General features: G+C 37.4%; 1 protein-coding gene across 2 annotated transcripts; it reads right to left on the bottom strand.

The window, feature by feature from the left end:
* Positions 1-27529: 27529 nt before the first annotated feature.
* On the bottom strand, positions 27530-70429 carry HACE1 (HECT domain and ankyrin repeat containing E3 ubiquitin protein ligase 1). 2 transcript variants are annotated; one of them, XM_026726673.2, is made up of 24 exons: positions 70071-70429; positions 67570-67624; positions 63975-64064; positions 62354-62458; positions 59818-59893; positions 58673-58804; positions 57628-57710; positions 57014-57110; positions 55988-56089; positions 53635-53741; positions 52591-52741; positions 51232-51560; positions 50361-50429; positions 49453-49540; positions 47639-47750; positions 47446-47543; positions 46476-46563; positions 44889-45038; positions 44010-44206; positions 36477-36608; positions 36022-36120; positions 34310-34380; positions 29070-29183; positions 27530-28555 (listed from the first exon to the last, which is right to left on the bottom strand). In XM_026726673.2, the coding sequence occupies exons 1-24, from the start codon at positions 70144-70146 to the stop codon at positions 28453-28455; spliced, it is 2724 nt and encodes a 907-aa protein (XP_026582458.1). In that variant the 5' UTR covers positions 70147-70429; the 3' UTR covers positions 27530-28452. The 2 variants fall into 2 exon arrangements, 1 of the variants encoding a protein (XP_026582458.1); XR_015739665.1 differs by lacking the exons at positions 27530-28555; positions 29070-29183 and having other exon boundaries at positions 36022-36104; positions 70071-70332.
* Positions 70430-72089: the final 1660 nt, after the last annotated feature.

Genomic DNA, 72089 nt, shown 5'->3' with positions numbered 1-72089 from the left:
AAAAAGTTTGCAATGAGTCCCCATCGGGCAGTGGTGGGATTCAATTTTTTTTACTAATGGTTCTGTGGGATGGCTTGGTGGGCATGGCATGGCTTGGTGGGCATGGCTTGGTGGGTGTGGCAGGGGAAGGATACTGCAAAATCTCCATTCCTACCTCACTCCTGGGGGAAGGTTATTGCAAAATCCCATTCTCTCCCCACCCCAATAACCTGCTTTTCAGCCCCATTCTCCTATGCAGGGCAACAAAACAAGACCCAGCTGATCAGCTGGGACTTGAGAGGCAGAGAATAGATGGTGGCAGAGCCAGTCAGAGGTGGTATTTGCCGGTTCTCTGAACTACTCAAAATTTCCGCTACCGGTTCTCCAGAACTAGTCAGAACCTGCTGAATACCACCTCTGCCATCGGGGTACATCTGGAATTTTGAGAGCATATTATTAGATGCCAAGGTAGACCCAGCCAATTACCAAACACCCATTTATCAAAGGCAAGCTGATGATATTGTTCCTATTACTCCTTCTAGCCTACCAGGGTGTTCTCCATCATCTTCCTCTTGTTTCTGGGCAAAATGTCTTACTTCCAACAAAGTAGTGGACTATAGCCAATCACCATTTTCTTTTTAAAGAATGATATTGAGACTTATGTGGGGCTAAGAAGAAATATAGCCAAGGCTTGGAACTAATGATGTGATCAAGGGAAGAGTTTACAGATACATATTAGAAGCTAGATCGCTTACAAGGAAGTTTACAATCCTTTTTTCTTCTACAGTAAATTAATTGCAATTACTAGAAAGTGCCTGGATCTCTCTAATACATCTTCAGGACTGGGATAATTCAAGCATAACAAATGTTTAGTTAGATATCATCTTCTCTCATGAGAGAAAGACCTGGAAGCTCTCTAAGCCTATTGAATTACTTCTATGTATTACCCATAAGTTGAACCCTGCCTATAAAAAAAAGAGTTAAAACTCTGTACATTTTGGATCCAAGCTGCTAACCTTTGTCAAAAAGATGAAAACATGTTACCACCAGCCTTGTTGTAAAGCTATACAATAGATGCACCATAATCCTGTGCTGTGACATAGCATAAATTTTGAAAATGTATTCCCTCTCCATAAGGGTAGAGGTGTCACTGGAAGTTAATTACTTCTGCTTTGTGAAAACTGACAAGTAGATTTCATAGCCAGGAGCAGATACGAATACTCTTCTGACATTTAATCACCAGGCTAATAGAGATAAGTGGGAATATGCATCATCAAGACAACTAAATTACAAACAATTATGATTACCAAAGTTAGCATTAATGCTTGCTTCCCTGGGAGGTTAGACAGTAGGTTTCCCCTCACCCGCTTCATTTATATCGGGTAGCTGTATGTACCTCACATGACAGTTGTGCTTCACCACATTACTGAATCAATCCTTATTTTCAAGCCTGAGTAAGGCAAACAGAAGCCTGCACTCAATATATGCAGCCGCTGCAGAGGCCCAGAAGACTGGGCCAACTAAAAAGGTGCTTCCCAACTCCTCACACGTCCCTCCTGCACACTGCCTCCACAGTGGTCCCCTCCTGTTGCCACTGCCAATCCCTTGTGAAAGGGAAATGAAGGACAGGAGAAAGAGCCACTAGTCACAAAGCTAACTTGACAAGCCCCTCCCTAATTCACATGAAAATAAAGTGAAGGAGTAGGAAGCACACTTAGCCTTGGTAACATTCTGCTACCTTTTTCCAGATTTATTACCATGTTAGCATCGGTGGCACAGTGGTTAGAATGCAGTACTGCAAACTACTACTACTGCAATTTGGCAGATCGAATCCCATCAGGCTCAAGGTTGACTCAGCCTTCCAGCCTTCCAAGGTGGGTAAAATGAGGACCCAGATTGCTGGGGGCAATATGCTGATTCTGTAAACTGCTTTGAAGTAGTATATAACTCTAAGTGCTGTTGCTATCTCTCTTAGCATTCTCATTTTTTGGAATCCATTCTGCAAATTCTAAAGTAAGCATTGATGCACAAATTAACAGCAATAGAGGGAGAGAGATGGATTCATTCAGATTCCTTAGGTACTCCAATATGGAGACGTTTTGTTTAACATCCTATTTTGCAAGAATCTCACCACTGTTTAGTTAGGCTTTGCGGGTATTGGGGAGGCACCAATACCAGTGCTCCATTGAGACATCCCATGTGTCCAACCCCACCCCCCCCCCATTTTTAAAATTAACTTTATTTTCTACTCTCCAGTAATAGTAATGCAATTTGCCACTGCATTTCAGCGCCTAGAGAGGAGCCAATCTTCGGTGCTTAGGATTAGGTAAGAGAAAGCAAATAAAACAAATGGAAAATATCTAGAAGACTATGACTTTCAGTTTATGGGTGAACTTTATATCAAATTACATTCTAGGAATTTCCTAGAATTGATCTGCTTACCTTCAAACTTACATTCTTTTTTAATGTTTCCAAATGTTAGTCTAAATGACAATGGCAGACAGACAGACAGACAGACAGACAGACAGATGATAGAAGATGTGAGAGAGAGGAGTGGGGAGGGAGAGAGAGAGAGAGAGAGAGAGAGAGAGAGAGAGAGAGAGAGAGAGAATCTATTCTTAGGCACAATTATTTTCCCCTGTAATAACAAAACTAGACATTTATGGTTATAGTTATCCATTGCTAAACAGATGTTTCCATTAATTTGTTTTCCATTTAAATTCATCCCGAACATCACAATCAGGGACCTCATAATATATCCATAATGTTAACTTTTCCTTTGGACTTTCTTATTAATACCCACCACAATTTTGCAGAGTGGTCTTCCCCTTTGAATAGTCCCAGATTGTTGGTCTCAATGAACTCAAGGAAATGGAAAGTGATACTTTGCCCAGAACTTATTTCTCTGTCTCTGGAAAAAAAAAACTGTATCCAGTATAATAATGCCTGAATATCTCTCTTAGACCAGAGGTGGTATTCAGCAGGTTCTGACCAGTTCTGGAGAACCGGTAGCAGAAATTTTGTGTAGTTCGGAGAACCGGCAAATACCACCTCTGACTGGAGGTTTTACAGTATCCTTCCCCTGCCACGCCCACCAAGCCATGCCCACAGAACCAGTAGTAAATTTTTTTTAATCCCACCACTGTCTTAGACCAGATATCTGTTATGCTCAGTGTAGAGTTGTGGTTAAGATGTTGGACTAGAAGTGGAGAAGCGGAAGATGTTAGCTCACTTTCAGCAACAGAAGCTGGTGGATGACTTGGGCCAGCCACTCTCTCTTTATAGACAACCTCAAAGGATTGTAGTTGTGGTGGGAAAAGTGCAGACATTATGTATATCTTGAACCTGAATGAAAGCCAAAATAGTAATAAAATAAATATCTATAAATAAATAAATAGAATCTATATTCTCTTCAGTCATTCAGCACTATTAGAGAGTCAAATGCTCATATACAATACCTCTCAAAATGTGTGTGGCATACATACATTCTTCAAAGCTTACCACAAAATATGACTTTATATCTCTGACCTTTAAAGACCTTGGTCTTTAAACTCCTATGTCTTTCTTGATTATTTCCCACTGCATAATTAGAACTTCATGGTAGCTTACCAGAGATTTCAGAGCCGATGCTTATAACCACAAATATTTCAGAGAAATTCTGCAAACCCAGAGCTTATGTTGATTTTTTTCCTCCAATATCCTGATCCTACACAACTTTGGTGTCATAATGAAAGTCAGTAGACAATATGAATTCTGTTGTCTAAACTTTAAAAAATAAGCCCAGAATGGAAAAGGAATGCAAAAATATCAGAATTTATATTTCTTGAATCACAGATTTTTCAAAACCATCTTATTTATAACCAAGGTGGGGTATGATGCTAGTTCACCTCCTCATGGTACACCCTGAATAGGACGGAAGTGTGAACCAAATGACTAACAACAATTGGCAGCCAGACTACATTGAAGAATTGGCAGTTAATGACAGTTGGCAGCCAGACAGCTTTGTAGAACTCCTGGCTTTCTAAATACATGGCAACCCGTCTGCCTCCCAATCTTGAGCCACATTGCATCACCAGCTCTATGAGGGCAGGAGGCCTTGGTGAAAAAGTACAATAGAATTGTGAGGGGCCCACTTCTTCCTGTGCATGCTGATCTTCCTCATCTATTGGTTGGCAGGCTTGGATCCAGGTGGCCCTTTCTTGCACTCGCTTGGCAGCTGTCTGGCAGCTTTGACATTGGCACCCAGATACAAGCAGTTGCATGGATGACCCTGTCCAGGAGGTGCCGGGTTTGACCTTCCTTGCCAGCATTGGTCGGCTCTGAGTGGGATCCATGCCCTGCATGGTGTCTGCCAGGACTTGTTGTTTGAGTGAGGTCTTGTCTCTACCCCTCAGTGTGACTGTGGTGCTCCTTGGCAGAATATCCATCACGTTGTGTCCAGGTGTCCATCAGGAACTTGCACCGGCCCAGTATCTGATTTTTTCAGTGTGGACTGCCCTGTCCTTGAATGGCTGGGTGGACTGGATATTGACATTAGAGCTATTATAAATCCATGTATTTGCCATGTACTAAATAAATAAATAGTAACCAAGGCCTCACATTCAGCTACTGAAAGAACATCAAACTAGGCAGATGTGGTCAATAATGCTCTCACATTAAACTTTTAAGAATTAGAATTCTTTTATTGACCAAGTATGATTGGACACACAAGGAATTTGTCTTAGTGCAAATACTTTCTGTATACATCCAAAAAAAAGATACATTCATCAAGAGTGAAGAATCATAAGGTATAACACTTAATAATAGTCATAGAATATAATAAGCAATCAAATCATACCAGGAAACAGTCAATATAAATTATAAGGATACAAGCAACAAAGTTACAGTCACACAATCACAAGTGGGAGGGGATGGGTGATAAGGAGTGATGAGAGATTAATAGTAGTTAGTAGTGTAGACTTTGTAAATAGTTGGACAGTGTTGGGGAATTATTTGTTTAGCAGAGTGATGGCATTCGGGGAAAAACTGTTCTTGTGTCTAGTTGTTCTGGTGTGCAATGCTCTATAGTGTTGTTTTGAGGGAAGGAGTTGAAACAGTTTATGTCCGGGATGTGAGGGGTTTGTAAATATTTTCACAGCCCTCTTTTTGACTTGTGCAGCATACAGGTCCTCGACTAAAGGCAGGTTGATAGTAATTGTTCTTTCTGCAGTCCTAATTATCCTCTGAAGTCTGTGTCTGTCCTGTTGGGTTACAAACCAAAACAGACAGTTATAGAGGTGCAGATGATAGGCTCAATAATTCCTTTGTAGAACTGTATCAGCAGCTCCTGGGCAGTTGGAGCTTTCTGAGTTGGCACAGAAAGAGAAAAAAAAGGAAAATTGAAAGTTTGTTTGGAAGGAGCCACATGTTGTTAGCCATTGTAGTTAGAACAAGTCAAGGTAATGATATAAATGGTTTGTCAGTTGGCTTAATTTAGGTGTTGCAGTGGATGGGAGACTGAAAGGGAGAAAATGAATAAGCAGCAGGCAAGACAAGCTCAAAGGATACTTCTTGCATTTCTCTTCTATAATTAGGGTCTATTTTAAATAAACATCAGTAAATCACTGGACCTGTCAGTACATTCAAATGCACAAGAAAGAAACCTGTCACCACTAGCTGGCAAAATGAAACTTTCTGTTATATTCTTGGAATTTAACATTATAAGTATAGGAATGTCTATTCTTATATTTTAAAAGGTCAGAAATCATCCAAATCTATTTCAACATGACTGCTTTAGTGTACGTTCCAGAAGAGTATTATTAAATTAAATAGTTTTCCACACAGACTTGATCCCAAGTAGCTACAGCCAAGAGTTGGTCAACAACCTCTGATCATTAAGGCTTATTGTAATAAAGCTTTTTCAATAATAATAGTAATAATAATAACAGTCAACACACCTAATATAACAGTTTTCAAAAAAAGAAAGACTGGTTCATTGATATTACTGCACTAACTGATGTTAGGATTCAGAAAAAGCAATTGAAAATAATTATAAAGAACCTGAACTTACTGATCAGGGTTGGATCATGATTGGAGCCCTTAGAACAATGGCTAAAGTTCTCTCTCAATATTTGGATATTTTGAACTTATTGGACCAAAACAGTTTAATTTTACAAAAAAAAATTCTTTGTTTGGAACTGCCTATATCCTTAGATGCAACTTAATAATTTTAGCTCCTTTAGATTTGGTATTTTGGTTCATCTTTTCAAGTACCTGAAATAGGCCAGTGTTATTCTTTAATAATCTTAAAGGTATCATCCCAGAATGTCAACTGTTCCAAGTAAATATACTTTTGCAATTGACTGATGATTTATCAGTGTGGAGGTGTCCAAGAAGTGTTGCAGATCTGTCCAAGATGATGGAGGGTTGGACAGCGATGTAGCAGCAGAGGCTAGGGCAGGACAGCAGCCCTCCACAATCCCATTTTCTTACGTGGCCCTTGGGAAAATTAATTGTTTATTCCTAATGCCTATTAGACCATTTAAATGATTTATTGACAAAAAAAATTGAAAAGGTTTCACAGAGTAAGTGTGACCTTCATGCCAGCCATTTGGGACTGCTGGCAATGGGACTGCTGACGATAAGGATGCCTGATGAGAAGATGTAAGGCTGATGATGACGATGCCCATCTCTGCCCAGTCACAGCACTTCGTTGATGCTAAGGGAATCAGACATCCAGCCCTTGCTTATCAATGGAGACCGAGTGGAGCAAGTGGCCAGTTTTAAGTTTCTGGGTGTAACCCTAAAAGAGGACCTGACCTGGGGTGCCCACATTGCAGCCCTGGTCAAAAAGGCCCAGCAGAGATTATACTACCTGAGGCTTCTCAGAAAACAACAACTGAATAAGAAACTGCTGGTGATCTTCTACCGCTGCACCATAGAGAGCATTTTAACATACTGCACCTCTGTATGGTTTGCCAATTGCACAGTGGCAGATACAAAAGCACTCCAGAGGGTTAATGTTGTTGAGGTAATTCACTGTTAGGAGAATGAGTGCACACAGGGAGACATAGTGATAGTGGTGAAGAATAATACAGAAACAGCACACAGATACACTGTATAGTAAAATGTAGGTTTTTACTTCCAGTAAATGGTTAAGCAAAGTTCAAACAAGCAGTCCAAGTCATTCACAGTTAAAGCAGTCAGTTTTTAGTCCAGGGATAATCCAATAACGAAGTCCAGTATCAAAAACAGTTCAGTAACAGACTTACATCAAATCCAAGAATAACAGTCAATAGGAATGGCAACACTCTCCAGAAAAGAACAACAGAACAGGAACTAAACAACCCAGGTTTCTGGCTCCATCTTATGGCCATTTGAGGAACCACACCCAAATACAATTTTAGCATTCCCTTAAAGAGACAGTATTAAAATGTCTATCCTAGTTTATATATTTTCCAACCCAACTATTAGGTGACTTATATTCCTAACAAATGTCATTGCCCAGAAGATCATTGGTTGCCCTCTCCCCTCTTTGGAAGAGCTTTATAGTTCCCGCTGCCTTAAGAAAGTTCAAAACGTTCTCAAAGATCCATCTCATCCTGGGAACCCTTTTATTGAATTATTACCATCTGGCAGATGGTACAGAATAATAAAACAAGAACAAATAGGCTGAAAAACAGCTTCTGTCCCAGGGCAGTAGCTCTTTTGAATTCTGCTGTATAGTGCAGTATTGGTGTGGTGTCGGGGTTTTCCAGTTCAATGTGTGAAGGGTGAAGGATGTGTGTTTGTGTTTATTTTCATGGTCATGATGTGAACTGAAGATGGTGTTTGATTTCATTGTATGAGGTGCAATGACAATAAAGTAAACTAAAAGAAGGTTGGCTCAGAAGGTGCAACTCATGCAAAATGACCTGATTCTGCACAGTATAAATATAACCTTTAAATGCAGTGACACTATTTCTCCTGGGTCAGGAGCAGAGTTCTGTGGCTCCCTGTTGCATGGATTAACTTCAGATGTCTCCAGTATGTGGGGGGGAGGGATTGGAGAGGGGAGGAAAGGCATGAAAGAGAGTAGTGATCTCATCTGAACTTCTCATCTGAACTCATTCATGGTTCTTTGAGCTTTCCAGGTGTGTCCAGACACTCTTGGATTAATGTATTCATATTTGGAATGTTTCAAAAGATACAGCCAGGGATGGGATTCAAAATTTTCAACAACCGGTTCTGTGGGCATGGCTTAGGTGGTGGGTTGATGATCGTGTGACTGGGTGGACATGGCTTGATGGTCATGTTATTGGCTGGGCGTGGCCAACTCAATATCATTCACATTGAGGCACACATCTCCTCGCCTGGCCTCTTATGACTGTGGGGATGCTGCAACAGTCATAAGTGTGAAAATTGATCATAAGTCACTTTTTTCAGTGCCATTGTAACTTTAAATGGTCACTCCACACAAGCAAAGTACCAGCAAAGGAGAGGAAAAAAAACTCCAGAGAAGTTCCTGAGACAGGAAGTCTAGTCCTGCCAAGAATGTAATAACGATTAACAGAGAGGCAGTTTTTGTAAGCAACACCAGAATGTTTCCTTCCTGCCTTCCTTACAGGATTAGGCCAGTAATTTCTTCTAACAACCAGTTCTCCGAACTACTTAGAATGTTAACAACCGGTTCTAGCGAATAGGTGCGAACTGGTAGAATCCCACCCCTGGATACGGCCTCTCTTCACTGACCAATCAAGTTTTTTTTTCCCCATTCCAGCCCACATCTCGTTCTAGCAGCTGAAACTTTGCATCATTTTCTCACACTGAAGTTCACACTAACCGCATTTTTAAGGTTGGTGCTCAGGTGTGGTTTGTAGTGGTTTCCAGCCTCCTCTGTTAAAAATCCTGCCATGGTTCAGGCTAATCTCAAAGAGATATTCAGAGGAAAGCAGTAAGCTTGCTTGTATTTCTAACATACTTCTCTGGCAAGGAAGCAGGTGTTTAGTGGTAAACTGCTGGGCCTCCTGGGAGGTTGCTGAAAAAAGGACAATCTGCCGGATTAGTTCTGCCCCACTTGCTGAGTTGATTCATATTCTGGAATAGCTGGTTTATCTGGGTGACCACCTGGAGTTTCATGAAGATAATATAGATGCATTCTAAAATTCATGAAGAATGGATTCTTTAAACATTTCTGATTTATACATTGTACTGTAGGAAGTTAGCACCCAACCCCCTCCTAGAAAATCGAAATATCCTAGGAAATATTAAAAAGGCAGAATATTTCCCCTAAAAAGAGTAGAAACTCAAGAGCACTTGGAACTGAACCTAGAAGGATAATTCTTCAACAGTACAATGACACATTTTCTATGTTTACTGTAATTTTCTCCATTTTGAATCATATAGTCTAATTATTTTTCCTATAGTCCATATTTTCTGGGGAGTATAGGAATATAATACTAGAACAGCGGTTGCAAACCGGTGGGGTGTGAGAAAATTTTGGTGGGCCACAGAGAAATATCATCCCCAGAGCACCCTCCCAAGGCAATTAATCCAGGCTGCACAGAAACACAAGGCTGCTCAGCCCACATGGCCCACCCACTCACTCCTTACCGGGCAAACTTGCCTGCTAAAATTGCTATTTTTCCTTTTTCCGACCATCATCTGTTCTGTTGTGCCAGGAGATTTAGATTAGCTAGGAAGCAGGAAATGGTTGGATTTCTTGCTTTCTAGCTAGTCTTTAGATCTTCAGCCCTGCGTCCCTTAGGACTGAAGGTTTGCTTGCAAGCAAAGTCAGTGCAGACTCACAGCAAGCAAATTTGAGAGACTGAGCTAGCTGATGGCAGATAGATAGATCACTGAATGATTCTGTGAGCAACTCAATCTGCCTGCTTTGTCTGATTTTGGGTAAAAATTGCTTTTTTATAAAAAAAAAATTCAATATTTACATGCATGGCGTGTTGTGAGTTGATTTTGTGAGTTAGCTTGCTAGCAAATTTTATGTGACAGATTGAGCTAGCCAATGGTAGATAGATAGATTTCTGAATGAATCTGTGATTCTGTGAGCAACTCAATCTGCCTGCCTGCTTTGCATGATTTTGGGTGAAAGTTGTTCTTTTTTATAAAAAATTCAATATTTATATAAATATTTATAATATTTACAAGAAGCCATGCCCAGCCCAAGCCACACCCACAAATTAGGCCATGCCCACAGAACCGGTTTGTGGTCCCTGGAATCTAAAATTAGGAGTTAGGTGGTCCCTGAGGTCCAAAAGGTTGGCGACCCCTGTACTAGACCAAGGCATAGACTGTGGAATTCAATAGGCATTGTTCTGACCAGCATGTGGACATATCTTGCTCTCTCTTTCTGTAGTGGTTGGGGTAAATTGCTGGCAATCACCTATCATGCTCCCTGGTTCTAATTTAATAGAATAGAATATTTTATTGGCCAAGTGTGATTGGACACACAAGGAATTTGTCTTGGTGTAAATACTCTCAGTATACATAAAAGAAAAGATACATTTGTCAAAAGTCGAGAATCATAAGGTATGACACTTAATGATAGTCATAGGGTACAATAAGCAATCAAATCATGCTAGGAAACAGTCAATAACAAAAGCTACCCAGACACTCAGCATGACACAGAATGCTACCATGAAATTACTTTAATCAATTGATGCTCTCTGTCAATATGAAGGTGGAGTCATATCTTACAGCTTCTGTTATATGAATCCAGTGGTTCTTTTACCTGCTTTTCCTATGGCATATAGTAATATGCACTTTGCCTTGTATTTCTCACACTTAGTGCTAAGTACTACTTGACTGTTGAGATAACATTCCTGACCTGGGAAACTTTAAATTCTGATACATGGAGGTAGGTGGCAGGCAGCATGAAATAGGATACCTACCTACTCTTTTGTGGCAACAAGGTGAAAAACAAAGGAGCAATAGGTTCCCAGTGAATTCTCATTAGTTCCTCTGGTTGCAATATGTTGAGGTTTTTTTTCCCCCAGGGGAACAAGAATATTTGCAATTTCAAGTGTTGCTCTATTAGAATCAAGTGGTTCGAACCATTTCAACCGAGAACTTTTATCTGAGACTGACACCTAAAGCAAAATTTCCATTTTGTGTGTGAATATATTATGACTCCCTAATGTATTTCTATAACTGATCAATAGGATCAATTTGCCTTTTTTCTTTTTTAAAAAAAAAAATTAAAAGTTTTAAGGATATTAGATTATTTCTTTCATGTATATTTTAAAAAATATATTATTTTGTGTGTTTGTTTGTTAATTGAATTTATTTGTCACCTATTTTGCCTCAAGGTGACTCTGGGAAACTTACAACATGAAAAGCCATAAAACTACAACATTAAAAATACAAAATTATAATTAAGAAATGCAAATAATTAAAAGATGGGAGAGGAAAGAACAAGATGTACAGAGGAGGAGATGGATTCTTTTATTAGTCCATCTACCACCTCCAGTGGGGTACTCACCCCTTGGAGCCCCAGGCCAACTGGTAGAGCCAGGTCTTCAGGCTCTTATGGGAAGGACAGGAGGATGAAAGCCAATTTTACCTCAGTTAGCAAAATCTTCCCAAAGGCCATTCTCTAAAGTCAGCAACTGCTATCACACTTTTCAACAAAGTGCCAAATCTAAACACTAGGCCAAAAAATGAAGATCATACAGATTCACACTAAAATGCATGAAAAATGGATTTTTAAACTTCACTGATTTATATACTGTACAATGACATATTTTCCATATTTATAGTTTTCTCCAGTCTAATTATTTTTCCTATAATTCCATTTTTCTCCTTTCTTTGTATTAAAAGATATACCAAGATACATGCTGTCAGATATTTAAGATTAATCTTGTTATTTTTAGAAGTGTGCTGTTACTTGCAAACCCTGTTGCTTAATAAAACTTGCAAATAGCACGATCACAAGAAAAATCATGTCTAATTAATCAAAAAAATAGCAAGTTAATAATAGAGCAAGACAAAAACTTCTGGCTAGAATGCAGTACTATAGGCTCATTTACTCCTCACTCCAGGAGTTTGATTCTGACAGGCTCAAGAATGACTCAGCCTTCCATACTTCTGAGGTTAGTAAATGAGGACCCAGATTGTTTGGAGCAATATGTTGACACTGTAAAATGCTCAGAGAGTATTGTAAAGCACTATGGAACAACGCTATATAAGTCTAAGTGCTGCTGCTATTGCTATTGCCTGCTTCAAGGTTCTAGCATAGCCCACCCTGTTCAGAAATATGTTTATCATTGTCAAAGTTGCATTTATAATATGATTTCTAGTGCACTAGAAAACTTCAGATGTGAACTAATGCTTTTTATCAGTGGTGGGCTGCAAATTTTTTAACAACTCGTTGTCCGGATGGGTAGGCATGGCCGGTTGCTCATGTGACTAGATGGGTGATGTCATTCATCATACCCCGCCTTGCCTCCCAGCCACTCACCTCAAAGGCAAAGATAGGATTCAGCCGTTTGGGGCTAATCCCACCATTGGCTGGCTCCACCCCTGCCTGTTTTTCAGCCTGTTTTTTTGGCTTTTTTTCTGGCCATTTTCTGGCCATTTTTCAGACCAAAAAACATCCACAAAACATGGCATTTTTCAGACCAAATACAACCCAAAAATGCCCCAGAAAAAGGTCCAGGAAGCAGCCCCCAAAATGACCTGAAAATGGCCCCAAAAACAGGCCAAAAATGAGCAGGGACGGGGCCAGCCAGTGATGGGATTTGCCGGTTCACTGAACTGCACACAATCTTAACTACCGGTTAGCACAAACCAATGTGAACCGGCAGCAGTCCACCTCTGGGTATAACAGTTTGGACTTAGGGGGCTTCACTTGGCCTTAGAACAGCTCAATCATTGGAAACGTCCCGAAACTTCCTGAAAAATCACCAATGAGGATGGTAGTCTACGTTCAAGAGGGAGGGTGTTCCATAATAAGCTTGTAAATAAAAAAACATTGTTTCTGGACCCCTGTCTTCTTCAATTCATGGGCCTGAAAGACAATCAAAAGATACTGAGAGGATAAATATGCTAGACTGGTCAAGCAGGCTGCTTCTATGCAAAGAAAATGTATCTGGTGCCAGGTTATGTACAGCTTTATAAGTTAAGACCAGCATTTAATTGCACCCAGGAACTGATAATCAATGCAATGATAGTAGAACAGGTATGGAATATATCTAGTGATTCTGATTCACTAATAGAACAGCCTCTGCATTTTAGAGCAACCACACTTTCTGACTGGCATTCAAAGGCAACCCCTTATAAAATGCATTGCATCATTCCAAATGGGTGGTAATCATAGCTAAGGTATTCCACTCCAGGTAGACTCACAACTAATGTACCAGCCAGAAGAAGGCAAAAAGCTCTCATCACCAAAGACTTGTCCCTGACTAACTAGTGGAAGCCATGAGTTCAGGTGTGCCTCTCTCCTCCAACTGTAATTCCATCTTGCTTTGGCTCATCTACAGCCTTTCCCCTACTGTCAGCCCCATCCAGATCTCAACAGCTTCCAAACATTGAATCAAGACTTCTGCATCATCTCTAGATTATCATAGTATTATACGATGTTCTCCCCCACCTCTAATAATACTCTCCATTTGATTCAAGTTTGCATACATTTAACATGGGAGGCCAAGTGAAGAGGTAACAATTGCAAAAAAAAGAATTCATTTTTTTCAGTAAATTAAAACTAAAATGACCCAAGGATGACCTTCAAAAGTAAGACTATTCAGCCATCACCCCACTCAATTCTTCCCATTTACTCTGTTGATTGTAATGCAGATGTAAGCAAAAGGGATTTGTTCTAAGGCAATGATGTCAGAGCTCAGAACCCTTTCTGGGCTCTTCCTTTTGATTAATCTGAGTCATGTCATGAGTTGTCAGTGATGGATCTACTCTTCCTTGAAACATATTTGTTAACAAGAGAACTGAAAATTGTCTTGATCACCTATTTATTTCTTTATGTCCTCCAGTTTTTCCAGAACAGAATTACCTGATTTAATAATGTTTTTGCTTCAGAGCAAGAAATCTCTTATAAAATGATTTTGATCTTGAATGGGCCCTTGTTCAGCACTGCTCTGCTCCTCTTCATCTCAGCTCATAGCTTAAAACAGGGGTCCCCAACCACCGGGCCATGGACCGGTACTGGTCCGTGGAACATTTCCTACTGGGCCACCGGTTTGCTGGGCGCCACCATCTTGTTTGACGAGAAAGTGCTTCCGGGTGAGCTTTTATGGTTGGAAAGCGGCGTTTGGGTCCTGAAGGAATCCTCGCGCCTTAGTTTCATCGAAGGTGGGGGGGGCTTCGAACGAAACTAAGGCGCGAGGATTCTTTCAGCACCCAAGGCAAGGCGAGCCAAGCGACCGTCCCGAAGCTATCCCGAAGCGAAGCCCATCGACAAAGGTACAAAGGAGGAGTTGAAGGTGGTGGGGAGAAGTGGGGGACGGCTGGCTGGCTGGTCGCTCGGCTCGCCTTGCCTTGTCATGCGTGCTGATGCCAGTACCGGGCCGTGGATCATTTTGTGATGCCGGTACTGGGCCGTGGCACAAAAAAGGTTGGGGGCCACTGGCTTAAAAGAAATGCAGATCTTCCTTTCTTTCCAATTGTTAGAGAATCCATCTAGCACTGACTTTCTAGGACCTGAACCCTTCCTAAAAGCTAAAAAAGGAAAGGTGATTTTCCCCTCTATTCTCTTTTTTCCAATTCTCAAACATTCTAGTCATCGCTTAGTTAAACTATTCCTGTGCAAAAGGTGGTCCCCTGAATATACATGTGTGTATGCTACACCTCATAAAACTTTCTGGCCTTCTTTGGAATGGCAAGAAACCTTCAAGAATCAAGCTTTCTTAATTGCAGTATGAATTTCTAGTTTTTATTTCTGCCTTCTCTTACCTGAACCCTAGACAAAGTGAATCATTTTGTCTAGTGAACTTTCTGCTTTTCTCCCATTGAAACAAAGTTGCTGCCCCATACTTGCCTTTCTTTCATTTAACTTCACAGTGTACTTAATTCTCGTGGATTATTAATACTTTTTATATAATTGATTTGTAACCTGAAAATTTGGGGAAAATATAGCATAAATCACATTGAAAGCTAAAACTATTTGTGCTCCATTCCTCTCAAATTGTTTATTTTTTTTATTACCTTCATGTTGTTTGTCTCAAATATTTGTTAATAATTTCTTTTGCTTGATCACTGATTTTAATTTTGTTTTTATACTTCTGGAATGCATAAGCACACTTAATAACCTATAATTTAAGGATCCTAACATAAATGGCACTGCAGCAGATCCCAATTCATAATATCAGAATGGAAACGTACATCTAAGTGGCCACATTACACTGAGGGTATCTTACCCCAAACCAATGGCTGAACTCTCCCAATGGTTTTGTACAGATGTTAAACAGCAGGCTAGATGAATCAAACCCTGTGGTTTCTCTCCAAGTAAAGACATCTTTGCCAACTTCTGTTCCCTCACTGCAATTGACAGGTACCACTTATTCAGGAGGGGGCATAAGCCCAAAGCACAGCTTCTAAATACTTGTTGGGAGTCCAGAAGTATATAATAGAACAACAGAGTTGGAAGGGACCTTGGACCAGGAGACCCTATACTATTTCAGATAAATGGCTGTCCAAGCTCTTCTTAAAATATCTAGTAATGGAGCACCTACAACCTATGAAGGCAAGTCATTCCACTGATAAATTGTTCTCAATGACAGAACACTTCTCCTTAGTTCTAGGTTGCTTCTCTCCATGATTAGTTTCCATCCATTTCTTTTTGTCCTGCCTTCAGATGCTTTGGAGAATAGGTTGACTCCCTCTTCTTTGTGGCAGTCCCTTAAATAAATGCTACCATGTCACTCCTAGTCCTTCTTTTTACTAGATTAGACATATCCAAACCATTCTTCATATGTTTTAGTCCCCAGCCACCTAATCATCTTTGTTGCTCTTCTCTGCACTCTTTCCAGGATCTCAGCACCTTTTTTATGTTGTTGTGACCAAAACTGGATGCAGTATTCCAAGTATGGTCTTCTAATCTCACTTTTCTTGATATGAAATGGGACTGAAAGATCGAAATAGGCATACTTCTCATTTAGTTTCTGACAAAGATTATCAACCACAGCTACCATCATCTGAATACTTAATCTAAAGAAAAGCCCAGTGAGTTAAACTAAATCCTAGAATCTGCAATAGTTAAATATAAACAAGCAAATGGAGAAATTATAGATTTGACCTTGACTTGCACATCAGAATTCTTCAGAACAAAGAAACATTTAAAAACAAAGTTCTGGAGGCCCTTAAGAAATGTGATCAGCAATAAAATATTCATTATATCACAATATAGTGCTATTCATCACTATCACTATTAAATTGCACCATCTTGGATTATAAGAATAGAGGAGGAGGTAGTCACATATTTGATTATTTTTCCTAAAGAAGGAAAATCAATTATGTCTTCACAGTAATTCTGCCTTTATTTTGTATCACAGAGGTATATGGTTTTTTAATATGAGAATCTTTGAAAAGTTAGCTTTCAGATTATTGAAAGCTAACAAATTGTATTATATGCAAATTATTCCCACTGTCCTCCCAATATTGCTGAATTTTCTATATGAATAATAACTGATGCTTCACTCCTTAAAACTTTAAAATATTGGATTTTTTTGGTTCTCACTTTTCATCTTGACAACAGTCACTTGTTTGATTATATTATTAGCCTCCCTATCACTGTGACAAAATTATTTTATTACAGCAACAAAGCCTTCTGCATTTCTGTCACTGTTGAGACTAAGACAAAAAATATATCATATAAAAATATCCTCAGGGTTATCCCATTTATGAGCTGAAGTTAATTGTTATTTGACAGTTAAATATAAATATGATATTTATATTAAAATATTTAGCAAAGAATATCCCACTGCTATAAAAACCCTCCTCCATTTAAAATCTAAATTTATACAATTATTTGTTTAGTTATATTTTATTTGTATAATATATAGGCTGTCCATCTCCCAGCACTTCTGAGCAGTTTACAATTAAATATATTAATTTGACTAGAATAGTGATGCCGCCCTTTAAGTTTTCCAAAAATCTCAAAATATGGTGATATACTTTATGCTCATGCATATTCAATGCTATTTTTGAATAATTTTTTGAAATAAGAGTGAATTTAAACTTCAAAATTTGTTTAACAGCAGGCAGATTTCTGCTAATTTCCATTAATAAACGTTGCATCCTGCATTTAGATAAAATTTTATTTATTCTTTAGTAGCTGTCAATTATTTTTTTTATGACAGTGGTTCCCAACCTTTTGGGCTCCAGGGGTCAATTCCGTGGAGAGTTTTTCCCAAGGACCGGGGGGGCATGATTTCCTGTGTTGCCTGCACCCCTTGAATGTGGATTCACTTCTTTGCATGGCCCAGTTTCTAGCATATTGTCGACCGGTGTTGGACCATGGACTGGGGGTCGGGGATTCCTGTTTTATGACATAGTTCATAAGGCCACTTCCCTTTATTATTATTTGACAAGAAAGGTACAGAAAGGTACAGATTTTTTCCCACAAATATAGGCAATTATGGTGAAAGGTTCACTCCTTTTACTCCTTAAATTGCTCTTTATCACAAAATTCTTAAACACTCCAGATCAGTTCCTGCCAAGAATCTAAAGCAGACTTGGAAAACTCATCATTTGCCAACCTTAGCATGACTCCATCAATCAATTGTGGCCTTCCTGACACAGGTAATAACCTTCATGATTTTGCCTGTCTAGGTCATCTTAGCACTGTGCAAATCACTTAGAATTGCATTTCACAAAGTGAACAAAGCATATCTCCAAACCTTGTCCACAAAAGATCAAGGCACTGCATTCATTCAAAGCCTTAGCATGGCTATGGACAAGACTGTTAATATGGACAGTAAACCAGCATTTTCAGTGGACACAAACATATTCTTTAAAAGTGGGAAGAAGCCTTTCAGTAAGCCATGGTGGCCTCATCTTTCAAAGGTAAACATATGGACCTTCTTCAATCTATCCTAAACATACGCACACCTGTGTAAGGAAGAACAACAGTGACTGGCCCCTGTGAGCTTTATGGTTAAGTCACCTGTGAGCTTTATGGTTTAAGTTGCTAAACACTGCTGCTTAATTGGACTGTCTGGTTGGCATACGTCTGGCAGTGACAGCCAGTCACAAAATCAACTTTCAGTGCATCAGTGTTCAGCTAGATATCAAATCCAACACTTTTGAGTGGTGAAACACAGAGCTATCAAGTTTCTAGGAGTAGAAGCTCAGCAATGTCAAGAAGAGGACTCTGAGTACAATGAATTCCAGATCATTCCAATCCAAACACATCTCAATACACCTTTCTTTTTAAAATTCAGATTGAGATCATAGTCCATTGTTGGAAAGCTCAAATCTCAAAGGAGGTCAAATCAGTCGATCCTAATGGAAATCAACTCTGTTTTGGGAAGGATAGATACTGAAATACTTTGACTGTAAAATGAGAAGACAGGAATTACTGAAAAAGAACCTGGTGTTGGGAAAGATTGAAGGTAAAAGACTTAAGGTGATGGAAGATGATGAGATAGTTAGATAGTGTCATTGACACAATGGACATGAATTTGGGAAAACTCCAGGAGACAATGGAGGACAGGAGGCCTTGGTACGCTATGGTTTATGAGGTTGCAAAGAGTCAGACATGATTTAGTGACTGAACAAAAACAACTGAAAGCTCAAACTCAGGGAATAAACTCATTCATAATGTTAGAATTTTCTCATCTGTGCAAGATTCTCAGAAAAGGAAATAATCTCTATGTCTAGAGTTAGTAGCTGGCAATAATCATGCTAAAGAATCATCCAACCATATCCACTTTCTTAATTCTCAGTTGATCACTGAATCTGGAGGAATAGCATTCTCGACAATGAGCTCTCCATGGTCCTAATACTGCCTTGTTCCACTAAAGAAAGATCAAGACATTCCTCCCCTGCCCATCCTTCCAATCCAGCATCAAGTGACTCTTCCAATTTTGGTGAATATATATTCTATTGCTTTGAATTTTTAGTTACAATAGAATAAATAGGCAATTCTGAGCATTGTTATGACCAATAATTTGAAATATATCCGTTTCAAACTGATTTGGTCCTTTTAAATTAAAATACACCTCAAATTCACTGTCTACTGTATACATTCAGTTACTAAAAAATGTTTCTATTTCATAAAATAAATTTCCTTCCTAGAAGAATACAAAATCTGCAATTCACCAACCTAGAGAAATTCCCCAATTCATGTCTCACTCATGTCACTGATGTCATCCAATTGGTCCCATGTGCTAAAATGAAACTTTGGGAGGTCTTAAAAGCTCAAACAAACTTTTAATTTACAATCTTGATGAATGTTTGGTTTCCACCTCAAACAGTAACCTTCTACCAAACTCTACTAAAATCTCAAATCTATTTTCCCCACCCTCCCCACAAAAATCACCACAGCCATCAAATCTCTGAGCTAATGAAAAAGGCTCTAGGCGAACTCTGCATTTCTAAGAGTGCCATGATGAAAACCATGTCATCTGTCTGCTTTGTATGTGTATTTGGATGTCGTATGCATATACAAAAAAGTACAAAGTTAGCATCACAATGGCACAGGGCTGTTGTCATCCTGCTGACAAAAGCATTCAAATCCTCCAGATGTCTGCACCTATGGAGTCAATATGGTTTCAATAGACCTTTGACAAAGGACCACATGAAATACTTCTTGAAGGGATCTCATTAAACAAGTCTGCTCCCTCATTTTTCTAAGAGAAGCAACCATTGTGCTTTGTATCACTTATTCATAGCCTTCCCCAGACATCTCTAGCATTGCCATATCTGGAAAACATTTTGACAAAGGGCCAGAAGATGATAACAATACTCTGCAAAGTGAAACAAAGCATCTCATCATAGATTGTACACAAAGCCTCATCACTGAAGTGAATCCAAGCTGTCTCATACAAGCAGAGAGTTCAGGAAATGTTATCAGAAATAAAGATGAAACTGGAACTGCATGCTCTGCTTCATACTGAGCGTGGATTTCCTGTTATCATTCTTTCTCAAAATGCCAAGTGGGTTAAGGAACCAATATTGACCCAAAAGATATTGTTCTCAAAAGAACTGTAAAATAATAATTCAAACACTTTTTGTTTGTTTGTTTCCAATAGTAGGCATTGGTGATTATGTATTTACTCAGCACATGTAATTTTCACTGTTGTATACTGTGAATTTCAAAGAACCTTCCGCCTACCTTGCTTATGTACAGAACACATCATTCATTAATACCCATTATTCACATCTGATCTCTGTGTCAATCTTGTCATTTATGCCTATAGAGTATTGAGAAGGGCATAAGATTCTTGAGCAAGTCCTCAAGAATCCTGAATATTGTATTTTCAAGTCTATCACAAGCTTGGAGAACTAAAAAGCAAAATCAGAAAACAGTTTAAATTTAACCTAGACAGATGAGGCTTGCTATTGAGGGATTTGGCTTTGCAGTTGAGAAAGGAAGTATTTCCATGACTTCTCACCTGCAGTCTACACAACAGAAGGGCAAACAACAGGAATCACTAGACTAAAATGTTAGTGGTTGTCTATGAAACCTCCTGTTTTTCTCAGAGTGATATTGAATCCTTTCCTGCTATTACCCTATTTGCAAGAGGCGCTAATGCATACAAGCATCCTACTGCATAGAGGATTAAATGACCCACTGAGTTCCTTGTATATGGGCTGATCCACATGTATCTATGGAACAACTGCAAACCAGAGCAAAAAAACATGATCTACATGTTTGAAATGCAGAGAAGCAACTAGAATTCTAGTGAGGGTTCTATCGCTTTTCATGGAATCCGCTCTGACACCTCTGTATGTTATTAAGAAATCAGTGATGTACGATACATATTTGAGCCAAATCTGCCTCATGTTTTTCTCAGTCATTTAGCTACACAATACAGATCTGAGACCAATTGCTCACTGATTGTCTCTTGGATTTATGAAGGAGAGGGAAATGTGGTTTGAGTAAAGATACAACTCCAGAAGCATGTGGCGTAGTAGTTAAAATGCAGTACTCCAGGCTAACTCATTGCTCACTCCAGGAGTTTGATTCTGACCAGCTCAAGGTTGACTCAGCCTTCTATACTTTCGAGGTCAGTAAAAATGAAGACCCAGATAGTTGGGGGCAATATGCTGACTCTGTAAACCACTTAGAGGCAGTATGAAGTGGTATATAAGACTAAGCGCTAGCGCTATTTTTTTTGCATCTTTTCTTTGATTGACCATTAGGGGCATTGGGAGAAAATGTTCTGTCCTAGGCTTCCCCCAAAAAAGCACTAAGCCAACCCTGAGTCCCGGCAAAACCTCTTTTATTAAATGAATGTGAATTTAGGGCATTCACATTCAGCCAACGGCTTGGCAAATAGTCTTGCAAAGGTAAAATAATTACCTCAGACCTTATCTATCTTGGAAATCTGCACGGTAAATATTTCCACATGCAGTGCTGACAGGGAAGGGAGGGGTTACACAGACAAATCTTCACAAGGTTGGAACGAACAAATGAACAAGTTGTTTCCTGCAAAAGCCCCTTCTCCTTTTGCTCCTCTTTTAATCATGATGGGAGGGACCATTCATGGTCCATCTGTGGCCTTGCTTCCACATCGACTCTGAGTTCTTAATTGTTCCTTCCTTTTGGCAGTTCTGCGCATGTGCAGGCTGGGAACCAGTTTCAGAAGCTCCCCTGCCACACTGCTATCTGAGCCCGAAGACAGCCGATGACTGCCAGCCTGCCCTGGCCTCATCTCTGCCTCTGACACAGATCCCTTGTCTGAGCCTTCCTCAGCCTTCGGGACTGGCCCAGGTTCCTTCCCAACCTCCTTGCTGTCAGACTCTGCTGCCAGTTCCGTCATCCACCAGCGGACCACAACAGAAAGGATACTTCGGAAGGGATTCTGTTGTTTTCCTCTTTGTTTCTGCTTTATCTTTTCCAATTGGCAGACTTTTAGACTCTAACATTTAGTCTGTTTCTGCAGGAAGAATAAAAATCAGAAGACCTCTGTAGGTTAGACCCTAAGCAACAGAATGAAGTTTAATGGAGACAAATGGGAAGTTATTTGCTTGGAAACATAAATCTAGTGACCTGACATAGAATAGAGAATGACTTGCTTGGCAGCTAAAAAGGGGTTTGAAGTAAAATTTGATTGCAAACTAGATATGAGACAGCATATGATATGACTTTTGCAGTATGATATGACTGCAAAAAAAGATCAATTTTAGTCTGCAGCAACAATATGGTTTCCAAATCATAGGAAGTCATTATTTGACTTGATGAGGTCCCATTTCTAGGAATGTGCCATATTTTAACAAGAATCCTTTAAGAGGGATGCAGAAAAACAATAGCTTTGGAGAAAGGCAACGAGAATGATCAGGGGATCAGAAAATAAATCCTATGAAAAGGAATTGAAAAGTGATGGGTAAATTTAGCCTTGTGGGGGGGGATGCCTGAGGCACTATGATACTGGTCTTTAAATGCCTGAAAGAACATCACAAAGGAGGTCAAATCCTGCTCTGTATAACTCCAAAATGCTGGATGGAGAATAATGGGTGCAAGTACAGAAAAGCAGGTTGTTGAATATAAGGAACAACTTCCCAAGACTAAGAGCACTTCAACAGTAGAACCAATTATCCAGAAAAAAAAAAAAGATTGTGGATTCCCTTTTACTGAATCTGTTCAAAAAAGAGGTTAGATAGATGTTACAAGATGGTTTAATTTCAGTTCCTGCAATGAGCAACTGGGTTGCTGGATTCAGTGAATAGTTCCTTCCAATTCTATGATTCCAAGAGAGAGAATATTTAAGGTTTAGGGTTGAATTATGGACTTATTGGTGCTTTCTGGGGCTGGTTGTTTGGGCCTTGGTTGTTTGCTTGCAGATGTTTGCAGATCTAACATAATCAGTGATAACAGGCATGGTTTGATCTCCATTTATATTCAGTAGCTCGCCTTGCCAGTATTGTTAGCAGTGCAGATTTCCCCTTGGTAGGTTGATTAGGGTATTGTTTTCTACTTGTTTGCCTGGTGTTTATCCATGTTTATATGGGTGTTGGCTGCTGGAGGATACGTGATCTCATCTTTTTTCTTTCTTAGCTTTTTGTTATTTCTTTTGAATGATGTGTAAATATAGTTTATTTCTATGTGTCTCTTGATGGCTGATTTGTCTGAATGCCAAGCTCCCAGGAATTTCCTAGTGCTTTTTGATTTAGCTTGGTTTAAGATGCTCAGTTTCCCAGTTGAAGCTACGGTCGAGTCTGCCTGTGCGATGTGAGATGTCATCATGTCTTCCGACTGCCAAGTCTTGGTGTTCATGGATATGCTCTGCTAGTCTTCTGTCTATACTATCAACTAGCTCTTAATAGTCCTTGCAGTATCATCTACAAAGTTATCTACAGCAAGGCAACAATCCCTCTTATGTGATTACCCACTTAATGAGCACTTTGATTAGAGACAAAGTTGCAGTACCAATTTAGTCACTAAACAAAGATTACCTGTCATTGTTCCTTTTTGGTTGCACTGCAATAGGCATTTTCAGTCTTGCTCTTATTTCCTACTGTACTTGTTTCCTTCCCTAACCTTTCATGCTGCAGCAACAAATCTCAAATAAAGAAGGTATCCCAGTGAATTTCTCTGGGTAGAAACTTTTTAAACTTATGGAGTAAGAGGGAGGCTTTTCTCCTTTACTACTTACAGCTCTTCAGAACAGCCTGGTGCAGATTTTGAAGGGAAATAGAAATAGTCCTTGATTAGTGACCATTGGTGAATGGAAATACATTTGTTCAGTGAAATGGTCGTTAAGAAAAATAATGAAAGGTATCTGTAGCTTCCCTACATCAAAAAGCTTTCTACACCTCAAAGAAAATATTGCTGTATGTCACTGTTTCACAGTAGTAGAAGAATGGTAGAAATTATATATGAAAAATAAACTATTCAAGGGTAAGTAACAATTATCAAATGCATTTTAAAAAATTACAGACACCAATTATTGGGTGTTACGGTTCAAGGTTTTCTTTGCATCTCAAAATCATTTTTTAAGAATATTCTATAAACTAAACCTTTTAGGGGTCTTTTTCCTTCCCCTGAAGTGTTTAAAATTCAAGTAGACAGTAGCAATTTTCTTTTAATCTAAGCAAACTGATGTGTCAAAGGCAATCAGAATACCAAAGCTATCTCCAGAGAATCCTAATAATGTTGATGAATAGCTGTGCTCTCTGGAAAACTCATCCACTGAACTCTTGACATCGAATGTCACAAATACTTACAGTTGTGATAGGTAGAGCAGCCCAGGTCTCATACCCATAATCTGAAAGACTCACTATATATTTAAAAATAAATAGAGAGATTTGCAAGAGTTCTGCACCAATGCAACATCATCTTGTTTGGGGAATTCTTGCCATTATGTTTTGTGAAATGAAGATGCAGAAATGTTAATTTTTCCATGCCTTATTATGGGAAACATCTTTTTCTGCACTGCACAGGTAGCAGTAAAAAAAAAACAAACCCTGGGCTATGTGGAAAGAACACACATTTTAGAACAAACATCTATTATCCGGAGAGCTAAATCACAATAACCAGAGAAAGAAACCTAGTGTTATTAGGTTAATTTCATGCAGCCAAGATGTCAGGTCCTATCCTCAAAACATGCACATGGTACATCATGGTTTCTCTTGAGCCAAAAAGCTTATATGAGGAGGCCCTATTAACACATTTCTAGTGCTCAAAATTATATGTAATTTAATTCAAAGTGATTTGTACATATTCCCCAACCATGCAAATTAACTAATTACTGAAATGTATTTATAATTATGTAACATTATTTAATACATGATTTTTCTTTATGCATGTTTTACTACTGGTTCCCTAATCAGTTTAAAATTTTCTTACATTGAATTCTTATTCAGCCTTTTGCTACTTGTTTTGCATTCTTTCAGTTCTTTAAACTGTATTTTTTCTTCTATTTTGGGATGTTTTACTCACCGGGTGTTCCAAAGAGGGTTTTCCAAAAGGCAAAAAGACTTTCTTGGGGTTTTTTTTTCTTGAAAATGTTTTGCTTCTCATCCAAGAAACTTCTTCAATTCAGTTCAGAACTTTTTCAAGGAAAAAAAATCAAGAAAGTCCAGCTGGCAAAGCACCTCTGGGACAACCCTATCCTGGATGCAAACTTCTTGTTTCAAAGATTTAACTGTAAAATAATTGTAAATCCAAAGGTGATTAGAAAATGAAGTTGAATGAGCTAGTGTTCTTAAAGGCTTCCCTGTGGTCTTGGTGGCTTCCCTTATCTCCTGGTGCTCAGACCAGTGGGATGAGCCCTTTCCTGCTATTTCTCATGAAGAGCAGCCATCCAGAGCACAAGTGGGCAATATTTCATCCTCTCCTTTATCCAGAAAGGTTCCACTGGACCAAAATTGCTACCAATCCATTGCATATTGGCCCGGCAGCATCTCTGCACTTTTCAGAGACATCTGGTTCATCATTTTCCTCATACATAAATCTTCAAAATTTACAATTCTCATTATCTATGTTGAGCCAGAGGAGCAGTCAATACTTACTTCAATTACTCACCACAGTTCTAATAAGACCCTTTCAATATAGATAGCTTCTATCATTGCAGATTAGTATCATAGATTAGAGAAGGTAAAATCATTTACAATTAAGAATATAGCAAGATATCCTAGTTTAGAAGAGAGCAATTTGTGAACCCCAGGTCACATCACTTTGATTAAAGTTGGTGCAATTTACTCCAGATGTTGATAAATTATTGAGAAAAAAAGACCTATTTGATCTTTAAACCTCTTCCATTTTCCCTTGGGCCATCCACTCTTGAGGAATGTCATTAAAACAATAGGGTATGTCCTTTAGACTTCTCTTGGACCAAATCTAAGTTTCAATCTGTCTATGTGTCTGTCTGTTTGTGGGTGTGAAGGGGGGAGGGAGAGATGCCCTTGTAAAATGGTGTGTGTGTGTGTGTGTGTGTGTGTGTGTGTGTGTGTGTGTGTGTGTGTGTGTGTGTGTATAGTATTCACCTTTGTTCGGGTATTTTCCCACGTCATTATAGTTGTGCTTTTAAAGTTGTAGCAATGTTTTGGCAGAATCTCATCTTAAAAAACAAAAGGTGACTTGCCCAACTATCTAAGCAGGGTTTGGCCTTTAAATGCCAAGCATAAGAAAATATTCATTTCACAAAGGATAAAATGGTGACACTCAAGCACCTATCCCTCCCTCCAAAATGAGGAAAGATGTGTCAAAAAGTAAGCTAACTAACCTACACACCCACACACAATAGCCCAGATTCCTTTATATTATAACTGTTTACCACTACCTACCAGTACTAGTTACAATCGAACTACACTGATTTCAAAATCAAAGGGCACATCCAAAATAAATGGCTAAATTATATCCACCTCAATAATTTCACAATTTTTAATTTTCTAGGAATGCATCTGGGAACTGCACAGAGGCTCTGGATGACAGAATTTCATTTTGCAACATGCCACGATCATAATCAATCAATCTAGATATGAAAATTAAGAGGAGCAAGTGGTGTGGCAGTCATTAAATGTCAATTAACATAATGCAATTCAGGGCTTCACTGCTAAATCCCAATTATTTAGATAGATGTAAGAAGGTATTTTCAGTTGTGGCCCCAATTTTATGAAATGATCTTCTCCTGAGGGCTAAAATGGTTTCTAACCTGTAAGAATTCCAAAATACACCAGAGCAACGATGTTTCAATAGGGATCCAGGGGCGGGCTTCAAAAATTTTAGCAAAGGGTTCTCTAACCGGTTGTTGGGTGAGCATGGCCATGGTGGGCGTGGCTTAGTAGGCTTCCTGCACCATGGTGGGGGAGCGTTTTTGCCCTCCCCGGGCTCCGGAGGCCTTCCTCAAGCCTCCAGGAGGGCAAAAATGACCTTCCTAGGCTCTGGAGCCTCTCTGGAAGCCAGAAACAGGCCCATTACTGGCCTTCCCAAACTTCTGGGAGGCCTGTTTTTCACCCTCCCCGAGCACCCGTGCGCGCCCTGCACTTATCTGCATCCAAAACGGGCCTTGTGGGGACTTCTTGGAGGCAAGGGGTGGGTGGGGGCAGCCAGGAGTGGGATTTGGGTGTTCTCTGAACTGCACAGAATCTTAGCTAGGGGCTCTCCAGAACCCCAGCAAACCCCCAGAACCCCACCCTTGGATTTGCCATTATGTTATTTGAACAGGGGCTTTCATTATTTATTTATCATTATCTATTTTTATTACGCATATATGTTTTAGTGTATTTCTTTGTAGAAAGTTGTACCCACTCATTGTCCATTTAAGATGAGCTATAAATATTCTAAAATTGAATAAATAAATAAAACAGGGAAAATATTATCGAACTTGTTCTACCCTATAACCCATTCATTTCAGTCTTCTTAGTTAATGAAGTAAATGTTTATAATGTACTATTAGAACAAGCACAAAAACACTGATAAACACTCATATTTAAAAACACTACTGACGAATGGTAATTTACAAATAAAATATTTCACTTTAATGAATATTTTTCTCAATGTTCAGGCACTAGAAAATGACTCCTTCCCCAATAAAGGGAAATATTCCTTTAAAATAAATATGCATGTTTTCAAAGGTCATGAAATTGTAAATAGTTCAGTTGTGGCTTTGTTGTACCTTTGAAATGTACAATACAGATTTTTTTTTTTAATTTCCAGAAATTTATTTACTTTTTTGCCAATAAACCTTTTAAATGTTTAGATATTAAATAACTAGAAAATTTTTTTTAAAAAAGTATTTAAACTGAGCAGGAAAAATAAATCACATTTGCTATTTTGCTCTCTAATTTTGTTCAATGTCCCCTGAAGAAAAATAAATAAATAAATGTCACTTTTTTGCGTGCAAGAAAATACATGGCCCGAAGTATACAATATTTCTAACATGCTCAGTATTTATGTCATCTTACAGCAATGAACAAGCCCTTGGAAGTTGAAGACAGCAATTCTCAGATCTCACACTAATCCTGGAGCAGAATAACATCTCTCTGTCTACATATATAACATGGTCAGCTAGTGTTACAGTGCTCAACCCTTACTAATGGCAAAGGCAAATACATATCACATCTGTTACAACTAGAACAGCTTCAGGGTGTTCCAATATAAAAACACAGATTAGAGGAATGAACTGGGATATATGCCGTGCTTAATGGAGAAATACCATTTAAAAACTGAGTCTCAGAACAATGTGTAAAAATGCTTAACGGCATACAGGAAGGGGGCACCCTGTATCTTTTGCAACTTGTAAAAAACCGATGCTATCTATGGACTGCAAACCAAGACTTCTTCCTAAGTGCCACCATCTCCCTCCTGTTGACAGGTTGCTAAATTATTTTTGCCACGAGGAATTGCGCATCAGCAATCAGAGTCGTTGTCCCGCTTCATTATGCCATTGTATACCCATAGCTTCCACAATGCAAAGCCACAAGAAGTCTGTCCTTAAGGATTTCTTTCTTGGGATATTCAGGCAACTTCAGCATATTGATACTGAAACAGAAAAAGAAGAAGAATTCCCCATTAAACCATGCCATTTGAAAGTAGAAATTTGTTTTGCATGAGGTAATTAATGTGACACTACACTTTCAAATCAGCATCCAAATTCCTACTCGCCTGAAATAAAGTAAAAAAGAACGAATGCACTGCATTGCAGTCCCCTTTAGCATTCCAATGTTATCTAGCCAAACCCAAAAAAAAAAAAAATTCTTTTACGAAATGAAAAAGCAACAGAGCAATTTTAAATGAAGGATCTTTTAATGATTCTGTACTACTGCCCATTAATAATCTATTGCAAGAGGTACATTTTTTTCTCAACAAAATGGAAGATATAATTTAAATACCTCTAGTTTTTTTTAAAGAATCTATTCTACATGAAAATGACCAGAAGCAACTATTTTCTTAAGTTATGTAAGACGGTACCTAGGCAAATAAATTCTTGTCTGGGACCCCAAAGAAAACGAATTTAAGGAAAACATTCAGTCCTTAATGTATTTCAATAACCTACCATGTACTTGATGTGGGTAGCAGATTTGGTGTATATGGCACAGCAGCAATCGTGAAATTTTGCAATCCACTCCCACCCATTATATGGGCAAAGCCACCATGGGGTACTCTAGAACTGAAAAACATTGATAACAAGTTTAAGAAAAACTGCAAGCATCCTTAATACATGAACACTGCAATGACTTTTTAGACAAGATCTAGAACTGATAACAAGCTGAACTGAATTTTTTTTAAAATGCAACACTGTGCCAGTTTCCCTCAAAGCTTTCACTGGAAGACCCACAGAATAGAGTGTTAGATACTTTCATCAGCTGTTCAGAGGGAAGAAGGGGAAAATATACAAGATTATTACTTCTATTAGTATCTCTATGCTCTTTATTACTGTACATTTAGGTCAAATACACGTTTTTTTCCACTATAGCAATGACATTTTCAGTTCTAAATCATCTAAACAGTACATCAACATTTTTATGCAGCTGATATTTTCATTTTGGCAATGAAACTATTGAAGTATGTGAACGTGAAGCTAACCACTGCAAACCAACCCTAAAAATGCACTAGTATGCTGCAAGGTGAAATAGTAACTAAAAGCTATACAATATACAAATTCTTTATAAATAACAGAAATAAATTGTTAAGATTTCTATATTTCTGATATAGAGAGTAACTGCTAAAAGTTCCAACAACTTTTAAGTAATTATAGAACAAAAGTAATGGCTTTGGGATAAAAATAAAGTTGCCTTCCTTTGTGAAATAGTGTCCTTTGTAGAGCAGTATTTCAACACATGACACTCTAAATAACAATATTAGACACTGCTTTTGCTTCAGAAATGTTTTATCTTAATTGGGCCAGAAATACCACAGCAAAGAAAAATCCTTCATTAAGTATTTTATAAGCTTCTATTAAAAAGGCTTAAAAGTAACAGTCATGTTCATATTTCTTCAGAACCCAGATAAAACCCAGGTTTTAATTGTGAGCCAACCTAAATTTCTGTAGAAGTCCAGCCTTCTTCCACCAGAGGCATACCTAGATTTCAGAATCAATTTTTAGTGAAGCATGAAGAATGAGAGAAAGGAGCCGTAAAAATTGGATTTCCCATCTTGTATAGCCATTGATAGAAACAACTCAACATTCTATGCTACTTTTCCAAAAGTCAGGCAATCATTTTCCCATTTCACATCACAAGAATTACAGCATAAAAAGCTCATTGATTTTCTAAAAGCTTTTGTTATCTCATCTATTCTGCTTTTAACTTTTCAGTTTTGTCAGAAGAAAGCAACGGCTTCATTATAATTATAGTGCAAATATACTTTGTAAAGAATACCGGGGCAAAAAAATAATCCCACTCAATAGTCTCAGCCTATGGTAAGTACATTGCAAGGTAATTTTAATCTGAAGAAGAAGAGAACACTTCAATGGATTAATCCACACTGCATTAAATCTGGGCTAGCACCAGCATCCAACCTATTTTCCCTTGAAAGAAGGGAGAATTTTGCATGTCTATCATTTGTCAGAGCCCAACACAGGGCTATTTGGCTTGAGATTCGCTTCCATACTGGCTCAAACTAACCTGGCCCATTATGAGCAAACTCCACCCCCAGAAATAAGAGGTTCCTGATCACCTCTACTCAACAGGTCAGCAGAATTGCCTTCTGTATACTGAATATCCTAGTCATTTTGTAAACTCTATGTCAAGATTGAATTCGCTTATGCTTCCTGTGAATATTATCCGCTTTTCAACTTGCCAAAGAGTTGGGGGGAGGGAAGGAGAAGATGGAATGCGGAAGCTGCAGACCTCAACCATGAGAGCCCAGGTCCCACCAAGGACACTTCTGCAGTTATCAGCCAAGACGTGAACTGTTCCCAAAACAAAAGAACGATTCATCACTGGACAGTGTGACCTGTCCAGTGGGAGGAGGGCAGAACTCTATTCTTCAACTGTGCAATATTGCAAGGGAAAAGATAGAGCTGGTTTTGCTATCTTCAGTGCCGAAATGATGTAGTCAATAAAGTTTTGCTTTTGGGATTTCAAAGTTCCTGAGAGTGTCTATGTTTCTTGGGTTCATTAGTCAGACTGATGACACTCTATGGAAAACAGGCCACAACACTGGCCCAGATCTCCGATGCCAACTAAGCTCCATCAGAAGGAGAAATTCTAATGCTCAATATGGTCTCTTCAAAAAAGTTTACTGAGCACTGCTTTCAGCTGCTGCCTGCTGACAAAAATTCCTGCCTGCTGGCAAAAATAAATAAGGACATTTATTTTCTGCTGGGAGACATTCTTAAAGACTTGACGAGCCTATTATTATTTTCTTGACCCCCTTGTTAGCATGTAAAAGCAGCAATTTGGAAGAAAGTTCAGTCAGCAAGCCTCTGTCCACACTGCCTTGTTCTCATGGTTCTGTGTTTCTGGTGGGATCTGATGATCTGTACAATACAATGGTTGAAAAAAAACAACCTTGAATTATAGGATCATATGATGATTCTATAATTATGTAATCATGCTTGCAACCTTTTATATTTCCTGAGGATATTCCTATTTCAAGCATCAGTCGCTTTCTCCAAGAATTGTAAAGTGCTCTAATTCATTAAGAATATATTTATTCAAACTTTTAAAGCTGTAACATCTTCAGAAATTCCATTCAAGAGCAAAATAAAATCAAATAATACACAATTCTTTAAAGAAAGATAGCAGCAATTAAATACAACTAGTTCTTGACTACAACCATTCATTTAACAATCATTTTGAGTTACAATGGCACTGAAAAAGAGTGACTGAGGACCAGTCCCAAAGTTACAACTATCACAGCAGCCCAATAGTCACATGATCCAAATTCGGGCCCTTGGCAACTGGCATATACTTGGCCCTGGGGCTCCAATGGGGGAGTGTCATGCAGATGATAGTAGATAGATTATCAACAGATCCCACCCCACTTTCCTGTTCATCCTACTCCCCATCTTTTAGTTATAGCTGATAATATTCATTTTTTGTATAGTCTTATTCTTTTTAACCTTGTAAGCTGCTCAGAGTCAATTTGTGGTGAGACTGCTGGCAAACAAATTTAACAAATAAATAAATATATATATTTACAAGGATTGTAGCATCCTGGGGCCATATGATCAACATTTGCAACTCCCCAAGCTGGCTTTCGACAAGCAAAGTCAATGGGGGAAGTCAAATTCACTTAATGACCATATACTTCACTCAGCAACGTCATGATTCACTTAACTGTTCCAAAAAGGGTCACAAACTTGGGCAACTATCTCACTTAGCAACAGAAATTCTGTTCTTAATTGCAGTCGTAAGTCAAGGATTGCCTTTAATAAAAGCTAATAATACTTTTTTTCCCTTTAAAGTATTAACAAGTCAGATCTGTCTATATAACAACACAAAAACAGTATGTTTCACCAAGACTAAAGCTTTCTATTTTGTGCCAAGCATCTGCTACACTTTCGGTCCATCTGCTAAACAACCCAACTCAGTATTCTGTAATGGCTATGTAAATGCTAAAATATTACACGCTGGCAAAATTAAATTATCAGGTGATGTCCCTTCTGGTACATTGCTACTTAAGAGTCTTATATAACTTTTCCCTCTAGAAGTTTGTATGCTTATCCTCCCTGTATAGTGGTGGGATTCAAATTTTTTTACTACCGGTTCTGTGGGTGTGGTTTGGTGGATGTGGCAGGGGAAGGATAATGCAAAATCTCCAGTCAGAGATGGTATTTACTGGTTCGCCGAACTATTCAAAATTTCCGCTACCGGTTCTCCAGAATTGGTCAGAACCCGCTGAATACCACCTCTGATAGATACATTATCTAATGTTTCATAAATGGGCTACAGGAAGCCAATGGCATGGGAAATGAAAGCATCAATCAGTGTCTCTGCACCCATATCACATAAATCTTTCCTCAGTCAACAATAAAGATTAACATTAACATTTCTCATTAAAAGCACAACTGTGAAGTTAGCAAACAAACTGCAAAATATGGGAATGAAAAAGCCAACGGGGTTTGCAAGAGAATGAAAACGAAGATGGCTATTATGCTGCATAGCTGTTACCTATAGGGCAGCTGCTCCATTTAAATTTCATTCAGGTCTTTCAGGGGTCAGAATACCCCATCATAATTCAATCAATTAAAAAAAATCCAGTTGGCCAAAACCGGTTCCAAAAATTTGAACTATATCACATCAAAACCCTTTTTCACATCCGATAAAACAACTTTCATTTTTTAATGAAGGTATAATTAAAATATCAATTAGTAATTAATATTAGTCAAAAATGCTCCCGTTTTATAAAGCTAGATGGCATGGTGTGTGTAATTGAAAATAACAATATTGGAAGTCTACATATTTTTGCAGCCAAGTTTAACAGGGAAATCAAATGACAATAATCTTCAAAATCACAGTAATATACATAGGACTCTTTTAATTTGAAAAAAAAAATCCTTACTCAGAATAATAAAATGATAGTAATTCAAGAAAGCCTTCTTTATTTGTAGATCTAAATATAACAATATTTTATATAAGAATTAGCATGAATATATGGTTAAATAGCCATTGATTGTCTGTAGGATTATTTTCTACAAAAATGAATACAAGACATGTACTCACATAAAATAGGAAAATATATATGAAAATTATTTTTAAGCTGACATAGCTATAGGTATAGATGGGACAGATATAAATATATAAAGAAAAAACCCTACATTTTCTTTCTTTCTCTAAGATATGACTATGTTATTATGATAGGGATAATTTTCTTGGTTTTTTTAGCTTTATGATTGGGGATATACATTCACTTTAATTTCTCCATGGAATACAGTGATCAAATTTTTAAAAATCCACACAATTAAAAAGTTATTATGCGACCACTTTGACATTATAGCAGGGTGTTAGCATTCTTAATTATAGCTCTATTGGATTTTCTGAGCTAAAGATTGCCTGGAACCTCTGCAAGATGCTTTGACCATAGAATAATTTTGAGCTTTGGTATCAAGTTATTATTTCATTATAAAACAAGGAAACTGATCCAAATGAAAAAGTATTTATTTGTCATAGTATTAGATCTATCATCTTATTTAAAGAAGAAAAGAAACACAATTTGGTTAGATATCAAAAAAAAAAATCACAAACTGCTACTGATCAAAAATTCATAGGTAGTTGCAGGGTGAAAATGTTGTGTTCTTATCTGGGACGGAAAATTTTCTACAAACAAGTAAAACCAAAATATATTCACCTGCCAGTGACAAACTGCAATAGTAGCACCCTTTCTTCTTGAGTCAATTCTTCTACAATGTCCCAAAACCACTAGATAAAAAAATAAATCAATTTATTTTTGTTCAGTTTTCTTCAGCTAAAATTTAGTGACTAGATGCAATTTAAAGTTGAATGAGTTTCAAATTGTAACAAAAATCTTCAAAACAGAACTTAATATCTAGTTTGGCGATGTAACTCAATGGTGTTTATCCTATTCTTGAGGAGATGTTTTCTTACATATGACATAATTAATTCAATTACAATACAACTGTATATTACATGCTACATAATTATATAACCTTTATATAATTATATAGTGATCTTAATATAATTAAGAAAACATTCTTCAGGGGCATGAATGCAGCTTGGAGTGTTCCTAGACTTCTTCTATTATCACTGAAAGACCCAGCACTCTCAATTATTAGGAACTCTTCATTAGTTTAACTGCAATTCTTTTTGGGCAAACTGAACTGGCAACTTCTTACTATAATGCATGATAGTTTTGAACGTAGTTTGAAATTCATGTAATCATATATAGCCGTGATGGCGAACCTATGGCCCAAGTACAGGAAGTGGCATGCAGAGCCACTTCTGCCAGCACACGAGAGGTCGCCTGGCAGAGCCCCACTGCGCATGCCTGTGAACCACCTGCCAAACAATTCATTATTGGGTATCTGGCACACATGTGTAGGGGGTGGGGGGGGCGGGAGATGCACACACATGCACAGAGATGTGTGGTGCCTGGGGGGGGTCACACATGCATGTACAGGGGGTATGGGGAAGCCAGCGCACATTGCCCTCTGGGTGCTGGCACGCAAGCGTGCACGCAATTTTCAGCAAGGAGGCTGAAATAGGTTAGCCACCAGATATATAGTTTTTAAGGTACTTATTTTAGTAATCAATACAAATATGGGATACCGTATTTTTGTAAAGCAGCACAGTTCTTGAATGTAATTCAGGCCAAATTCATTGTACTACATATGACTTTTGAAATTCTGAACTACTTGAAAAATGAAGGTATGTAAATGAAAGGGCTTTCTCTACTATAATGCTAAAATATTATTGGGGGGGCATTTTATTCTTAATATTTGATTTTAATTGCCCATATTACACTAAGAAGGTAGCAATGTAGATATATGCAAACATACACAGAGACATTTTTTATTTCATTTTTTTATTTTTTCATTGTGCTAATATGGGTTTCTTTCTATGTTTTAATTTTCTAAAACAGTTTTACTTCCCTACAACAGTTTTGAAATCTATTCTGCAAATTCTCATTAATAAGCAGATACAAATGTAACTATATTATGACAACTGATTTTGGTAAACTCTAACCAGTCTCACTGTGCCTCATTTCCAAAAAACTTAAACAGCCTGGAAAGACTGGTAATATATTAAAAGCGGGAGGGGGGGGGAAGCAACTGGTTGAGATACATAGCAAATAGCACCTAGACTTGTATACCGCTTCACTGTACTTTACAACCCTCTCTGAACGGTTTACAGAGTCAACACATTCCCCCAACAATCTGGGTCCTCATTTTAACGACCTGAGAAGGCTGAAAGGCTGAGTCAACCCTGAGCCGGTTAGAATCAAACTTCTGGAATGAGCAGAGTTGGCCTGCAATACTGCAATTTAACCACTGCACCACCATAGCACTAGCAATCCAGCCCATGGATATATATATACTCTACCTGAACAACTGGGTCATCTCTTTCATAGCCACTTGTATATTCTGTATTTTTAATCCAGTCATTCACATCAATTTCTGGCATGCCTGAAAGCAACAATTCCTTTTTAAAAAAAAGGGAGAAACCAAACTTTGATTATGAATATGACAGGTAAAACTGGTCACATTTTGAATTGTAAAGAAGTTTGTTTTCCTGAAGAATATTTTGAAATACCTTCTATATAATGATACAGAATAGTAGGATTTCTAAATCAACATGGGATCATTCAACAAACCAAGAACTACAGTACCAGCGTGTGCCTGGTTCCATGGCTTTTAGATTACAACATAAAATTAAGGCAGATAAAATATTCTACCCACTTGTAGCCCAAATTATTCAGTATTCCAAAGTTGCTACATTCTGTACCACTAACTAAAGAAATCACAAGGTGCTCAATCACACAATATAATTTTACTTACCAATTCATATTCATCAAAGAGTTGAACCAAAGAAGGAGGAATGAACATATGGAAGCCTTGCAAAAAAGCATTTATCTGAGGCTGAATGGCTCTCGTCATTCGAAGCTCAGTAACAAGTTGAACATATTCAGCCTGAAAATTGTGAGAGTATTTTAAAAAATTACTATAGTTAATCTAATTAAATCAAATTTTATCTTTGTACTGGTTCCATTTACCTCCTCATTGGGTGCCCTCCTTTGGAACTGCCCTCCCTATTCATACCCTTATATTAAACAATTCTGGTAAAGGTTCAGTGTCTAAGAAAAAAAAATTAGAGAACATTCTTATTATAAATTTTGAAAGCCATTGTGTAAGGGCCTCTAATGGCCCTGAACAATGCAGGGCTATTTGCAATCCACAGTTCTATTGCAGATATGATTCCTTGATTGAAAGAAGCATTTCGTTCATTTTTAGGAATGAATATACTTAGAAAACTATTTTCTAATGTGCTTAAATCTTTAAAATATAAAAGTTATAAGGAGAGATTTTTCTTGGGCACACTTTGTTCACACATCAATTTCACTTTTCAAAGAAAAGTAAATGTCATATTCTTATTTATTTTTTGTAATATATAGCTGTAACACTTTCAACATGCATCTACACACACACATATATATATATATCTAATTCACATAAAATATTTATATAAAATCAAGTGAAATTAACACTTCTCACCAGTGTGGCTTCTTGTAGAAAAGGAAGCTTATGCGTCCATTACACAATAATGTTTTTACAATCAGAATGATCACACTATATGATGTGTTTGATGTACAGAGTAAGATGGAGAAATCACAGCTCCTCAAATTTATGCTAAGGACCCAAAAATTTGCCAGGATCTCATTGCTAAAATTTGGCAAAATGATGATTTTACACTGCACAATATCTTTATGAAAATAATCATGTAAGCTTTCAAATATGTAAGTTAAACTCACTTTAACACATATTCAGGTAAAAAGAAAACATTCTCCAAAAGAAAAGAAAACATCACATTTTAATGCTATATCACCATTGCCTGCAATATTTAGAGGCAAAGAATAGCTTTTTTTAAAAGAAAGGAAGAAGGAAGTGCCCCCCACCCAAAAAAGTAGCACAGTATTTCTTGAACAGCAGAAAGGGAAGCAATTCAACCAGACTGAACTATATTACTGTCTCAATAATTTGAAGAATCTCTCAATTGAAAATTGTAACAGTAGACACTTTCTACAATACAAACTACTAAGGAAAAGAAATCCTCAGATAAGTTTACATTAACTTACAAATATAATAAAAAATAGATTAAAAACAAAATAAATTAAATTCTCTTGTGAATCATGTTTACTTTGATGTTAAACCTTTTCTGATGCATGCCTTAAAATCTATATGGATCAAGAGAGGTGGTAAAATGCTTCTCAGGTATTTAATTTCAGGTCCTGACATCTCCAGGGATCTTTTGGGGGGAAGAGATTGTAAGAACCGTAATTCAGCACCTGTGAATGTTATAAAGTGTCTATTCTAGTATTAATTATACTCATATCTTAAACCATAGAGTTGGCTAAGCCCTTTAAGGCCCTGGAGGCTAACCTCCTGCTCAGTGCCGGAATCTAAATTAAAGCATCCCAGACAGATGGCTGTCTAGCAATAAAATAAAGCCAGAATAGCATTTGGCTTTCTTTTTTGCAGCCATATCATATTGTGGAATCATATTCAGCTTGTAATCAAATGCTATTCCAAAATCTCTTCCACAAATACCATTACCAAGCCAAATGTAACACATTAACTGCTAACTGATTTTGCGTTCTGTCAAGCTGAGGAATGGATGCAATGATCCTCTTTTCTCCTCTACTTTCCCAGGGTCTTTTAGATGTCCCATCACTTTTTTTTTTGCATTTTTTGCAATTTCATTCGTTGAGGTGAAGAAAACAAATGTAGCAAATAAAATGGCGGCTGTGCCCTTTTCTTCCTTGTCCTTTAGATATGGTCGGGGTCAAACCCAGTTTCTTTATCTGCCTAATGCCATGAGACTCAAACTGACCCTCAGATGAAAACCCCTGCAATCACATCTAGACCAAAAACAACCCCCCACAACTTCCAGTACATTTGCAAGGGCAGCTCTAAGAAGGGACCTACAACTATCCATTCTCCATGAGTTGATGACCTCAACATTCCATCACATTTAATAATGGACTTGCTCAGCTCTACTGCGCTCCTTAAACGCCTACTTTGGCTATGAATAGAAAAAACTCCAGTTACATAGACGAGGATCTACCTAGCTTCCCCAAACTGACCAGCAAATCAGATTGTTAGGATTTCCCACCTTGTAGTCCCCAATTTCTATAAAACTCTTTCCTTTCACATTGTTTTGGTCCCTTTTCTTGCAAAGCAGGCACTCAACAATCTTAGCAATAAACGTGTTTTCTGTTCCTTGGTATTGTACTCTTGTATTTATGAATTCTCCACTACAAATTGTTTTTCAACACACTTCTCTAATCTGTCACGAATATTCCGCTTTTTATTTCTGTCATCTAGGATACCTGTCATTTCGCACAATTTTGTGCTATAAGCAAGTGTGGTGAATCTTCCCCACACTTCCTCATTCAAATAATTGAATCTTGTTTAGTACAGGGTCCAGTGTGGAAACTGAGGCACTCCACTTAATTCTTCACAACAATGATAAGGAACAATTGATAAAGCATTTACAAAACATTTTCAAAACAAGTTTAATGATCATTCCATCCAGCCCATACTTCACTGGCGTGTTAGTCAGAATATTGTGAGGTATTTTTTTTTCAAATGCATTGTTGAAACAAAGATATAGATTATAGATTCAATATTTAAAGATATTGACTAAGTAGACTAGGTCATTGCAAGAGTCTCAGAAAGATTTTCTTTGACTTATTAGTAATCAAATCTTACAATCTGTATGGATCATTTCTCCACTGAGCAAAGTTACTTTTGCTGTTCTCAACATGAAGACAAACATTTAATAAATGTTAAGTATATTAAAAGCAAGAGGGAATAAATCTAGAGTGATTCTTTTTCTGTATTTATCCCTACTTTCAATATGCTCTTCTTATCGCACACTCTTCTTATAAACTGTTTATGTGAATGCAGATATATTTATCTAGACCATCTGGATGTTCCTTACTTTCTCCATAAAGGTGTCTGAGCCATAAGGCAATAAGATCATTGTGATCCAAGTCAAGCACCTAGCTTGGTAGTACAATTCACAGTTTGGAGCTGCCAATCCACCTACCTGTTTTTGAACACTGAAGAATATCAAAATGCTTGATTTTACACCATATGTGATTTGTTATTTGTTTATGTCAATCACTTAATCATTTGTTCCCAATATTTATTGGAATTGTTCAGAACAGAAAGTTGTCTTAATAAAATTTTAACAGCTGCTATCAATTCCTCCTAAGCAAAACAACTTCAACTGCCTCCACTCTTAAAAGTCTACCGTTATAATTGTGTAAACAATCAGACCCATACTTAAAGAGTTCAATTAGCTATTTAATTGTTCCAGCTATACACAGGAGTCTTCTCTGACTGACAGTTTGCATCTGGGTGAAATTAGATAAGGTTCAATCAAGGGGGGAATCAGACTTCACCCTCTGGTGCCCACATAGGGATTCTAGACTAACTCCCCATTTGACTCCTCCCTCTGGCTAAGTCAGTTTTTCTCCTATATTATTCTTCTAAATATATAAATAATTATTTTTATAACAGTTTTATCAAATAAATTCATAAATATTTCATCTTTTTTGCAGTGAAGTTTTAGGTATAAATGTCTTTTTCTCTGTTTTTAAGTTAGCATTTTTTATTGTTGTTGAACTGAAAACCTGGTGTGTGTGTGTGTGTGTGTGTGTGTGTGTGTGTGTGTGTTTGGAACAAATCCAGCCTGAGTGTATCACCATTTAAAAAACCATGTATGCTCTTTGTAAGCATTACAAGCATTGCTTATAATCTACATTCAATCAAGAAATAAGGCGTATGACTCTGGATGGATCAAATAATTTCATTCTGCATAATCAAAAGCATGAAAAGTTCTCTGACTCTCATTGTCTAATTGTTTAACCAAATTTTCTTGAAAGATTTCATAATATAGTGCAATAGGTCCGAGAACATTTTTCAGTTTCATTTTTTATTGCTTCTTTCAGTTATGTGTGGATTACGAATACGTACTTTCATTCAATCTGCAAAGCTGTTTTCTGCTGCCAGTGAAAGTTTACCAGTAGCAAGCAGGATTATGCTACATGAAAAAATTCACTATGCTTTTAAATATTCTTTTATTCATGATGAAATCACTTGTTGCATACATAAAATGGTAATACTGCTATTGCTATTGTATAATCAGAATATATGGAGGTTCATAGAATAACCTATGTTTAAAGCCAATGCCAAAAACTTATTATTCAAGTTCTAAATGAAACAGAAAGAACAGGAAGAAATAAAAGAATGCAGAAGATATTCAAAGTGGCCTTTTCAATACATTCACAATATTCAACTGTGCTGTACTAGTAAGGGAAGATAAGAGTCTCTGTTTCTGTAGTCTAAAAGTAAATCTCCATAATTAACTTCTATAATTGTAATCGATCCTTTTTTTTCTGACAGATAGGATATGTAGGCAGCAGCACAAGAATAAATTTATTGCTACAAGTCATATTTAAATTTTATCCAAGGCTAGAAAAAGAATGTGAATTCAGAATTAGGAAATACTGTTGCACCATTTGAGGGTACACATGAATAATGTGCTTTGTGCAATAGCACAATAATGTTGATTTGGGAATGAGATAAAATAAGTGTAATTATTTTTCTCTGTTATAGATATATAAAATATCCAGACCCCGTACAGGTAGTAACCCATAAGCCTGACAAATACTGGAATGGGCATCTTAGAGATGGGCATCTTAGTGATAGTGTATTTAAAATTCTAATTTTAGAAAAAGCATTATGTGCCAATATGTTTTGATTTTCTTCAGAATTAAATTATACTTCCAGGAAAAGGATTCAACATCTTTTCCGCAAAGCTCTTCCATTGAAGAGGTAATAACAGACTACTCTGCATCCATCTTGGAGAACCCTACAACTTTCTGTACTGCTCAAAAATATTCACAAAATATTGTTCCAGTTCCATTACATGGAGATGCCACAAAATGGAAGGATTTAACCTGAGCATCAAATCTAATACATTTGAGTTTCAAGATAATTTAGAAAAACTGCATGTATGGGATCATGTAATGACTTTTTACCTTTTCTTTTTCAAGATCTCATCAACTCCATCCAATAACAACTTTCACCTCCTCTTCCTCTTCGCCCATTCACTTGCGCCATCTCCTCCTTACAATCTGATTCTCATTCATTCTCTCTATATGATCAAACTTTCATCCCTTCAGGTCATTCATTTCCTTGGTATTCAGTGAAGATTCACTCAACGATTATATTTTCTTTCCCTCTCCTTGCTCAACACACACAATTTAAGGATGCAATTCAAATGGCTACTTGTGTTTTTCCTGACATTCCCAAGTTGCACTTCCAAGTGAAGCTGACCCAAGTTCCTCTATACTGTTGTTTTTTGCTTCTTTCAGCAAACATTTATCCTTTTCAAAATATCACATTATCTACTCAAAACATTCTACCAACATTAGCCAACATCTTAAAAGTTCAGTTTCCCCATTTAATAAATATTTAGTAAAACTTCATCTACTTGCTCGAGTTTTTTTTTGTTAGTATGATTTGAGATTTTTCAACCAGGGTAAAAATTGCTAGCTTCTCATGAGGCAACAGCTACAGTACTGAAGATGGAGCATCTCTATACAGATGTCCCTATTTTGCAGGAGAAACTGCATTTTATAGCTGTGTATTGCAATGAAAATGTTTGAAAATTATATCTCTCTAACCACATAAATAATTGAGTAATTTTTCTCTCGGAATAAAACTGGCACTAAAGATATTTCAAGGTTTCCTCAATAACTTAATCTAATAAAGAGAGGGAAAGTCAGGAGACATGAGATAAGGAAGAGGTTATTTTTCTTTTCAAATCTGAAATTTAATGAAAACATGCAAGAATAAAAGGCATGTCTACTCATCTTTCAATGTAGAATTCCAGTGGTTCTTTTTTTGCATATTTTACAAATAATTATTAGCATATAGAACAAATGTGAATTCTAGTTGTGGCTGCTGCTTTCTTCTATAATTTCTCACAAACCTTCACATAAACAACCAGATGCACCTTCAGGATGTGCTTATTCTCCAGTATGTCTATTCCAACACATTTCTTCAAACACCTGAATCTATACTTCTGCATCACTTGCAGAATATAGAACTAGCTCCCATAAATCACTCCCGCTAATCAAGATCAACTTACAAAATAAACAAATAATAAATGCTCGTGACATTATGAAAGTGCTAAAAGTGAGGACATAAAAATAAAGAGACACCAAGTGGTCACAAAAAAACATGGCACTTGGTTATTCTAACAAGATGCAGTATTACACAAAAGGCAAAATGGAAAAGAAATATCACTGTGAAAGATCCTTTGCAAATTGTATTTAATCTACACTACATCCAATCTAGACTGTTCAAAAACATCCTAAAATCAAAACTATACATTTTCTATACATCCTTAATAAAATAAAATGAAATGTTTGTTTTATTATATGTTTCACTTATCAAGAGTAAAGCTGGATCCAGATTAGTCATTCTTATATTAATTAGACTCCTGGAAATCTGCTGGAGTTTAAATTAGGTATTATGAACTTATTCCCTATCATTGCATGGATTTAATCTAAGCAAAACTCATTCTAATTTTAACCCACTGGACTCATATTGTATTATATGCATCTTCCTGACAGACATATGAGATTTGGCAACCTGAAATAAATGTACATATGAATTTTTAGTTTTGTATCTGATAAATGTCTATTGGAAATGGAATATGATCAAAACTTTTCAACAATGCCTTGGCCATTGAAACCAATGGAAATCAGATTGTTATGCACTCAATCCTAGGAAACATACAATGGCAAACTACTTCTGAAATCTTGGCAAGAAAACTGTAGGACATGTCCACACAGTCACCAGAAGTCAACAATGACTTGAAGACACAAATTTTAAAAAACTACACTAGTTTCTAAAAGCTTCAAAAAAGGCTAACAATATCGCATGAAAATAAAAATTGTATAAAGCAGTTCCATGTAAACAGACATCTAAGAGTGAATTGCTTCTCAAAGCATAGATAAGAAAAGGGAACGAGTATACTGTTAAAGAAGTGATAAAGAAGGCGGCTACATATGTTTTACTATTTTTATTATACCACTGCTTCTTCAGAACTGATGAAGGAATATGCCTGATGTTTCAGACAGACTCTATATGGTACCTAATAACAACTGATAGCCATGGCTGGTTTAATTTATCAATACATTAGTAAAAGCTGCCTATTAAACCCAATTTTGCAGTTAAGAGGGGGCTACCTTTCAGAATCACCCCAGACAAACATAATCCCAAATGACTCACTTTGTTCTCCTGTGTGACAATTGTGCTTGCACCACCCAGCTTCAAAGGCACTTCTTCCATTGCTCCAAATACATCCGTTTCCACAGAGAAGGTCAGTTCTAACCCCAAGTCACTGATATCATTGTCTAGAATCCACTGCAAGTTCTTTGCATATTCTGGATCAATAGATGCCACATCCTGATAGTTTACAGGAATACCTTGGAGACAATGCAAACAAAATTCAGTTCGTCTAAGACCCCGTTCTATTAAAATGGTTTCATTCGTGATCAACGTCTGCCCTCTACAGACCTTCTGAAATAACGCAGGGTGAAAGAAGAAAGGGAACTGATACGGCTGCTTAAAACACAGATTACCTTCAGGAAAGTGATTTATTACAAGCTCTTCTGTTGCCATGAAATTATTGTTAACTGGTTGACAACTAAAGCTACACTATATATGCTAGTGTTGTGGCTAAGAGCAAGAACACACAGGAAAATGCTTCTTGCAAATCCTTCCTAAAGTATTTACTAAAAATGGAGCTTTTGTAGTTAGCCTGCCACTTTCAGCTTCTAAGCCCATTTGTAATATATCTATGACATTAGCTAACAAGCCCTAACTACTGTAATATCTATATAAATGTTTTTTACAAGAAAAGCACTCATAAAAGCACTACATTAATGATAATTGGTATATCAGATGCTTAGCTACCATTATAGTTATATGGAAACTTAAAGCTTTATATACATATATTATTGCTTTTGTAGTAATGCTGCAGCTCTCATTAAGCACAGTAATAGAGCATGGAAGAAGCTTAAATAACATAATACAATTAACTTTTACAGATCCTTATTATCCACTAGACATCTCAACAAAATCATTAACATCTTAATAGAATCATACCAAGAATATGCTTGTAAAATGATCTTGTGAAGTAAATGTTGACTAGTTGTCTGTGATTAAGAGCTAAACCCAAGATTTGTCCAGCAAATCTAAAATAGTTCAAGTGATCAGGATTCACAGAAGAGTTGCTATTGGGCTGGAAAGTGGTTCCTTTAAAAAAAAAATAGATTCAATTTATGGCTTTTAAAACTTCAGTCATTTTATATTACAAACTTTTGTTTTGTTTTGTTTGAGATTCAGAATAATGTACAAAATGAATGATAAAAAATACAGTTTTCTCTAGAATGAAAAAATACAATAAAGAAAACAAATATATTTCAGATGTACAGTCCTAGTTTCAAATCAATTAATTTTCATCACGGGATTTCTAATCATCCCAGTTTAACTCTGTCGCAATAAAAACAGAGTTAAAAAGCATAGTATACAATTTTGTGGACAAGAATTCTCTCATTATACACCTAGACCAGGGGTGTCAAACTCCCAGCCCACGGGCCGGATGCATTGTGTGCTGGCCCCGCCCAGTTTAGCGATGGAGGAAAAGTCCCATTCAATAAATTTTAATAGTTAGGCAAAAGTTTAGGATAGTAGTCTGACAACTTGATTCTGAAACTAAAGGCCTGAAAGCAGCTGTACAGGTAGTCCTTGACTTACAACAGTTCATTCAACAATCATTTGAAGTTACAACGGCCCTGAAAAAAAGTGACTTAGGACTATTTTTCACACTTAGGACTATTGCAGCATCCATGTGATCGCGTGATCAAAATTCAGATGTTTGGCAACTGACTCATATTTATGAGGTTGTAGTATCCTGGAGTCATGTGATCACCTTTTATAACCTTCTGACAAGCAAAGACAATGAGGAAACGAGATTCGCTTAACTACTCTGTTACCAACTTAACCGTAGTGGTTCACTATTCATTCTATTCATGCAACAGTTAAAAATCATAGAACTGTCAGTGTATATAGTTCATGAACTGGAATAGACATGGCAACAGGTCAGCCAATGGGACTGTTTGAATAGACATAGATCAACTAATGGGGGCTGTCTGGATTAGATATGGCAAAATGTCGGCCAATGGGGACTGTCTGGATTAAACATGATAACAGGTCAGCCAATGGGGGCTGCTTAGAAAGTGAAACACAGTATTTGTTTTGTATGGGACCGTAAGAGACAGTTCAGAGTCTGGGTGTGGCTTTGACTTGCTGAACTGTATATAAGAGTTGGTTTGTCCTCTGTAAATCTAGGCCTCTGGGCCTCTGGATCTCTCTACTCTGCAATGACTTGATTCTGTGAATATTGCTTCTGTATTCCTGAATTTGTATGCTGACTTCTGCTGTGTGGCACTGGATATAAAAAAGTTTCTTATGGTACATGAATCCTGCAGAATTATTTACTTGTGGGCTAGTCGGATATGTTGCAAAAACTCTGACAAACTAGCCACTAGAATGCATTTAAAACTTTTTTTGCATCAGGATTGGATCTTGTAAAAAAGAAAATTTAGAGCAAAAATATATTTCTGGGGAGAGATTAAGTTTACTATTTTAGATGAACTATAAGTATTGCAACCTACAGAGACACCAACATACCATCAGCTGATTGAGTAAAAAGGGCATAATCTGGGTTAACAATCTCATTGGAAAGGATATCAAACCACTCACGTACCACACCTTGACCCTAGAAGCAAAAATATATATAGTATTACATATGCATAATTTGAAATGTACTAAGATGTTCATTATCAGTATAAAATGGATTGTATTTCAGGTGCTTGGTTACCAGCTCATATTTATGACCAGTCATGGACACATGGTTGCAATTTACGTTTTTTAATAATTTCCAGCAAAAAAAATTAAACTATTCAAAAGAATAGATTCACTTAACAATCACATGGATCACTTAATGAATGCAGTAACTCAATTTATGACTGTTGTAAACGTACATAAAATCAAATCCAGTCACCTAGTACCTTGACTTACAACTGCAACTGCCTATGGCCAAAATTCTGGGCTCCATTGTGGTTGTAAGTTGATCTGCAATGGGCCTTTGATAACGAGGGATAGATCTAGAGCTGCCATGGAAGTTATGAACTTCTGATCCCTCTTAAGCAGGAGTGTCAAATCCAATCGCATCGCAGGCCATATCATGACATATTGTGATTTTTTTTAACCCTTGTGGGGCCACGGTAGGTGTGGCCTGTGTAGGCCACATCTGGCCCGTGGGCTGCATGTTTGACATGCTGCTCTTAAGAAGTTATGGGTCAAACCTGATTAACAACTACATTTTTCTACCCAGCGCTTTGGAATAAGAAACAAGCATTGGCACCAGATATAGCACTTTAGTAGCTCAGAAGTAACACAAAATTCTATTATTAATTTTTGCTTTCAGAAATATTTGTGTTTTGAAATATCTGCTTCAAGCCGAGTTCAATAGCCAAGGAGTATTTTCTCTTTCATTTAACACAAATTTTATAATTTTTGAAACAACTTCTATCCTAAGGAAACTATGCTCCTAAAAACTAAATTTTACAGTTATTATTCAATATATAACTTTACTCACCATGCCTTCTTCACCATGGAAACGTACAGCAATTCCTTGCTTCAACTTTACACAATTTGCTTTAGATACAACTTCACAGCTGCTCCTAAAAATAGAATCTAAATATGAAAAACATTAATTTCTCACTTTTGTTCAATATGTAAGTATTCAATTCAGAGAATATTATACACAAGATGATTATGAACTTCCCTACCTCTATGAACCAGCAGAATATCACTTTCACTGACAGGCCTATGAACCATGTCAGAATCCGGTTGTCCAGAATGCAAGTGTTCATAAAACCATTCACAGCGATCTTTAAATGGCTAAGGAGAATAGGCAAAACAAATATTTGATTTATGAGACAAGGTAGGAACACTAAGACATAGAAGATTATGAATTCCATTCAAAAATTCAGCATAATGTTTGCTTTTTAGGAGAAGAGATTCTAACAGCATATACAAAATGTTTTGAATGACTCCCATCATTTGGAAGGATGTATTTCATAATGCCTAATGCTGTTTTGTAAGATATAAAAGTCCAAAGCTATCTTGGACACAGGGAATTAGAATGGTTTTGTTGATTCATCTCATTGATAAAACAGCAGGCAACTTTTTCAGAGGAAACTGAAAGAAACTGGGAGAATCAAAGGCTGCAAAGTGAGTTACGCCACATCGTATAAATAGCTGTGCTTGGTTTAGGAAGGAGAATCTTGGGTTTTTTTTCCTCTGTGATATGACAATTTTAGAATCTACGGTACATTTCTAACTTGTTCCATTTTCTACAATCGGAGGGATCCCAAAAGCTGCAAGGGGAGGGGAAGGTGGTTGGAAAGTGGTTAATTCCCAGTTTTAAGAATATAGATTGTCCCTCTCCTGCTTAAAATCTTTGCCTGGGTGACAAATTATCCCTTGTCATTTGGAAGAAATTAAATCTAGCCCAGCTACATTTTCTTCCTTAATATTTCTAATTTTGGCATTTCGACCTTCAACCAGAGGCAGCATATTTTACTTACATCTTCTTACAATTTCAAACTAATAATCAAACTCATCAATCTCCTCTTTTTCTGCATCAGTGTTTAAAGCATAAACCTGGATAATCTTCACAGAAGATTATCCGAGAACTGATATTATTCCATCAGTAACTGAATTTTAGATTCTTGCTAAACCATTTGAAATGTGAAAACATTGCCACTTCTTCTGTTTTTCATGTCCTGAGAAATAAACCTGGATAATAAATAAACCTCTTCACAAAGGATTATCCAAGAACTCTGATATTATTCCATCAGTAACTGAATTTTAGATTCTTGCTAAACCATTCCTAAATATGAAAACACTGCCACTTCTCTGTTTTTCATGCCCTGAGAAATAAACAATGTGCTCTTCTGACTGAAAGCATCCAATTCCAGTCCCATATCAACCCGCTGATAGCTAAGATGTCAGTGAGTAATAGATACATTTCATCTTTCATTGTGTTAAGCTTTCCCATGCTCATGCTTCTTGTATTCTATATTCCCCCTTTGATTTTATCTTTGCAGCTTCATATTTTCTTTACTCAGCTAACAAACATTACAAAGGCTTTCATCTACCTGTGAAATAAATACTACCTCAGTAGCATGTTGAGTGCCATCATGTTGAGAGGCATATCATCCAGCACTATATCATCAATCATTTTATATTTTATACCCATGTGGTTTTCTTGACAAAAATACAGGAGTGGTTTATCACTGCCATCTCAATTCAGCTCAGTATGAATTGATGTCTTTGCCATTGTCACCAAAATGATTGTCTGCTTTAAGCATATTTGAATGTATAGCTGCTGCCCGATATTGGTGCTTGCTTCTTTTAGCTGGGCAGCTGGGAATTACCTTTATTCCTTCAGTCACCCTCCTAGGGGTATACAGTCTTGACATGTACTGTACTAATGACATTCTACATTCATCCCTCCCAAGACAACCCCCAGCACAAACTGGCTACACAGCAGGGCTCGGATGAAGAGGGGAATTTTAAATTAGGCTTTGAATATTACCTGTGCTTTTATAATATGCATAAATCTGGACATAAGTTCAGGACACTCAAGAAGGAAATGGAAGTGATCGAATATAATTTCAGGATTTCTGGAAAAATGAGCAAAATGGAAAATACTCACTAATTCAGGAAGAACAGGGATAAACTCAGGAGACGAGACATTAGCTGCTTTAAATGAGAGAACAATTATAGCAACTTCAATGTTTAAGTCTAAGAAGGAGCATGCTTAAAATAGAAAGCCTGCTTCAAACTCAAAATTAAACAGCTCGGTTGACAAAAGGTTCTGTTGTAACATTCTAATTTGACTGATTCTATAGAGCAATACTTGGAATCACTCAAGTTTTCCACTTACATAAAACAACAGTAACTCAGAACAAGTGTCAGGGCTCCAGCATCCACCCCCTAGTAAATCATGAGTCTCTAGTCACATCTCTGAGTTTAAAGAATTTATTAGGAGTGAACATGCCAGTGCTACCTGGGTGTAGCCGGCTCTGAGACACATCATTCATTTCACTCTTGACCCTGGTCTTCCCCTATCCCCTGGATGTATATTCTCCAATGGGACACATCCATAGCCAAGAGTCATCAATCATGCTCTCCAGTAATAATCTTAGCTGGCAACTCTAAAAGACCAAAGAAATATTTTTGAGTTGACAACAAGCTTATTTCCCAAACTTTTCTCCCATGAGCTGGGAAATGGGACAGTAATCCTCACTGGCTATTTTGCTACCTAATCTATACTGGATCATCAGATGATTTTTAAGATCCCTCTTGGAGTCATTTTAGAAAAGTTTTAAAAGAATAAAAATGTTTCCAGACTCTTACTAAGAAGCATTCCAACCAGATACTACAACTACATTCACCGAGCTATATGCAACTTATGAAGCATGTGAATTTCTGGAGACATACCGGTTTACAAAGCATTTAAGAACATTGTCATGTCTGCAGACAAATTCTATGAAGCGAGGAGATGTCATTCTGCAACAAAAGTCCAAAGTATCCAGTGTAAAAATAATAATTAATTCCAATTTTCCAAGATATTAAAAAACCTACCCTTGAATCAGCTTCATTAAGATTACCTGCTCTATATTAAACATTTTACTCATAAAAGTTTTTAAAATGATAATTTAAAAAATATGCACAAACTCTTAGCTTAATAAAGTAGATTGGGGGAAGGGGAAGTTACAAAAACACTCAGTTTTAGAAGTGTAAAAATATTCCCAGAGGAAGATTCAAACATCTTCAATGATCTAATAATCTAATTTGAATACTTATACCATGTTATTTTAAAATAGAGCCTAGCACACAATTACATGTGTGTGTGTGTGTGTGTATACATACATACATACATACATACATATAGATACAAACACCCGCGAGAACCTCAGAAAACACATATAGATATGCATATATATAAAATTGTAAATTCCTCTTTGTATTAAAATTTACTTCTGATAATTCTCTTGAATTCTGCTGGGAACATATGCGTTCTGGTCACAGGACAGAAATAGAGATCTCAGCATTCACAGATTGATTATTTAACTACTGTGCAGGTCAGCCTTGAATTACAATGGAAACTGGAACCAGGACTGCAGTTGTTAAGTATTGTAACAGTAAAGTATGGCATAACATGACTGCATCATTTAGCAACAGCAATCCAGGCAGTCCTGGTTAACACTGCAACCTCAAGACATGTGGGTCATTAAGTGGGAAGTAGAGAAGAGAAAATCTCAGGTTTTGAATGATCTGGAAGAAGGAAATGAAAAGGTCTGAAACTTACCCCTGAGGCATCTGACAAGAGCAACACATATAAAATGCTTGAATGACAGCACTCAGCCGGTTTGCTGTCACAGAAATAACATCTTGGCAGTCCACGTAAGCTTCCTGGGCACTGCCAACTTCATACATTTTAGATTCCTCTTTTTCTGCAGAAAGTGTACTTGTTTCCGTTGAAGCAACTTCAAAGGTGGGTGTAGGAATGCTATCTTCTTGCTGATCGGGTCCCTTTGGCTTCAGCAGGATAGAAGAGATGTTGGTTTTATCCTTCATTAATTCTGCAGATATTAGGGCTAGCCATTCATCTAATGAATGCCAGAGTAATTCCAAAGGCTATCGAATATAAGATAAGGGGATAAGTTTTAGGTGAATGTACAATAGTTCATTTTATGTACTGTATTTACTGATAGAACACTGAAAATATTACAATTCTAATGTATTTTTTTATTATCTTTTTTAATTAAAGAAGTAGGGAAGCCATTTCTCTGGCATATCTGTCCATAAGGAAAATAAGCATTTCCTGATAACCGATAAGTAATATTAAAATAAAACATTAAAAATAAATAAATGAGAACTGGTATGGTGTAGAGGTTAAGTTGCTGGCTTAGAAACCAGGAAACCATGAGTTCAAGTCCCACCTTAGGCATGAAACCTGGCTGGGTGACTTTGGACCAGTCACTCTCTCTCGGCCAGAGTTCATATCAGGCATGTGACAATAATATAGGTAAGGAGTAAAAACATAACTTCAGGAAGAAAGTATTAAAACCCATTAGGTAATAAAGCCACAAATAAGTGGAATAATTATTTAATTGCAAAAAGTGTCACAGCATCAGACAAACGAGAAACAGTCAATTTGCTTCTAGGTAAGTAAAAAATGTATGTATATGTATTAGAAGATAATAGTCATGGAAATAACGTGCAAAGGGAAAATAATTAACTAGACACTATAAAGTCTTACACCAGGATGTATATGTAAGATATCTACTGCCTCACACACAAGACAGATATATATATATATATAAGACAGATATATATATATATATATAAGACAGATATATCCAATATAGCCCAGGTATTATGCCAGAGCCCAGGTATTATGCCAGAGAAATTTGGGTAATTAAACTAATCAACTAAAGATATGCAATCTGCATAAACTTATTAACATCTTAAATAGGATGAACTTAGACACATAAATAGAAAACAGTAATGATTACAGGGGGAGAGAAAAATCAAGATGGGCCAACTTAAATAGGTATCAACCAAATTTATTTTTTTTCTCATGTGGATTAACATACATATACATAACATTCCTCTTTGTATTATATATTTTTCTACTAATATTTAATAGCATTACTTTTCTGACCTTGAACACTTGACTTCTTGGAGTTTTATTTCCATTGTAGCCCATATCATTTCCATTATTGGGAGTGGATGGGCCAAGACGAAAGACATGGCAAAAAATCCTCACTATCCTCAACAGACTCTTCATTTGTGCTTCATAATTACTTGACAAGCTAAAATAATGTATATGCAATTGTTTTAATTTAACAAAATGTACACAGGGAAATTATACTGCAGCAATTAAATAACTCTAAGCCAGGGATGTCAAACTGGTAGCCCGCAGGCCAAATACGTCATGCACTGGCCACACCACCCCAGCTCCTCAAATGGGGAAAACGACGTGAAATGTCACGTGATAGCAACGTGACACGGCGAGTTTGACATGCGTGTTCTAAGCAGTCATATAATAAAGACTGAAGGCCCCATTCTCCAAAGCCACTTACAAGTTTAGCCATAGCTAAACATCAAAATATAGATGAATCATTTCACAAATCTTCTTACTTTCTGACAGAGACTTTAAATAATATTGATAAGCCATCCAATCAATCACTATATTACATTCCAGTAGTTCTCAACCTTTTCTTCATTGCAGATCCTCTTTAAATAACTTTTGTGGCCATGGAACATGGCCACGGCCCCTTAAGACTTAACTCAAGATTTAAATCATAAAATTTCTTCAAATATTCACAGACACCCTGTGACAACACTGCAGTCCTCCAGGGCTCCCTGAATTACAGGTTGAGAACCACTGTCATATTCTATTTGCTCTATGAAGAAAATGCTACTTCTGTAATCTGTCTCTTGTATCTCTTGTATCTTGTGGAACTAATCCAAGCATGTGAATGGCATGTGTTGCTTATCCTTTATCAACATAAATATCACTAAACTGCTTTCACATTCAACCCCTTGGCTTTATTTCCTTTTCTCTGTAAACAAGGCCCTTGTGACTGTTCAGAAAAATCTAGTTGCTTCGCTGTTATCTTTGAATCTATGTAAGTTCAGCCTCAATGGCAATCAGCATATCCCACAGGAAGAGGAGAAGGATGAATAACAATAATTACGTTACCTAAGCAATTTATGGCCATTCGTAGTAGCTACTTCAGCAAGACTTGTTAAGATTTTAAGGTACTGGTTTTCATTCTGCTGAGATAAGTGTTCTAGGACTTGGCGTAACTGGATATGAAAAGAGAAATCATTAAGATGTATTATCACATTAGTAAACATGTAAGACTTACCATTTCTGCTACTAATAAGAGTTAGTTTATGTATGCATAGCTATACTGATATCAACTCCACTGAGTTTAAAGGTGGTTACTTTCTGCAGATTTATTTATTTGTTTATTTGTATTGCCACCTATTCACCATGGCGACTCAAGATGGCTTATAACTATAAAACCACAATTTAAAACAATAAAAACAATCAATAAAAACATAAAATCAAATAAATTAATATAGTAAAATCACCCCCCACCTCCGCCCCCAATGGCAGCAGATTACATGAGCCATTTAAGGGGCTCCATCCCGCTCTGGGTTCCCCAGGCCCGCTGGCAGAACCAGGTCTTCAACGCAGAATCATAGTGGGGGCCAGTCTAATCTCTGTGGTATTCCAGAGGGAGGAGCCACCATGGAGAAGGCCATTCTTCTGTGTCCCACCAGGTATATCTCCCTCAAGGAGGAACCCGCAACATTCCCTGCCTCCCCACTTCGATGGGTCAGGTAGATATGACTGGCAAGAGATGGTCCCTCAGATAGCCTGGTCCCAAACCATGAATGGGCTTTAAAGGTGACAACCAGCACCTTGAACTGCACCCGGAAGCAAATTGGCAACCAATGTAGCTCCCACAGGAGAGGTGATACATGTGCACACCAGAGTCTGCACAAAATCATGCAGGCTACTGCATTTTGCACCAACTGGAGTCTCCGGATGCTCTTCAAGGGCAGCCCCATGTAGAGTGTGTTACAATAGTCAAGACGGGAAGTGACTAAGGCATGAGTGACTGTGAGTAGGGATTGTTGGTCCAGGAACAGATGTAACTAGTGCACAACCCGCAGTTGCGTGAAGGCTCTCCTGGCCATGACTGTCATCTACTCTTCGAGCAGGAGTTGTGAGTCCACGAGAACCCCCGAATTATGCACAGGGTCTGTTTGTAGTAGTGCCACCCCATCCAGGACCAAAGATGGCAATTCTCCCTTAGCCAACAAACCCCAAATCCAGAGCCACTTGGTCTTGCCAAGGTTTAGTTTCAACTCGTTGCCCCCCTTCCAACCCCAACAACCTCCAGGCACTGCGAAAGGGAGAACACGGCATCACTTAACTCACCATGGGCTGAGACATTCAGCTGAGTATCATGAGCATATTGGTGATACCTCAGCCCATGGTGACGGATGATCCAGCAGCTTCATATAAATGTTGAACAGGAGTGGAGAGAGCATCCTGCGGAACCCCGTAAAGCAGTGGGCGAAGCCTGGATCTCTCCCCTCCTATCAGCACTGACTGAGAATGGCCGCAGAGGAAGGAAGTGAACCAGGATAGCACAAGGCCTCCATTCCCATCCCCCGAAGCCACTCCAAGAGAATATCATGGTTGATGGTATTGAAAGCCACCGAGAGGTCAAGCAAGAATGGATGCACTACCTCCATCCCGCTCCCACCAGAGATCATCCACGAGTGTGACCAATGCAGTTTCTGTCCCAAAACCATGTCTGAATCCTGACTGGTAGGGGTAGAAATAATCCGTTTCATCCAGAAACCTCTGGAGCTGCTGCACAACCACCTTCTCAACAACTCAAAAAGGGCAGATTGGAGACAGATCGAAAATTGTCCAACTGGGTGGAGTCCAGCAAAGGCTTCTTAAGAAGAGGACAGACCACAGCCTCCTTAAAAGTGCTGGGGCACCATCTTCTCCTGTAGGGAAGCATTAATCACCGCCAGAGTCCACCCGCCTGATACCTCCAGGGAAGCTTTCACAAGCCAGGAGGGACATACGTCTAAAACACAGGTGCTTCTGCGCATACTCTCTAGGATCCTGTCCACTTCCTCAGGAACAACAGGGTCAAACTGTTTCCAGATAACAGGGCAAGAGCCTGCCTCAGGGGCTTCCACCAGACAAACAACCATGCTGGCATCTAACTGGGAATGGAGCCAAGCGATTTTGTCTTCCAGAAAACCTGCAAATTCCTCAGTGCATCCTTTTAGGTGGACCTCAATCTCCTTCCTCCCCTAGGAGGTTATCAGGATAACACTATGAAAATGTATACTTATATTAGAATAAAATTCACTGAGATGCCTTTCCAGATAAACATATATAGAATCTGACTATAAGCATGATTCATTTAGAATTTCATAGAAGAAAAAATACATTTACTTAAAGGAAGCACCTACACATCAATTTACCATGGAAATTGGAAAACTGAATTTACCATGTTTTCTCTAAGATCTTCATTTTGTGTCATTTGAATAATTGTTTGAAAAAGTCTAGGATGATGTTGTATTAGAACTTCACAGGTCTCTCCATAACCACCCTGAAAGAAAATTATGTTTTCATATAAGCAGACATTTCTTCACCTTCACAAACTGTTTCTTAAATGCTAAAGATAACTGAGATATTTGATGAGATTATACACAGGTGCAAATTTAAAAGGACCCATTGCTAGGGAGGCAAGGCCATTTTTTTCAAAAACACAGAACTCATTGTCATGAAAGTGTTTTAGCTCACATCTCAAAATAAAAAAAAAAATATTTTTTTTCAATTTTTAAATAAAGATACATTACTCTACACCACAATAACCCAATACTAAAAACTATCTTACAATATATAAGAGAGTACCAATATTATGCCAATTCAAGTCAAATCACTGGAAGGAATGACTATGAATTTATGACCGGGCCTGGGGTCCTAAGTATGTAAAGGGCTTCATTTCCTGGTTATGCTAATAATATATTAGGACTATAATATTTCTCAGCTGTTATATGTACTTAATTTCTCTTTTTGTACTATGTTTTAATTGGCTTTATTAAATGTTATCATTATTTGCTGCCCAGATTTGTTTGAAATTGATGCCATACAAATTGAACAAATGAAGAAATGAATGAATGAAAGAACAAATGATACGCCTAAAATATCTTATGAAATTTCACCCTTTTTAAATATTATTTTAGTTGAATATCTGGCAGTTACTAGCATGTTTTTGGAGGTGATATCCAAACTATGTCTTGTGGGCACCATGTTAGGTTAGCAACCTGTATAGCAATTGTTCTTACATCCATCTATCAACACAATGCTAAATACAATGCTAAACACCTGATGTTATTGTGCTACGTGTGTTAGCATTGTATTGTGCTAATGCACAATACAATGCTAAACACCTGTTTAAATGATTGAAGATTACCATGGCAATGAACAGGTACATTTAAATTGTCCATATAAAATTGAAACCTAATTATACCTGTACACAAAGATCAAGTGGGGTGACTCCATTTTTATCTGGCAAGTATTTGGCTCCTCTCATCAGAAGAATCTGTGCAGTGTCTCTTTGACCATGGCTATATAAAATATAGAAACCTGGTAAGAACTGGTTAATAGAGGCTTTGCTGTTACCTATTCTCTTCTACAATCCATAAAACATTTGATAAATAGTATGCATCTTTCTAAGGAAGTCTGACTGAGAACTGATTTGGATATCCTTCACACAGAAGTTAGAAGAAAACATCTACTGTACTTGCATTACTGTTAAAATCACAGATGAACTTAATTATATTACAATTATTTCATAACCAATTTCATACAAATAGTTAATGAAGCAAACAGAAAAGCCACTGTGAGGAAAGCATTTTCACTCAATTATTTGCATGGGCCTACTGTGAACATTTGGTCTAATTTGGCACAAGATATTTTCTAAAGTCTAAGAATGCAGTTAGGCCAAGAAAGGTGATGTAGTTGATTAAGAACAGGGATGAGGAGGGCAAAGCTAGCCTTATACCCACTTTGCCACTTGGCTGATTGCAATTTTAACACGGAACATATTTCATGTAATGTTTTAAGCTGTAGAGCAAGTCATACCTGCAAGCAAAGTACAGAGAAGTTGCTCCCGAAACATTGGGCCTGTTAATATCTGCACCGCTATCTAAAAGACACTGAACGGTCTTTGGGAAAGAAAAAAATAGTAATGAAATACATTTATAAATATGATTTAAGCTTCAATCCTATGCCTAGCTTTACTAAACTCAATGGAACTTATTTCCATTGCATGAAGACATCTACAAGATTATGTTTCTATAATACCAAAAACATGTTCTCCCAATTAAAAAAAGGCTTATATTCTGAAATTAAAACTAAAACTTAATTTTCCTATCTTAGCTCTATATTTTAGACTTTCTTATCACATAATTGTCAGAGTCACTGAAAGTGGGTTGGGTGGCATATAAATTTAGTAATAAATAAGAATAAAAATAATCTTCATTAAAATTGAGAGATCAGTTAAGATTACTAAGAACTAAATAATATATTTCCAATAAATTAAGCCTCTTGTAAATAAGTATGTGTATAAATACTGTAAAATATTTTAACTAAAGCTAAGAATATTGTGCACAGATTACATAAGCCTTATTAGTACAGTGTAACAGATTTCAAGGATACACTGTCTCTAAAGATGATAGACAGATTATAGACAGATGAGAGAGAGAGACAGAGGGAGGGGGATCACCACAAATCATCAACAAGCGCAATCAATGCTGTCACTGTTCCAGCCTAAAGCCTGACTGAAACAGCTAACTGTCTAAAACAGGGATGTCCAACCTTAGCAACTTTTAGACTTGTGGACTTCAACTCCCAGAATTCCCCTGGTGGCTATGGAATACTGGATGTTGAAGTCCACAAGTCTAAAAGTTGTCAAGTTGGACACCCCTGATCTAAAACATGTAAGAGTTTTAACTTTATGCTGAACTGAAGAGCCTGTCATTTTCAAAATCAGCAGATATTTTTTAACAATGTTACCTGCTGAGAGTCAATAAATAATCTTGGGATTTCCTAGGATCGGGATCCTTGCATATAAAATGTTTAGTATAAAGCCAGAGAATTCAGGATCAAACTATCTTCCTCAACTTACCGTCTTATGGCCATTTTGACAAGCAACGTGAAGGGCTGTCTGCCCCATTGCATCTTCAACGTCTACATTGGAAACGTGCTGTACAAGATCATGAAGCAATTCTGTCCGTCCATTAACAGCAAGCCAATGGATCTGGGTCAAAAGATAAGAGAGCATGCATTCAGCAAGGAAATTATAGCTTGCTCCAACACATTTCATTGCCAAATGACAATCTAATGTTCATGGAAACAGAATTCTTCTGTCATGTCCCTGTTGGAATGTGGATCCGAGGACGAAGGCGAACAGCTGACAGGGAGTGGGAGTGTGGCTCCGTTGGCTGTGGAGGAAACTGGGGAAGATCTAATTCCAGCTGGGCAGAGCAGGGGGGAGAGGTAGAACAAGGGAGAGGGAGTTCAGAGGAAGACCCAGGCCAACCCCTGTTCATCCCAGGGCACGCAGGGAGGAACATGGCTTATAGGGGAGGAAAGGGCCCCGATTCCCTTAATTAGCCACACCTGGGAAAAAAAGTTTAAAAGAGATGCATGATGAGTGCTGGGAAAAAATGTGAGTTTATCTTGTGTTGACTTTGGTTATCTGTGTTCTTGGCATCCTCCCAACCGTGTTGAATTATGGCTGTCCCTTCATGTCTGGAATTCCTTCTCCTGCCCTACCAGACTAATTACCTCATCTTGCCGTGATTGGACTTATAGGTAAAGTTTTTTGTTGACCATGCTTTGGACTTGATTCTCTGCAACCAAAGGCTGATCCTGGACGAGTTTTTCTCCAGCCAGAAAGTAACCAGGACATTGGGGGGCAAAGTTGGAGCTAATAAAGGGACTCTTACTGATTATCTGACTGTGTTGCCTTTGTGACATAACCCGGGACATCACAACTTAAGATCTCTCCATTAACTTAGAATTTTTTGAAAAGTATATAAAAGTACAGCTAGTCCTTAACTTATGACCAGTCACTTAACAAACGTTCAAAGTTACAACAGTCTCAGAGGGGGAAAAAAAGTTACTTACAATCCATCCTCAAAGTTACAACTGCCACTCCACCACCCCAGTCACGTGATCTTTTGAGCACTTGGAAACCAGTGCATATTTACAACTGGTTGCAGTGTCCCATGGTCAGGTGAATGGCAAGAATAAAAGTATAGCACTTACTGCTGTCAGACCTTCATTGTTACAAATGTTGACATCAGCACTATACTCCAATAGCTTGCTCATACACTTTTTCTGGCTGCATAGAAAAATACATTAAATATCAGTCATATGTCCAATATCCTTTTTTGTTTTATTAATTTATGAACTTATATATCCCCTCAATCCAACTGGATGCTAGGAGATTTATAACCTAACAAAATGCAGTAACTATTAGTTTTTAGTATTCAGTAAAGAAGAGGAAACAACAGATGCTTAATGATTACATCAAAGCAAGTAAATAAAGCTTATTGAAAGAATCTCTGAAATAAGAGCTATTCGTGAAAATAAAATTGATCTATGACTTGTCCCAAAGGTGCTTTTTCAGGAGGCAACTGGACTTTGTTTTTTCTTTGAAGACATTTCACTTCTCATCTAAGAAGCTTCTTCAACTCTGACAGGATAGTGGGGAATGGAAGGATATCCTGAAGAAAGCTGAAGAAGCTTCTTGGATAAGAAACGAAATGTCTTCAAAGAAAAAACAAGAAAGTCCAGCTGCCTCCTGAAAAAGCATCTTTGGGACAACCATGACCTGGATGACTAAGAATCTCTACAGACTTTTGACCTATGACTCTACAAAATAATCTTGAAATCAGATTAGAAAAAGGGAAACCGAAGTATTCCGTGGATATTTTGGAAAACTACTGGAGGGAAACCAGGCAACATCAGAACATGGCAGTAGTTTATGAACAATACATTCAAAAAGGAAAGAGATGAAATGCAATTTGCTAACCAGGAACAACCGCTGCACATAAGTGACATCAAGGCAAAAATACAAGAGACCTGTTTGGATAGTAAATATTGGCTTTTCTGAAATAAGGATGGAACAACTGGCCATATAAGAAGTGGATTGCAAAAACATGGTATGATTAAGTTGGGAAGACATCACACCAACATTTATGTAAAAAGTATTTTTAAGAATTACTGGAAACATGAAATCATTGATAGCATCATTGAAAATGGCATAGCAAATTTTTTATGGAATTTTAAAATCCAGACTGACACTGTGAACGTAACATACATCAGATATTACTGTTATTTTCAATCCTTGTTGAAGACAAGGAATTGGAAAAGATTACAAAATATTGAGATTTGCAAATAAACATCACAAAATTTTGGAAGAAGCTAACAGTGGTAAATAATTGTTATTGGAGTGCTAAGTACTGTACCAAAAGGACTTAGATTATCTAAATTTGAAACAATTTTCACTAAATCCAGCTATTCATGATCAAATTGTTGGACACCGCATACATGTTACCGTTACAATTCCTAATAACCGAATGTTCACTTGGCCACAGGTCCAATTATGAAAAAAGTGAACAACATTGGCTGTGACACAGAACTACTAAGGCTGGAATAGCAATGTAGTAATATAAACTATAAACCCGTATAATAGTATAAAACTACTTCTTTAATTCCCTAATGTCTAATAAAAGGCATTCTTAATGTTGGAATTTCCCTCTGTATAATGTAGCATGCAAATATTCCTCCACCTCACACATGTAATGATCTGTGCCTGTGGAACCTGAGTCATATTTTTAAATAGAAAATTAATAAAGTCATTAGGTCTATACTTTGCATTCTGTATTGAGCATTTGCTGCACATGTCCTGGTGTGTACTTTCAAGTACAGAGATTTATTTCTCTCTCTTCTTCTTTTTAAAGATGAGCCAAGCCTAAAACTTAAATCAGACTGGGCAATATACAGCCCATTGAAATTACACAGACAAAATTATGCTCAGTTTGTGTCTGTGCATTTTTTTAAATAAATAAAATTGGAAAAAAGAAAGAGACCTCTGGGAGGCAAATCACCTGCACTGCGGCCCCCACCTCTAAAATGTGTCCAAATCAAATGATAGATACTTAATCATTTTGCTGCCATATTTAGTGACACAAATAAATAATTCTCAAATCTTTAAAATCGACTAGCACGCTAGTAAAAACTAACTATATAAATATATTAAAAATTACTTAATAATACTGTAATCATGTAATACTGTAATCAATTCTCAGTTCAGTTGGACAGAAAATGAAATACTGAGCTAAACATGTTATAAACTTGATTATATTTAAAGATAAAGCATATTATATTTAAAGATAAAGCATAAAGATAAGCATATTCCTAATTTCAAAAAAAGAATATTAGATGTAATTAAAATTAAAGCTAAAAACATCTCTATATTATTTGAACATTTTAATGCAAGTTATGCATTTCCTTGGATTTAAATAGAATATCATTTTTCATGCATACTTTAAATCTCAAAATATAGAACATAATTTGGCAATATTTGCATCTATCACATCTAGTGAATGAACAAAAATATAGATTCTTATAGGTCTCTGCAGCTGAACAATCCTCAAATCTGACTAATATATAGCATCACTGTATTTCAACAAAGATTCTGTTAGGCTTCTTTCAAAAGTTCTCTAAAAGGTCAAAGACTTAGCTATTTTTGTTACAGCTACTATTCAAATAATTAACAGTGATTACTACAACTTACCCATTCCGAGCAGCTAAATGAAGTGGAGTGCACCCAGAAATATCCTGGTAATTAGGGTTGGCACCTTTTTTTAGCAACAGAATTAGACATTCAACTGATCCACAGCTATGGAAGAAAGTTTAGAAACATCTTAACAAAAAAAATCAGTAGAAAAGGATAACATTCACAAATAAACAACATGATGATATCACATTAAATTTGAAAGTTATGACTTTCATTTCAACATCGTTTCAAAAAAAATTGAGTTGAAAATTAAGATGATCAGCCAGGATTTTTAAAAATGTCTGCTACAATTGTTTACTAAAAATTGTTAAATACTGAAACTGAAGGCAAAGCTGAATATGTTAAATAAGTTATCAAGTACTTAAATTAGGAGCTCTTTTAGTCTGGAATATGGAATATGACACAAAAACTTGTCCTCCTGTAAAAGAACTTTCAGTATTTCAACTTGTTGCTCAAAAACAGAAATTGCTTCCAAGAATGGGCAAATCCTACAGACTTCTCAACATACTATTAATACAATCTATGCCTCAAAACCATCTGAGTTACTTTGATACTTAATGAAATACATGAGATAAATAAAATCTGTAATGCACCTCAATCAAAAGCTCAAGAATATTTTTAAAATTGACATTTTGGGGATATTTCAAACATGTAAATCACAAACTAGAATTTCCATAAAGCCACATTTATGGCTTCATTGAATACTCCTTAAGAAGTTTAAATGATATTTGATATTAATCAAAAAATTAAATTTGCGGTGCATTGGAAAGAATACATTCAAAGAATGTACTTGAAAGGACGAACATCAACTTTCCTTATACTAGAGGTGCAAAGCCTTTTGAGGACTCACTGACCTGTATGATATGGACAGGTGATCATTTAGCATATGTGGGATAATGTATTAATGTTCACTAATAGATTTACAAGGAAATGTTTAAATGTTAAAGATGTGATATTGAATTACTGTATATACTAAAGTTTTGGAATTTCACTGTTTATCAGGAATGGTGGTTGTACACAGCAAGCAGCACACTGAAGAGAAGAAATATATTAACAAATTGGAAAATTAATATTATTCAATTGGTCAAGGAATGGTTGTTGAAATTTTATGATTTATCTGTTTTGGAAAAGACAATATTCTCCACTAATCAAAAAATGCTCTGTGTGTGTGTGTGTGTGTGTTTATGAAAGCCAGTGAGTTGTAGTGTTTAAGACGCCAGATTAGAAACATGGAGATAGTAAGTTGTAGTCCTGCCTTAGATACAAAACAAGCTGAATAATTTTGTGCTGGTCACACTCTCTCAGACCTAGAAAGGAAGCAATAACGAACCACTCTGAAATTTTGCCAATAAAACTGCAGGCAATTGCCGAGAGCCAACTGGAAGACACTCAAAGATACAAAAAAGATTCATATTTTCAGCTTACATTTTTATTTTTTACATTTTCTTTTTCCTTTAAGATTAATGATTGTTTTTTTAAAAAAAATGAAAAACATTTAAAAATGTAATCATTGCACAAATTTAAAAAAAATAATTAAAATAAAAATAGAATTCAGGGAATTGGAGCATATAATGAAAGATTATTAACACATTTCACAACCTTCTGAGGACTGTCTTACTTAGCTGCAATATGAAGCAAGCTCCTCTTCACACGTCCAAATGCATAATTGACATCAAATTTTGAATTTGACAACAACTCTGAAACAGATCTAAGACACATTTTAGTTAGTGAGAGAGCTGTATTTTCAGCTACTTTTAATAGGGACCAGATGGCTGTTGTGTATGACACATCACTGTAAGCCAAAGAAAACAAGAACCTCACCTTACTGCTCAGTTTAAAATTGAATACCCAGCTGAATATTATTTGCATCAGTGGAATATTTAAAAACGGGATGTGCAAATGTTCCTTTAATTGTTCCACAGCAAATTTTAAGACACGTTGATTACCGTGAAATATACACACCTACTTAATTATTCTCAGCCCACCCTGTAATCCAGACAGCCTCAATATTTTCAGAAATTGTGGCACACACCATTAGTTATTAGTATTAAACATATACACTGCTCAAAAAAAAATAAAGGGAACACTTAAACAACACAATGTAACTCCAAGTCAATCACACTTCTGTGAAGTCAAACTGTCACTTAGGTAGCAACACTGATTGACAATCAGTTTCACATGCTGTTGTGCAAATGGAATAGACAACAGGTGGAAAGCATAGGCAGTTAGCAAGACATCCCCAATAAAGGAGTGGTTCTGCAGGTGGTGACCACAGACCACTTCTCAGTTCCTATGTTTTCTGGCTGATGGTTTGGTCATTTTTGAATGCTGGTGGTGCTTTCACTCTAGTGGTAGCATGAGACGGAGTCTACAACCCACACAAGTGGCTCAGGTAGTGCAGCTCACCCAGGATGGCACATCAATGTGAGCTGTGGCAAGGTTTGCTGTGTCTGTCAGTGTAGTGTCCAGAGCATGGAGGCGCTACCAGGAGACAGGCGAGGCCGTAGGAGGGCAACAACCCAGCATCAGTACCACTACCTCTGCCTTTGTGCAAGGAGGGACAGGAGGAGCAATGCCAGAGCCCTGCAAAATGACCTCCAGCGAGCCACAAATGTGCATGTGGCTGCTCAAACGGTCAGAAGCAGACTCCATGAGGATGGTATGAGGGCCTAACGTCCACAGGTGGGGGTTGTGCTTACAGCCCAACACCATGCAGGACATTTGGCATTTGCCAGAGAACACCAAGATTGGCAAATTCGCCACTGGTACCCTGTGTTCTTCACAGATGAAAGCAGATTCACACTGAGCACATGTGACAGACGTGACAGGATCTGGAGACGCCGTGGAGAACATTCTGCTACCTGCAACATCCTCCAGCATGACCGGTTTGGCAGTGGGTCAGTAATGGTGTGGGGTGGCATTTCTTTAGGGAGCCACACAGCCCTCCATGTGCTCGCCAGAGGTAGCCTGACTGCCATTAGGTACCGAGATGAGATCCTCAGACCCCTTGTGAGACCATATGCTAGTGCGGTTGGCCGGGGTTCCTCCTAATGCAAGACAATGCTAGATCTCATGTGGCTGGAGTGTGTCAGCAGTTCCTGCAAGACGAAGGCATTGATGCAATGGACTGGCTCGCCCGTTCTCCAGACCTGAATCCAATTGAGCACATCTGGGACATCATGTCTCGCTCCATCCACCAATGCCACATTGCACCACAGACTGTCCAGGAGTTGGGGGATGCTTTAGTCCAGGTGTGGGAGGAGATCCCTCAGGAGACCATCCGCCACCTCATCAGGAGCATGCCCAGGCGTTGTAGGGAGGTCATATAGGCACATGGAGGCCACACACACTACTGAGCCTCATTTTGACTTGTTTTAAGGACATTACATCAAAGTTGGATCAGCCTATAGTGTTTTTTTCCACTTTAATTTTGAGTGTAACTCCAAATCCAGACCTCCATGGGTTGCTAAATTTGATTTCCATAGATAATTTTTGTGTGATTTTGTTGTCAGCATATTCAACTATGTAATGAACAAAGTATTTAATAAGAATATTTCATTCATTCAGATCTAGGATGTCTTATTTTTGTGTTCCCTTTATTTTTTTGAGCAGTGTAGTTAGAATAGGTGTTCCAACAAGGTATATATAACCTGATGAATAGTCACAGCATAAGATCAATGTAAGGAACATACGCAGTATACTTAAGTGACATTGAATCTGAGAAATAATGAGAGGAGATAAAGGATATCATGAAAACCCAAGGAGAAAAAAAAACTCCCCAAATTTCAAGTAAGGTTGAGGTCATTTTCAGATTAAGCTATCATAACAGCCAGAATGAAAAGAAAAAGAAAAAAAGAAAGCACAATGGAATATAGATTTTCAATAGCAGTGAAGAAAGGACAAAACAGACCTCTTAATCAAGAAAAGGAAGAATTTAACAAAAAGAGAGAGACATCTTTTAAGAACATCGGAAGAACCATAAGAACCATAGGTTTTGAATGAATACTCAAGGATAATCACAGAAGAGATTGGGCAAATGCCCGTTTAAAGGAAGACAGAGCACTTTAATTAAAATCCTTTAGAGAAAGATTATAGAATGATGTGTTGATAGATAATATATTCGGGAAGTGATTTAATTGTACAGGAAAAAGAACAGCTAGCAAGAGAAAAGCACAGACATAGTTAAAATGCCCACTGAACTGTTTAAGGACTTCAGAGGCAGCACCTGATATACTAACATTTTATGTTAATAAATACAGAACAATACTGTGGCCAGAAAATTTAAAGACCAGCCAATATATCTATACTGGAAAAACAACTGCAAGAGAATGTATGGATTATTGAATTCATTTTAAAAAATAAGGTTTTGCTTAAGATATTTAAAAAGACGAATAAAGCCAAACATGGAAAGAAAAATGCCAAATGAACATGTGTGTCATGTTAACAAATGATGAACTAGAAAAATGTGATTGTACTTGGCAAGGCTGAAGAAGTAGAAGGAAAAGAAAATACTGTAGATAAGTTAGATAGATTCAAAAGGGTTATGGGAATAATGTACACTGTTGGAGATAGGCTGATAGAGCAAGCATTTATTCATGCGGTCACTAGAAAATGAACCCAACATACTTACAAATATTTTTCATTCAGTTTCCTCTCTCTGTTTCACTAATAGTGCTTAAAACAGTTCTACAAATTTTCTACTTTATATAGGAAACATCACTATAAAAGTTCTAGTTTAAATGTATTTATGGGAAAGATTACTATACCCAAAACAGTAGTATGTTTTTTATAAAATCTACCCAGTTTAATATGTATGTATACATTGAGAAAATAAAAGCAATGGGGTTCTAGCTTGCTTACCAGCAACTTTATTAGGTTATCACCTTCAAATAACCAGTTGTGAATAATTGCTTCATTTAAAAAAAATGAAATGAGAAAATAGCATTTATTCAACACTGACATTTTCTTCAAATTTGGCTCTAAAGTTCTTGTAACACTTTTCTGGACCGCAAGCGAAAAACATTTAAAAACTATCACTTTTGTCAACTCTATCATGATTAGGATGGAAACATTTCATAATTCTAAAAGTAAAAAATGATATCAAACAAAAAACAGCATTAGACACCAATATTACACCTCCATTGTATTAAAAACAGTTCTTCCTGTGATATGCCTGAACAAATTTTCTTAAAGAGCTGCTTGTGAAGGCTCACCTGTGTTGATCAGCCATAACCATTGGCATTAACGTGTAAACAGCAGTTTCACTATCTGTGTATAGAAAATAAATTACAGCCATAATACATGTTGAAGTATAAAATGACCTTACTGCTTTGACAATATTGTAGAAGCAAGGAGGAAGTTTTGTCTGTACAAGTTTCCTTGTTACAGAAAGTAAACATAAATGTGTTAATCAGTATGGTGTGTACAGGATATTTGCACATTCTTCATTACATAGTATTTGTCAAACAAGTGGAGCTTCTTTCCCATTAGGTACCCAGGGAATTCTTTAAATAGCATTAATACATTTGAAGCTACTTCACTCAGCAACTCAACAACATCCTCATTTCTAAATACTGTATTTCTGAAGAAGTAGTAAATAAAATGATAGTATTAACAAAAAAAATAGAAGCAAATGTGCTTCAACTATTTATCAACACAAATAATCTGAGCACAAACAGTGCAGTAACAATAACATTATTCCCTGGTAAGGAAAAATAAAATGAAAATTATATAGAAAGAGGATGTAAGGTTGACTCAGCCTTCCATCCTTCCAAGGTTGGTAAAATGAGCAAGCTGTATATAGGTCTAAGTACTATTGCTATGTAAATTGCAAGTTAAAATGACTAGTGAATACAGAAAAATAATAATAAACTGAACTAGCTAGACCGCATGTAAACCTGTTGATGGCTCTCTGGGCCTGGGAGAAAGGATTTTCAATCATGTCCTCTGCATATTTTAAAAGCAGTCAGCATGCTTGCTGCTGACCTTCAGAAATAATTTAATATTGATTTATCCAAGAGGCATTTGGGAAATGATTCAATCCCCCTACTGTTTATGGTACTGTTGTTTTTATATTTAGTGCCCATTTGCGATTATCTACTGTGTATGTTCATTTTCTATTATGAACACTGAGAATTGCTTGGAATGAAAATACAACAAATACATAAAATTTTGATATGGTGTTATCTGCTATAACTCAGTCTTGTGCCATTAAAGATAACGACCAGCACTTTCAACTGGGCCCAGAAGCCTCCTGCTAACCAATGCAGCAACTATAACATTGGTGAAATTCTACATGGATCAGATTGTCCTACCCATAATCTGGTCACTGTATTTGTACCAGCTGCAATTTCCAAGCCTTCTGCAAAGTGCATGACAGTATCCATATGAGAATGATCAGGGCTTAAGTTACCATTGCCAAGGCATCTTGGACCAAGTAAGGGCATAAACAGAACATGTACAAAGTGCATTCTGGCCAGTTTCCACCTGCTGCTTGGGCAGCAGCCAAGAGTCCAAGTCACAAGCCATCTCCTTCAGGAGAAGTTCAACCCTGTCCAAGGTGCCAGGACAAAGGTTATTGAACTGTCTGGTAGGTACCTTACTGCCAAATACTAAGCTTGTCTTGGTTGACCTGAATGTGATCCTGTTTCACTCCTACCAGATCTTCACAGGCTTTAGATACTGGCGCAGGATTTCCATACCATCTCTGGCTTGGTCCAGAGTGACAAAGCCTAACTAGGGGTTATCAACATATTGATGACACTCACTGCAAACTAATGAATGATCACACCCAGCAACCCTTTAAATTTGCAAATTAGATTAAGGAGAAACATGATAGCATATTGTCCTAACATTTAAATGCTTGCAAGAGGGGCACAGCTCTGTAGAAAGAGAATAGAAATGAAGAACAGGACAAAGGAGAAGAGGTTGAAATTTGAAGTAACATTCAGGCATCATATCAAAAATGGCCTGAAAATTAAGTCAGTATAGTAATAGCTACTTAAATGAGCAAATGAATTCCCATGGCTTGAGGTGTAAGGAGATCCAGATAGCTACTAGCTTGAATAATTAGTAGAATAATTAGCAAATTCCCACTGCAAGCAAAGCTTCAGGCTACATAACCATAAAGAAGATCCTTTCCAATTCATTTATTCTTTGACACAAGTTCCGAACTTAACGTCTAATGGAGATTCTCGGTCATCCAGGTCACAGTTGCCCCAAAGATGCTTTTTCAAGAGGCAACTGGACTTCCTGCTTGTTCTTTGAAGACGTTTTGCTTCTTCATCCAAGAAGCTTCTTCAGCTCTGACTGGATGGTGGGGAAGGGATAAAGAAGTTTCTTGGATGAGAAGTAAAAAGTCTTCAAAGAAAAATCAGAAAACCCTCTTGAAAAAGCACCTTTGGGACAAGTTTCCGAACTTCAGCACACTTTGTTCTGACTTTGCCTGGCTGAGAAGGAATTCCTGATGTATTTGATCAGTAAGTGGAAGAAAAGGAAAGGAAAAGGCTTCAGGTCAACCACTTCCCTTCAAAAAAGGCTTTTTGCAACACTTGAGTGTATTAAGGTGTCTCTAGTTTTCGAAGGAAGTACTTTTCCTCCTAGATCTCTCCCCCACCCTTTCCTTTTCACTCCTTCCTCCTTCCTGCGATCCTCGACCTGCAAGCCACAACAGAGCAACCTCGCATCCACTGTCCCCGTAAGGGCGCGCTCTTACCCTCCGGCAGCTCGATAGTGCGGGCACGACGCAGGGACCTGGTGAGACGGTTCAGCTGCTCCATGGCTCTCTCCATCCTCGGAGCAAGGTCTCCTCCAACGTCCTCGCTGCGGCCGCCTTATGCCCGGCCTCTCATGCCGAAATCACGGAGCCCGTCAAGCTCAGCCCATGGCCGGCGGCACCATGAAGGCTAAACACAACCACGCTCGCCAGCCGCCGGTTCCTGGAACTCGAGCGCTTCTCCTCTTCGCAATACGCATGCGCCGAACGCTTACAGCTGGGACGCCATAGAGCTAAGTCAAAATAAACGGGACTTCTCCGGAGAGGCGCATGCTCAGATAAGATCAACGGGGTGAGGAAAGCTTCCGCCCTCAGTTCGTCCCAAGCTCTCTGAAGTCTTGGGCGGGACATGCTACATCATGACGTATATATAGGTTAAGTGATCCAGGCGATGCTACGGAAACCATAATTCACCAAAGGAATCATCATAATTGCAGCGTGTATTAAAGCAGTATTTTTCAAACTTGGCAACTTTATGTGGACTTTGACCTTCAAATTCCTCAGCTAGTTGGCTTTATGCAAGATTCTCCATTAGAGTGATCAGACCCGTAGAGAACAAGTAAATGGCAGCAAAGGGTTAGGAGTTTCCGTATGGTTTCGTTGTTATCTAGTGGTGCTCCAGATTTTTGCAGCCAAATTCATTGTGTGAGAAAGGAGTTTATTGTTTTTTCAGAAATTATAGCAGGACATACTAGGCTTAGAAAATAATACACTGTATTTATTTCATAAATGTTGCTTGAGCTTCAAGCTGCATGTAGGAATGAAGGGATGAGAGACCCTTGGTGTGTTCAAAAACTGGCTTTAGCTAGAATTTGTTGGCAACTAGAGACAAATCCTAAAAACTAATAGTTATTAGAGATAAATTGTAAATAGGGCAGAGGGGAATGTATTTTTAGGCATCTTGGATAGATAGACTTTGACGGGCTGAGTACTTAGCCAATGAGGAAAGGGTGGGAGGCAAATCTGTGAAGGTGATAGGGAATATAAAGAAAGTATATTGATGGCTTAAGGTGTGTCCGCTGTACCTGCATGTACATGATACACTCTTTGCAATATAGTGAAATAAAACATATTTTATAAGTTTTGGTTGGTAATCATTTCAAAACCTAGACAATGAATCCCACAATTGTCTACTTCAGGTTCTTATGATGATGTAAGGCAACTTACAAATAGATTTGTAAATTTGATACACCTAAGCTAAAACTATTTAAATCACATAAAGTCATACCATGATTTAGGCAATACTATACAAGTCACTTCAGGCACTAAAAAACAAACAACTTTTTCAACTGGATTAAAATATGTATGAAAGGCAATACTACAGGCATAATGCCAGTCACATGATCCGAGCTCTTAGCCTTAGGAAAGATCTATTCTGCAGCATCATTAGAACAAGGGAGATGTTTTTTCAATATTTTTTGTGTCAACAATTTCACTTGCAAAAGAAGAGAATGTTGGAGTTATCTTATTTCCAAAATAAACATTGCAGTTTTTCTTTTTGAAATAGTTCATTATAAGGAATAGGCTAACTGCCCTTTTTGCATGACACATCAGTGAAGAAGTGTTATTGTAGAAAATGGCTACTTCTCCTTTCATGTCCTGTAGTTCATGCTACCATATTTACTGTTTTATCCTAAAAATTAAACAACATGGCATTTCACGTTGTCTGAGGCTTTTTTAAAATAATGTACTGATTTTTTAACTATTATATATGCACCCCCTAATTAATTTGCCTTCAGTTATATTTATTGAATGTTTAGAAATAAAACGATAATATTTTTGTAGGTGTAGGTCATTAAATAACCTTTTTTAAAAAAAGCATCAGTGACTGATTTAATTCAACAAGTAATCCTATTGTAGTTTTCTCAAAATGATGAGGAAAATAATGCTTGAATTTGTTTTACAAATAAGAATTCTGCTAGATCAGATCAAAAGCAGTTCTAGTTCCCAAGCGGCCAT

This window comes from Pseudonaja textilis, chromosome 1, assembly GCF_049901715.1.
Source record: "Pseudonaja textilis isolate UNSWEBS1 chromosome 1, rPseTex1.2, whole genome shotgun sequence".
In the NCBI taxonomy this organism is placed as follows: Eukaryota; Metazoa; Chordata; class Lepidosauria; order Squamata; family Elapidae; genus Pseudonaja; species Pseudonaja textilis.
The sequence above is the reverse complement of the archived record's forward strand: the minus strand, read 5'-3'. Positions and strand labels throughout refer to the sequence as shown.

What these genes read in the sequence shown, in the direction of transcription:
- HACE1 (XM_026726673.2), bottom strand. Translation starts at nt 70,146, where the DNA reads ATGGAGAGAGCCATGGAGCAGCTGAACCGTCTCACCAGGTCCCTGCGT. An exon ending in TTGTCACACAGGAGAACAAA is followed by an intron (nt 36,609 to 44,009) that starts GTGAGTCATTTG and finishes CACAATTTTCAG; the next exon opens with GCTGAATATGTTCAACTTGT. An exon ending in GAGATGACCCAGTTGTTCAG is followed by an intron (nt 34,381 to 36,021) that starts GTAGAGTATATA and finishes TTTTTTATCTAG; the next exon opens with TGGTTTTGGGACATTGTAGA.